A 72,089-nucleotide genomic window follows, 5' to 3' on the forward strand; every position below is an offset into this window, starting at 1 on the left:
ACGCACAACAGGGATATCGCGAAGCTTCTTCTCTTCAGCAGGTTTAACCACATGGGCTAGAAATGCAACACACCTTTTCCGCATGAGCCTACGGGCTTCGGCGCAAGACATAAGTTTAAGACCACTGGAGGGTTTTTCGCCGTAAATATGAAGATCACCATTTTCTCGAGGTATGCGAATCAATTTCTTGGCGCAAATAACTTCGGCGCGATTCTTCGAGAGCCAGTCCATACCAATGATAACATCAAAGCTTCCAAGAGGCATGGGGATGAGGTCGATTAGAAAATCGTTTTCGTTAAGGTTAAGCGTACAATCTTTAATCACTGAGTTTATTAAAACAGTTTCACCGTTAGCCAATCCAACTGAAAAATCTTCTTTTAAATTGTTGCGCGGTCGCGCAAGCTTCTGCTCGAAGGCGCGAGAGATAAAACTTCGATCGGCGCCAGTATCAAAAAGTACAGAAGCATAAAATCCGTTAAGCAAAAATGTACCATTAACTACGTCATTATTCGCTTGCGCTTGGTGCGCGGTTATGTTAAAAGCTCGTCCACGCGTTACTTGGTTTGAAATCTGGTTCACCGGATTCGCTTGCGTAATCTGAACTTGTAGTCTCGGGCACGCGTTCCGGAAATGACTGGGATCACCGCAGTTATAGCACGACCTGGGTCGTGGGTTTTGGTAGATTGATTGTGGGTTCTGCGGGTAGACTGGTGGTGTTGGCGCAATTGGATTGGCGGGAAGGACTCTACAGTTCTCAGCAGTGTGACCAGTACGGCCACATCGGGTACAAAGTCGACACGGGGTTTGGGTTGGGTGGTGAAATCTACAGGTTGGGCAAAAGGGATGGTTTCCTGTGTAAGGTTTCTTAGGAGGCGGGGCAGGGAGTGCTGGATTGGTTAGGGCATAGTTGTGAACTACAGGGGGAGTTGGGTAAGCTGACAGAGGGTTAGGCGCGTAAACTGGGGGTTGGTATGCGGGTTGCTGGACAATGGGCGGGTTGGTAAGCGCATAGGCCTTGCGCCTGCGCTTGAGGTTGTTACGGTTTGAGTGTTCAGGTTTGGTTTCTGTTGGTTCAGGGGCAGTCTTGGTGAGTTTGGTCTTTTCTGTTCCCCGCAGGAACAGGGTTCCTGCTCTGACATGGTTGTCGCTGAGCACAGCGGCCAACTCGATGGCGTCAGAGAGGGTTACTGGGTTTCTGGCCCATACAGAATCTTGAATTTCCATGGGGAGACCCCCAAGGAATTTCTCTATGGCTCGGCGGGAAGGGGTAACAAGGTGAGGGACAAGCAGGCTTAGTTCATGGAAGCGCGTCGCGTACTCGCGCGCTTCACCGCTGTACTGCTTAAGATTCCAAAATTCCTCCTCTAGGCGCTTAATTTCGTTGGGAGGGCAGAATTCTCGCGTCAGAATTTCCTTGAATTCCTCCCATGTCATGCTAGAAGCAGCCTCTGCGCCACGCGCATGAGCTACTCCATTCCACCATGTAAGCGCTCTGGATTCCAGGACACTGGAAGCATATAGGGTTCGTCTGTCTGAGGGGCATTGGGTGTGGAGGAAAGTGTTTTCAATCTTTTCGAGCCATTGGAGCATCATGGTGGCTCCTTCAAGACCTGTGAACTTTGGAGGGTTACCCGCGTTAAAGGACTTAATGTTATAACTGGAGGTGTTGGTATTGTTTTGGCTCAAAGCTTGGGCTATTGCGGCGGCCATTTCCTGGGAACGTTGCTGTCTACGCATGCGCGAGGCTTCTCTTCTCTGAAATCGGCGAGATAGCGGAGGCATTCTATAAAAATTTTAATTTTAGTTAATATCTTGGTTTTATCGCAAAGTATAACTTTATAAAGCTTGGTTTCGCAGAGTTAGATACTATCAAAAGTTAAAGTAAAAGAAATGACTTTAATGCAGTCTTAATAAAGGTAACAAATTCGAATCGAGAATCGACAATTCATGCATCACCATGACTTTCCGAATTCCCAATTTAAAATATACGGGCAAACGAGTATTGGAGATTGACGATTCATGTATCACCATGACTTTTCAATCTAAAATATAAAATATACAAGAAAATGAGTATTGGAGGTTGACAATTCATGTATCACCATGACTTTTCAAGTCTCCAACCTCAGAACATAATCGTAAATGGAAATTGAAAATCAACTATTCATGTATCACCATGACTTTTCGGATTTTCAATCCCAACAAACGAATATGTAAGTAACATCAATAAAAATCGAAATTCACAAAAATCGAAATATCGCGGAATAAAACATAAAATCATATACTGCGCAAGCGCGAGCATATTCATAAATAACGAGTAATTAACAATAAGCGCGCAAACATGAGATTTCTCTCATGCGCGAGAAGGGACTCTTAGGTATTCTAGGCCGTTACGTCTAACCACCTATCCTAAAGTCAACGAGCTCTGATACCAATCTGTAACACCCCGACCAAAGGCGGATTATACATCGGGGCGCCACATATTGCTTCATTACTCGCGACACTATTGGGTGTCAATATTTAATAAATACATTCATTCGCGCACGCGCAAAGCAAACACAAATAATATAAATCAACATAAATCAATATATTATAAATCATAATATCCGAACAGCAATAACTTGTCTTGATACATTTTAATCTAGGTCAAAAATAAAGAAAACTTCCTACGTGTCCACAAGCTCCAAAACAGCTACTGCAAACCTGAACATGTGTTAAAATAAAACGTCAAACACTTGCGTGTTGGTGAGAAATCAAGTTTAATACAATACATAGATAACAATAAATCTGCGCGCAACATGTGTATGTCTGGGTTTCAACAAGGGTGTAATCTGATCGGGACCAACTCTAAGAGACAAGACTGCCAGTGCTCACAATTGAGCTCACAAACAAGACTAACTGTGCAAGTGTAACAAAAGAGAAAATCATAAACGAATGTTCTCCCGTGTTCATCTAATGGTACCATGAAAACTGCGGAATAGACCGACAAGACGGTTAATGATCCACACATACAAATAAACAGCCAAGTCTACGTCCTCAACACATGGGATACTGCGCGACTAAAGTTCATAAACAGTTTAAGACTCAAGTTTTGTATGAACACATGAACATCCCAAAGCATTTAAAATAAAAAGGGATTAGATACGAGATAACTCACTTGATAATCGGTGCGGTGTAAGGTAAAGCAAGAACCAACTTTAAACAAGCACAAGATAACCTATAATTAAAGATTATTGTTTTAATGATTGGTTTTAAGTCTTGATTACAAGTTAGCATAATTAATAAGTTATTAAATATAGTATATTACCGGAAAACAGGGCAGAGGAGAGGAGAAAACGGAGGCAGAGAGGGAGGCGGCAGAGAGAGCAAGGAGGAGGTCAGGAGAGATTAAGTGTTTGTGTGTGATGTGTTATGAAAATATTATTATTATTTATAGGAAAACCCTAGGAGACACAAACCCTAGAAAAAGGGGAAAAGATCTCAAAAAGTAAAAGAAAAGATATCAACGGTAAAAAGTTCTGAAAAGTAAAGATATCAAAAGATATGGCAGCTGCAGGGGGCAAGATAAAGCTGTCAGGGAACAGTAAAAAGCATGGGCGGATCAGATAAAGGTACTGGATAAAGCATGGCAAAAGCAGATCTCAAAAGATTATGTCAGTCACTTTATCTGTCAACCAATGGGGTTGGTGCGCATGCTGCGCCGAAAGTAACTATTCAGACATTAGATGGGTTAGGTCAACGGCTCAAAAGATAAGACAACACAAAAGCAAACGGCTAGATTTAAACAGAAGATACAAGGGTTAAGCGCGGGAAGGCTGAGTGCGCGAGCGCGAAGGCTGGCACAACAATCCTTAGCGCACTGCGGGAAGAATCACATCCTTAGCGTGCTGCGTGAACTAGAATTCTAAGCGTATCGCGGGAAGAACATACATTCTTAGCGCATTGCGGGAAGAACATGCATTCTTAGCGCGCTGCGAGAAGAGTTCTCTTCACGCATCGCAGGAACAAGATGTCTTCACGCAGGCTTCCATGTAAGGAGTCTGGCGCGTGGAGCTGCAGACATCCTTAGGCGGAAAGAACCAAAGGACAAGCATAGAGTTGAGGGAAACAAGGCTTAAGGGCGGGACGGCGACAAGAGGGAAAAGAAGGCGGAATGAGAGAAGGAAGAGGGAGGGGACGGCGGAAAGAAAGAGAGAGAAAAAGGCGGGAAGGAAATATATATTTTTATTATTAAAAGTAAAATATAAGTATAAATAAATATTAAATCATAAAAGAAAGAGATCGGATAAGGGAAACGGGTACCTGGGTCGGGTCGGATCGGGGCAGATGTTACATTACCTTCCATCAAGCCAAAACATCAAAAGTGCCATATTCCTCTTCGGATAAACCGGTAGAGTAATCATTTGCACTATACCTTCCTAGTTCGCTTGAAGGGGTGTTACCCCTTTGTTTTTAGCCGTTACGTTGCGAACGGTGTTCATAAGGCTAATCATGGGATCTCGTACTCTAGTAGCACTTGAACTTGATGAAGACCCCCCCGACATAGGCATGTGTATGTTTGACCCATATTTATTTAAATAAAGTCATACATAAATTTAAAATTCAAGTTAAAATCATTTTTTGCCTCTGTTGAAAAGTTTGGGTCAACTTCATGCATATCTAAGTCTGAAAAAATTTCGTCTATCACACATTCAACTCCCGTAACATTTAACATTGGGTTTAAAGCGGCGGCGCAAGTAAAAACCGGTGGCAATTCAAGAAAGTATTTTTTTAATTTAAACTTCATTGGTAATATGATGTTTGAAAACATTGGACTTTTATTTTCAAATTCTTTAAGACTGTTAACGATTAAAAATAACTCCGAAAGAACCAAGGGACTTGTCGGATAATACGTTCCCGATAGTTTTGTAGTTGATGTTTTAAAAACTTCAAGAAAAGTCGATAAGTCATTGATAATTTACCATTTCTCATTTGAAAAGGGGATTGCCAAATCATTCTCGGCAAGACTAGAATGAAACATTTGTAAAGTTTCTCTTTGTTTCAAAGCACTTTGAAACATTATGCAAGTGGAATTCCATCGATGAGGTACATCCCAATTAGCTCCCAAAGCTTTTCTTCCCGTATCTTTACAAAATTTTCTATATTCCATTTGTCTTTTGTTACTTTTCTTAAAAACTTCATGTATCATTAGTCTAAAATCGTTTATAACCGATGTAACCTCATCCGAAGCAAGTCCGTCTTGCACGATTAAATTAATGATATGTGCAACACACCTTGAGTGAAAAAATACACCATTGCAAATCGGCGTATATTTTAATTTTAATTTATCAACCGCCGATGTATTATTCGACGCGTTATCAAATGCCATTGAAAATATTATATTTTCTAGTTTATAAGTTTTATAACATAATCTAAAATTTCAAACAAATTATCTCCCGTATGTGGATACTCAAAGAGTTCGAAAGCAATGGTGCGTTTCATCATTTCCCACGATGACGGGTCTACCCAATGAGCGGTGACACAAAGATAAGATTCGGGTAGACCATGTGGAGCCGACCAAACATCACTAGTTAAGTTTATTCCCGTATTTATATTTTCAAAATATGAAATTAGTACCTCTTTGGCCTTCTTCCACAATTTTAAACAATAACGTTTAAGAGTATGACGACTTACGTGAGTGTATTGTGGTTGAAGCGTATCTCGAATCATGGCGGTTAAGCGAGGGTTGTCGAAGTGGCTAAACGGCAAAGCTTCTTGAATCACAAACTTCGCCATACGATCTTGAACTCGATCAATTTGGTATGTAAATATTCCGCCTTCACTATCCATTTGCGTTTGTTGCGAATCGACGTTCTTTTTCAACGCATTGCAATACGGTTTTTCGATGTGTTTCTTCAAATTTGAATTCGAAACAAACTTGCACCGAGCCTTCAATGAATGGTCACTCAATTCAACCAAATCCCAATTGCACCAAATCTCTTGATTACGATTATGAGGTACAATACGAACGAAACTTGGTTCGGCGTTGGAACCTTGACCAACCGATGGTTGTGAGGTAGCCATAACAACAAATATGAATATAGAAGAAGAGAAAACAAGATATTAGAGAACTCAAAACGTTGTAATAGCGTTTTTTTGTATTTTTTTGCGTTCGGGTTTGCGTTTTGAGTTTTGTGATGAACTCATGACACCAAATACCTATTTATACTAGTAGTGGGGTGCTTGGGGGAGCCAAAAAACGGCTATTTTTGACCCCAACGGTCAAAAAACGGCCAAAAAAACGATTTCCTACGGCTATATTCGATCCAACGGCTAGAACCGGTTAGGAACCGGTTCCGGATGGTTCGGTTCCAGAACCGGTTCCGGTTCCTACCCGCCCCCACTCAGAAATGCAAGAACCGGTCACGGATCATCGGGTTGAATCAGATAGGGTCCGGTTCCTACAAAAAACGGGTAGGAACCGGTTCGGGTCCGGTTCGGGTCCACCGGTTCGGTTCCAGGAACCGGTTTCGTTGCCCACCTCTATGCGCGGGTACTAAATACTAGTTGGGTTATAATTGCTATGGGCTTCAAACTTTATTTGGGCTTTAATTTACATGAGCTTTTAAATTGGTTGGGTTTTATAAAAATCGGGGTAATGTAAATTTTTTTTCAAGGGTAGCGAAATACGAAAACTAATCAAAAGGAATAAAAAGTTGCACTATAGACTAAAAGTTGAGAGGTAGCATAGGCTACCCTAGTTGTTATATAGGTCCGTCCTTGGGTTGTTATTTTTTATTCAGTATATTTACAAGTAAATCCAGACCTACTTTTAAGAAATTTAAACACCAACCCAATGAAACTTCAACCTAAGAAAATCTAAATTAGAAATTTCTAAGATATAAACTTATTTCCCTTATCATATAAAGTGTGCAAGAGCCTCAGACCATTGATTTATGACTGGCATAACTATAATAACGAAACACAAAGGTCGCCTACTTTTTTAAACGTTGATAACATATTTATGTACGACATTATATATATATATATATGAAACACTACACCATAAAATCTAGCATTTTGTTCTTTTTAATTCGAGTACCATTGCTATATCTTTTTTAAATGGCTTGTTTAAAGATTTGGATGCGTTACGCGTATAACATAAGTGATTATTTTCATGCGTAATTGATTTACATGCATAATGCGCTATTATTTTACTTTATGCGTGAATATTTTTCTCACTAGATGTGTTGTTCTTGATTATGCTCATTTATAGTTATTTTACTTCATGCATAATTATTTCTGATGCACAACTATTTTTTTCACCTGTGATTACTTTTCTTTATGCGCAATCATTGCAATTCATGTGTAATTTATGTCCATATTTACAATTCTGTCATCGTATTGATTGATTATTTAATTTTTAATGTTATACTATTGTGTTCTTTTAAATTGAAATCAAGGGTCTAGGACGTGCTATATATTTATATGATAGCAATTATTGTATAAAAACATAGCCCTAAAAGCCTAATGTAAATAGTTATGCCTAAAAATAAATTACAAATATTAAGCCCGTATTAAATTGTAAATAGTTATGCCTAAAACTAAATTACAAATATTACAAATCCTGCTTTAACTTAAAAATATGTTATTTGCGCTTGGACAAAAATGCAACATCCGTAGATATAACCATATTCTCCTTTGGTGACGTTTGGATTTTGATGTCCTAAAAGTGAAATGATCAATTTTTGTTTTTGTCTATAAACTTTACAGGAGTGCAGAATATTCGTTATGATTGTAAAAGATCACACGAAATACCATAATTCCTATGGTAAAGTGTACAAAAATTTGTGTTTCTAAGTATGTTGGGATAGGTTATTGAAGACCCTTGAAGGGTCCAATGTTGATAATCCATCCTTCAACGGTGAAAGAGGAACACCATCCGACATCCGTCCTCAAATGGTCACGCACGAAATAAGGAGAATAAGAGTGGTTATGCTGGTAATTTCTTCAATGGTTCAGTCAGTTTTTTTTTTCTTTTTATTTATTTATATTATATAATAATATAGTAGTTGAGAATGAGGAAAATGAACAATAATAAAGGTTGAGTGGTAATGTTGAATGCTTGAATGATAGAGTGAAGATTAAATTATCACTGTGGTGGTGTAGACATTGAATGAGAGAGCCTAATAAAAAAACAATAACATATGGTCTAGACCGTAGTTTTTACTGGAAAAGAAATAGAGAAAATAAAAACACTTAAAAGAGCATCGATTCTGCCATTCTGGTTCCATATTATTGACAATAACATTTATCTAAGTAACCCATTATACCAAGGACTATACATATATACAATCATAGGTTGATAAGTACGAATAAAGGATTTTAATAGTCTCTCAAACGTGGACAAGTTGCCACACTAACCACTTACGTGTTCAAAGAGATTTTTCTTTACCTTAATTTGTTTATGAATTTAGTTGGAAGATGCAAACAAGTTAATGACTGTTTGCATGCATTATATTGAATTATATTGAATGATAAGGTTATGTTTGAGAAAAAGTAACTTATCAAATGTTTCAACTACCTAATCCAAGCCTTAAACCTTATTAGCCATTCCTATTTTTTTTTTAAATAAGTCATATTGTAACGTTTTTTTTCATATTTGTTTAATTATAATAATCCACTGAACAAATATAGATATTAAATTATAAGAAATAATTGTGCTTAAATCACCGATTTTTTAAAGGTCGGGCTAAACGTACATTCGTTGTATACATTCGCGGTAGCTTGTCATATCCCCTTAAAAAACCATATAAAAAAAAGAAAGAAAGAAAAGAAAACAATATAATATTTCTTCTTCAAATCTTATAACTAACAAAACTGAGACAAAACAAAAATTGAACGATATGTCCACATAACTTTAAATAAGTAGATGTATTTATCTTTCGATTAAACAAAATTTTTAAATGCTATTTTTTTAATGTTTTCACCTTTTTAAAATATAAATACTATTTTTTGATAATAATAATAATAACTAGACGTCAAAAAAAAGTTAGAATTGTTTTTATGTAAAACTTGAAAGAAATGACACGCTTTAGCAAAAATGAAGGGAAAAGATGCATTTAGCTACAAACCTTTTTAATTGCCAGGTAACGGAAACTAGAAACCGTTATATATCGTCCGTGAATCAAACGCTTGAATTCTTTCCTACCGTATATTATGGGTCGATTTCTGGATAGTTGATTTCTAGATAACTATATTATCTTAGGTTCTTGAGAAAACATAAACAAAAATAGAACTCAAATAGCATCACTCATTTCCCAAAAAGATGTGGACCCGTATTCTTCACAATGTGTAAATCATATAAAGAAAAGTTTATCGTAACGTTTATTCTTTATAATAACAACATATTTTGAAAACTAAACACTATCGGATAATATAGACAATATTGACCGATAACGTAGGTACCTTTATCCACTCATAAGTCAGGGAAGCTTAGGAGTTAAAAATCAGCAAGCACAAGCTGCTAGACCAGGAAGCTAAAAGCTTCTTTCACAAGATTCTTAAGTTGACCAGGGGAGCTACTCGCTACAGTAAACCTCAGAAAAGTCATCTCTACATGAGTTAAAGCATAATACAAGTTGCATAAAAAAGGTATTACTTGCATGCATAAATTAAATAAGGAGTTAACCATTTTCCTTTAAGAAGCTTAAGCTTCCCCAAAGAAGTTTCCGGATGCGTATAAAAGGAACACTTCACTCAAATGTAGCATTCATTCTCACCTATGATGTCTCAGTATAGCCCGCCTTGGCCGGGAAGCCTAAAATGGCAAGCTTCTCAAGGCTTCCCAACTATAAGCCTACCTGTGGTAACCCAGCCTCCAAGTATCGTCACCACCAGTGTAGGTGACTTAGAGCATGTTTGGGATTGAGTTTAAAAAATGCTTATTGGCTTTTTCAAAAAGCTATTATGAAAAGACAGGATTTAAGGCTTTTGGAAAATTGTTTTTAATCCTTTCAAAAAACTAAAATAAAAAGATTTTTGTGATTGCCAAACACATTTTAACTTATTAGCTTTTTGAAAATACCAATAAGGCAATAAGAATTTTCCAAACTCAATCCCAAACATGCTCATAACACGTTTGGAACCTTACCAACCTTACAACTGTCATGCTTCTTCGAATAGATAGCGAACATTGAGTTCCAAATGAAGGTTAAATGCCAGCTAATATAAAGACTTACAATGGAACAGAAGATCCCGAAGATCACCTTTAGATATTCACGGGAGCAGCTACTATAGAGAGGTGGAATAACGCCGAGTGTTGCCATATTTTCATGCAAACCTTGATAGGAGCTGCTAGACTTTGGTTCAACACTCTTCCTTCTAGAAGCATAGCTTCCATTGACGATCTCTATCAGAGTTTCTTAACCAACTTCACACAGCTAAGAAGGTGTACCAAGGACGCTCCGTTCTTACACCAAATCAGGCAAAAGGAGCACAAAAATCTTCGAATATTCACCAAAAGATACAAAAAAGAGTGCTTATATTATAATGATGCTTAAGAAAAGATGTGTGTTTCAGGTTACATGAATACCATTAAATCAAAGAAGCTTGTGAGAAGGTTCCATGAAAACATTCCCCAAACCATGAAGGAAACTTTCGAAAGAACAAAAGCTTACCTTTGAGGAGAAGAAGCTTTGGATAACCAAGAAACAAGGAAACGTGACCATGGGAATTGGAGAAACCACACTTCAGTAAGTAAGAATCCTCGTTCCAATCCTTTGTGGAGAAGCATCCACCAAAGAACTACGAGCATAGAAGGCCAGATGACAGAAGCCGTTCTTTTCGACAACATAGACTTCAAGAGAAGGAGAAGCTGTTTTACACTGTGTGACTAAAACTCCGCAAGAGATATTGGCAACAGAGGAGGTTAAGCACAACTTTCGTCCTCATCGTACGTCCATTATCCAAGTCAGCAAGCAAACGTGATGCATGCAAGTTTTGTGCCTTTCACAATGATATTGACCATCATACCTGTAACATTCGTTACTTTTTAAACCCGAAAACCCAACCCATTTCAAAATTTCGGTTGTGTTTATATATATATATATATATATTATAAACACAAGTTATTCTTTTTAATATAAACCCTAGGTTCTTAATTCGTTCAATATGTTCAATGTTTGAAGAAATTGATTTATGGATTTTAATTAATGGCTAAGAACGAATCAAATGCATGTATCAATTACTTGAAAGTGTTACAAGAAGATGATGAAAGGCGGTTGGCTGGAAAACGAATCTTGGATGATCAATTACGAATTATGGAGAGAATATTAATTAATTTGAGGTTGTGGACATGTTTATATGATTAGTTAGAGCATTCCCAACCCGTTCCATACCCTATATATATATATATATATATATATATATTATATAATTACACTAAAAATACTGTATTTTCTCTCTCCCGTTCAATTAAATAATATTTTTATACCTTTATCATCGTATTTTCTCTCTCTTTCACTCACAACTACTTTATAAAAATATTAGAAAATTATACAATATCTACAGTAAAACCTTAAATTTAACTTTTCCATATAAATTTAATCTTTTCTCTACTCACAACCATTCATAACCATACTATATAATTTGCAAATCCACCTCACATAATTTTAGGGAACGGATTGAGAATACTCTTTGGTCCTATTATAAGTTCAATTGGAACGCTTAGGCTTAAATAATCAATATTGAGTTTTGAACATAATGTCGACCGCTTACGGGTTATTTGACATGTTGTGAACAATGGTTATTATGGATGATAAATGATTTTGGTTATGGTCCTAAGTCGTTAAGGGTTTCAATGGATTTAATTTGCAAGTTTTAAGGGGTTATAACTGTTGCCGGAATTGATTTGCGGTCGTCGGAATCCCTCGCCAGGAAATCATGACCGGAAAAATGGCTGGAGAAGAGGGAGGCAGGTTTAATTATTTTATGATTATAATTTAATTCAATTTTACATATCTGGTCCCTCAAGTTTCTTATTGGTTTTAAAAAGATTTAAAGTATAATTACAAAGTAAACCTTGAACTTTGAAATTGTTATAACAAGAAAAGAAATTATATAACTTGGATATTTTTCGTATTATACCCGAATAGTTTGCAATTCGTTTAAATAAAAACTTTAAACTTTGGAGTTCCGTTAATTGAACAAAATGAACAGAAAACGAACGAACGTTAACTGTAAATCATCGAGAATATAATACTACTGATGAACGATAAACAAGAATACATCGAAACGACAAAACGGGTCGGTTTAACGAATACAAATACGAATTCCAACATAAATAAAATGACGAATGTCACATGAAACAAAGCTTGAGATTATAATATATACACATACATATATATATATATATACACATATATATATTTATATATATATATATATATATATAGGGGTGGGTTCTAGTGAAAACTTCTCTTAAAGAGAAAACTTAAAAACTCCTAAAAACTTCTAAAAAACTATTTTTAACTTTTTTTTAAAATTTTTTTGAAGTTTCTTTATTTTCCATTATTCTTATATGTTGTTACTGGTTCAAAAAAAAAAAAAAAAAGCTTGTCGGTAACCTCGTCGGTATAGTACGCATGTGTAATAGTGTGCATGGTATATATGCAAAAGTATTTGTATTGCATAGAATACAACACTATTGCATATATTTGATACACACTATTGTATATATACAATATAAGACTAATACACACATCGAATACACATTAGTACGTATGTGTAATACAACATTAACGCACATGTGCACCACATCGACTTTTATTTTATTATTATTTTTTTTCCATATAATACAACACTACTACACATATACAATACACAAATATTGAATATATGCAACAGTACACTATTAAACTAAAAAATACATAGTAATACACATGTGTAATACAACGGTATCGCACAGTAATACGTATGTGCATTACAGCGGTTTTTTTTATTTTTTTTTATATTTTTCGAGTGAAATATAAGAAAATATAAGAATAATGGCTAAAACAGAATTTTAAAAATATTTTTTTATTTTAATTAAAAATAATTCTTTAGGAGTTTTTAAGTTTTCTCTTTAAAGGTGAGTTTTCTTTTGATCATCTCCCTATATATATATATATATATATATATATATATATATATATATATATATATATATATATATAACGAAAATTCAAAATGAGTCGGGTTTTCGGATTTGAAAAGTATCGAATGTTACATTAGGCATCGGTTTCGAATGAGCAGACAACTATTCATACTTTTATCAAATGATTTGTCGGACCGGTATCCTTTTTTCCAACAAATATTTGATTCAAGATGTAGATCTGGCTTCATGACTATGCAAAATGTACAGCTGCAATTCGTTAACTAGCGTATGAAATTTTGTCAGACGCAATGGATTAATATTTAGAAATGTCTAAAAAAGTTGCACGAGACTCACTTCATTTTTTTTGTCAGACGCATATATGTTTAGTTTAGTTTAGTTATACCTTTATATTGTTCAAGGGTTTACTTGACAATGTTATACGTAGGAATCATATCAATTTACTCACAGAGATACTTGGGCAAACCAACTTTGTATTATATCCAGCGCATATACAAGGTGCGCGGTAAAAAAACATGGTTTCCCCGGAGTACTCGGTAGCATCGACTATATGCATGTTGGATGAGATATGTGTCCTACGGCCTAGCGAGGTCAGTTCCACCGGGGTGATCACCCTGGCCCCAGTATTATACTTGAGGCGGTAGCCTCCAAAGATATTTGGCTTGGGCATGCATTTTTGGTGTTACCTGGTCAAATAACGACATAAATGTTATCAAATAGCCACCGATATTCGATTACATTATTGACGGGGTTGAGCCAGCTCAATCGTTTTATGCGAATGAGGTACAATTCAAGCATGGCTACTACTTGGTTGATGGCATTTACAACGAATGGTCGACGCTTGTTCAAGCTTACGCATATCCAGTTGAAGACAAATGAAAGTACTTTACGAAGAAGAAAGAATCAACACAAAAAGATATTGCATAATGGATGTCGTCTAAACTTGTATAATTCTTCATAATATGGTTCTTGAGGACCAAGGTATGACTATTTGTCAAGGTGATGTCACACGACCCGAATCGACAATCACGAAAAACTCCAAAAGGTCATACATATCAAGAACTGCGATGTTCACGAAAACCTTTGTCATGAGTTGATCGAGCATTTGTGGGCCAGACGTCCTGATGATCTTGTACTAGGCTAGTATTATTTATTACTTTTAATATTTTTATTTTAATGTAATATTAGTTACTTTCGAAGTTTAGAAGCAAACATTAAATAAATAAATAAATCAGAAAATTCGCTGAAGTCATCGTCCGTCTAAACCACAACAGGCTTAGCGACATCAGAGAATATCCAGTCAGCATCTAATCAGTATTATATAGCACAATATTATTGGACGAATTCAGAGGCCGGCTTCACGACAACCCATATTCTTAATTTAGAGAATCCAAATTTCAATTTAATCGTTTAGCTTTTTTTTTAAAGGGATTTAATTATTTGGCTAATATTATAATGTTAAAACTGCGAACACATATTTGTTCTTTAGTAGAAATTAATAAAGTAATATAAGATAAAAATTATCCATATCATAAAAGGGTATCACAGGGACAAGCGTCTGATTTTTCTAAGACCTCATATTCGAATTTAGTTTCACCGATATTCCGAATTTCCAATAAACATTTCTCTGAATAAAAACATAATCATTTAATCTTGTCATCGTTTCTTTATCTTGTAAATAAATCCACCCAACACTAGGAAAATGACATAAGTTGGATAAGTGTTTATTGTTTCGTTAAAATTTAAAGAAAAAAATGTTTATTGTGAGACGGTTCAACATAGGATTATTTAAAAAGCTCGAGGCTTGAAGCTCGGACTCGTGGCTCGTTCGATAAAAGCTCAAATAAAATTAGCTATAAATAGTTGATTTGAAACATCCTGAGCTGATTTGGATCAGTTTTGTAACCGAGCCAAAATCGATCTAGGCTCGGCTCGAGTCATGACTCGGCTCGTTGGCTCGAACTTAAGCTCGTTTAACTTCAAAATCGAGCTAGAGCTTAGTTAAGTTGTCTCGTTTAATTTCGAGCCCGAGCTCGAAATCACACTGGTTCGACTCAAACTCGACTCGTGAACAACCCTAGTTCAACACTACTCTTAGTTCAAGAAAACATATGAATATGTTTGACTTTATTAGAAACAATTATTTCATTTTCATTAAATGCTTTTGTGACACTTTTACCCTTCTCTTACCCTTTAAAAACCTTGCACCGGTCACTTGTGCAAGCCAAAAATCATCTTCAAACACAATCATGGACACACCATCAACACTTCATATCACCAATAACCCGATTTCCAAGAACCTCGATGACGATGGCCGTGAAAAACGAACCGGAAAACTCAGTTTATTTTGTTATCTCGATATTGTTTGTTTTGTTCAAACAACAAAAGGTCTATGGTTTTAATTATTATTATGAAGTAAATACATGAACAATCTTTTATTAGTGAAAGTTTGTTTTTTCAGTTTAGTAGTGACTAGTGAGCCAGGAACTAATCTGTGTGGTTTGTTTAACTTATAAGGAACTTGGGTGACCGCGAGTGCACACATTATAACCGCTGTGATTGGGTCCGGGGTGTTATCGCTAGCATGGGGTATTGCTCAGTTGGGTTGGGTCGCGGGTCCCGCGGTTCTCATCACCTTTTCATTACTTACTTCACTTCCACCCTCCTTGCTGACGCGTATCGTGCACCAGACCCGGTTCATGGGAAGCGCAACTACACCTACATGGATGTGGTTCGAGCCAGTCTAGGTATACAAATTGGCTTTTTTTTTCTTTTTCTGTACTTTTAGAGGTTTTTTTATTTGTTTGTTTTAATTTTATGCCAAGGGCATTTTTTTTCCTTTTTTTGACAGGAGGGAGAAGGGTGCTTTTATGTGGGATAGCTCAGTATGCTAATCTTGTGGGAGTTACAATTGGGTACACCATAACTGCATCTATAAGCATAGTGTAAGTAAATTAAAAATTACATTTATTAGTTATTAAACATTTACAATTTGACAGATGTCACGATGTTTCTGTCTACTTCGTTTGACGTATCCATAAGTCTATCTTTGTATTGCCCAAATGTCATCATTTCACAATCAGTCCTTCAAGTTAGAAAAACTACCACTTTTAGCCACAATAATTCCATGTGCATATATCTATTTCCTCCTAACTCAAAACGCTCCTAAATGCTTTAAAGACCTGTCACTTGTAATGTTTGGTTCATAATAGTCTAAGTAACTAACAGAATGTGGTTAGCGGTAACGGTCCTAACGAAACTCATAATATGCCATATGTTGGGTTAAATTTTATTATTATTTTTTTAAATCCTTTTTGATGATTTATTGAACATTATGTGTAACAAACATGTGTCTTATTTAGATTGAAAAGCTTGGGAGATTTAAACTGTGACAAGAATGGTAAGATTCTTGTGGACCATTAATTGATGGACCTCAAATAAATGGTGACTATATGCCACAAAATGTATTTGGATTCAAAGAAGTTGGGATGGGTGGGGTGGGGTTGGGGTGGAGTAACGTGGGTAAGGGGTAGATGCTATGAAAAGACAAAACCTTTTTTTTGAAAAATATGGCATAACTATTTGCCCTTTTACTACCTTCAATTTTGTGGCAAGTGTCAACCACTAAAATCACTCGTGTTCATGTTCATTGAATAATTGATAGATTCTGTAAATGTCGTTTTAGTGGAGATAGATCCAACTTTTTCACCCAAAAAATTAGAATTCCATCTCTATCTCCTCAAAACATGCTTGTGGAGATCGGTTTGGGAACAAATACGTCGTCCCATCTGATTTGTAAAACAGTTCATAGATCTGTCTCTATTAATATTTTAAGAATTCTCTCTTATTTAAACACGGATTTAGATAGATAAGCCTACAACAAAAAGATAATAATAATAAAAAAAACCCATAATTTGGGACAATTTATAAATTATGTCTATATAACATGAATTAAACATCTTATAAGCTGTTTGTACTTTGTAACCCTTATATTTTACTTGCATGGTTTTCCTTTATTAGAATATTTTATGTTGTTTGGTCTTTGATGAAAGTTAGGCATCAAATGATTTGGCTTTTTTTTAATGAATAACGTTAGTTTATGTCATGTCACGTCTTATTAGGGTCAATTATTTTGAAATTTGCATTTCCTAGGCCTCTGAAAGCACAGTCTAAAATAAAAGTACTTTTTTTTGACAAGTACACACATATATAAAAGAGTTACTTATTTTTTAAAAAATATAATCCAAGCCTTTTAAGGTATTATCGGTTGCACATAAAGTGTTGGTACATAAAAAGTAATGTTTTACTATTAGCTTTATGTGATATTGATAATTATAGTAGAAATAATAAAAATGATAATTTTTGAACAATTACAGGACACTTAAGATCCCATCCACCAGAAACCAAGATGATGAAAAGAGCATCACTTGTAGGAGTTTCGACGACCACATTGTTTTACATGCTCTGCGGTTGCATAGGTTACGCCGCTTTTGGGAACGACGCACCTGGCAACTTCTTGACCGGTTCGGTTTCTATGACCCGTTTTGGCTCATCGATATTGCAAATGTCTGTATCGCCATCCACCTTATTGGTGCATATCAGGTTCGTACAAAACAACACGACATTTGTTTTTATTCTTAAAAAATATTACTAAAATTGTGATATTTCAGGTGTTTTGCCAACCTTTATTCGGGTTTGTGGAGTTGAAATGTAGGCAACGATGACCCGAGAGCAAGTTTATAACAACCGAACATGAAGTTAACATACCATGTTGTGGAGTGTACCCGGTTAACATGTTTAGGTTGGTGTGGAGGACCGCATATGTTATAGTGACTGCATTGGTTGCAATGATATTTCCCTTTTTCAATAGCTTTTTAGGCTTGATAGGAGCGGGTTCATTTTACCCTTTGACAGTTTACTTCCCAATAGAGATGTATATTGCTCGGGTTAAGATACGCAAGTTTTCGTTCACTTGGGTGTGGCTAAAGATTCTGAGCTACACTTGTTTGGTGGTTTCATTGGTGGCGGCTGTTGGATCTGTGCAAGGATTGTTAAGTGATCTCAAGAAATACAAACCGTTCGAGACAGTGTCATAAAATATGTAGAGTAGCATTTATGGTAGTTGATTATATATAATTATGCGGTGATTGTAAGAACTTGCGATATACAAAAATCTTGTTTTGATTATGTTTTAAATAAGTGTTTAGCCTTAGTTTTGGTCATTTTGATTATTCTGACCAATTACAGATAAATCATAGGTGATGAAACGCTTTTACTATAACGCACTCGCTTTACAATATTTTGTTTTTCTTACAAAACATTATTTGGGTATATTGACCAACTGTCTCACCAATCAGTTAAAGTAGTGGTAAATGTAGCCGGCCAGGCATGTTGGCTCCGAGGGTTAACCCACATACTTTCTTATATTTTATATAACTTAAACCCTAAATTATTATCAAACAACAATTTTACTAAAAGTAACTAATTTCTTTTGCATAACGGTAATTAAGCACATAGGATATTTTTTGATACGTGACGTACTATTTAGCAATGGTTAGTTTACAAACCGACATAGTGATAACACTGTCTTAGCTATCATTAAAGGATTACTAAAGTATTGCTTTTTATTTCTTTTCTAATTTTTTAATAAAACTAAAACAAATAATATTTTATTAAAAGAAATAAAAATCACACTAAATTTAAAAACTTCATTAAAATACTAATAAAAACATGAAAACACTAAAAAAACTGAAAAATAAAATAAAAGGGTAAAACAATTTTCTTTTTAACAAGCTTATACTTTTCATAATGTTTTCTTTTCTCATTACGGCTACAGCCCGACATCATTGTCGGTGATCGGTGTCCTTAAAATTTCGAGATCTTTTTCTAATTCCTCCTGTTTCATTACTTCGACGGCCTCCTTTAAAATTAAGACGCTCATACCCAAAGTCGTGTATATCTTGGAGTCCAACAGTTCATTTCGTCGAATTGGTCTGTGTAATCGACACCCGCACTCGCATCCGAGGACGACCCCGCCCTTTCCCCTTCCCACGACTTCTTCTACAGCCCGGTCAAGCGAGCTCCACTTCCTCATCCTTGCCGAGGTTCAAAAAATTATCGTTTTGGTCGATGTCTCGAGCATCGGACGTAGGCGTGTCTGGATCATGCAAAGGACAAAGTTTTCAACTTTTTTGGTGGCCGCCTACTTCCGGACGTGACGGGGAGTATGAGGCCCCACTTAGGGCGATCTCAGCATCTAAAAATTCATGTAATTGAAGGCCCCGTTGGTACTTAGATACTTTGTCAACGCCTTTTCAATGATGTTCACGCCTTTGCCACAGTTACCCCATCCGAATTTCACTCATCCGTAAACCCCTTTAAAAAATTGGCATTTACAGTTTGTATCGGTCCATTTTGACATTATAGAATCCTTTCGCCAGTGGTCATCCCCTTCACCAAATAATCAGCGAAAAAGTTCAATAACCTTTTTCTAAAAAAACGCCGGCTTTTTGATAATTGGTACAAAAAAGTTCGAAAAAATATTAATAAAAATTTAATATTAGTATTAAAACAAAATATAATAAAAGAAAAGATATTAAACACTTACATCATTCGGGATCTTTGGAGATAGCAAGATGACGTAGGCTGTCGTGTTCTACTAAAAAACAATTAATTAAGGACTTAAATACCTATAACTAGTACGGGTAAGTAAGGTCGTCTCCTCAGGGACTCAAGGAAAGTGCTAATTTAATATGACTAAATTAATTAATTAACTAAGGCGGACATACTATGTCAAGCGGTTTTCTAGAAAAGGATTTAATTAAAACTAATTATTACTTAAAAACGATTTGTAAATAATATTAATAACAAGTATTCATTCTAGGTTCGGGTAATGTGACATTCAACTTAATCACAGATTTACTTGTCTTGATTGCGTAGTAATTATTAGACCTAGTAGTTTGATTGTGATGACAAACGATACCCTAACCGAATTGTTGACACAATTGAACTCGATCTACACAATTACCAATTTATGTTTTATGACAACTAATTAAGTAGCATGAACCGATAATTATAAGTTCAATGACACAAGAGCCTAACCCTAAGTGTTGATGAACAAAACCAAACAAGTGATGCACGAATCAATAATCGCAAATATAAATTGCTTAAACAACCAAGCAATCAATTAAACAAGATAAAAGCAGTAACTCAAATCAAGTTTATAACTTTAAGCATAGCAAATTTGGTCTCAAGAGGAATTACACAAAACCCTAGCCTAGAATGAACAAAGAACTTAGCCGAACATAATCATAATGTCAAAACACTTATCTTTGATGAACATGCAAACCTTAGATGAACCGGAAGCCTTGGAATGGTGAGAAGTCGTCTAACACAGCCTCTTTTGCCTCTAGAAATCGTTATTAACCGAATGGGGAGGTTAAGGGGTTTAAGTAGGGGAAACCTAAATTTTCGGCCGACTTAAGCATCTTCGCGTATCACAAAGATGTAAGGGATGCTTCTTCGCATATCGCGAGGATGTAATTTTTCTGCATTTTTTATTTTCTTTTCTTTACTGCCTCGTGTTGCGTGCACTTCCAATCTTTCACTTCTTGATCTTCATTCCAAGCCCGTAAATATCCTTGTTAAGCTCCAAAGCTTCCAATATCCTAAAACACGTAAACAATGCTTGAAGTACCAATGTTCATTCATTTACTTACCTAAATATAACTAATTAATATATAATAATAACTAACTTTTACCTAACCATCACATCCCCACACTTATCCTTTTTCGTCCCGAAAAAGACTTTGCAATAGAATCAGAATCAGAGATCATTCTCAAAATACTTCATAAATTATCTTAATTAAGCACAAGAACACAATAACCACGAGTGCGACCCACGCCTTAATATTTACCTGGAAAAATAAGGTGCGACAGTTTTATTAGTTGATATGATTAAAATGGAACCCACACCTCAAAGCCCTGAAGCCGCCTTACCATGCTTCATTATAGTTTTACCGAATCAGACCACCCCAACTTGACTTAAACCTTAAGATTAGACGATCAAAATTTTGCACACTTGTACACTTTTAAAGCCCATATGTAATAGCTAAGACAATCTTGGATATTTTTATCGAACCAAAACCCAAACTTAAATATTAAAGTCTACCAAAATGGCCATTAGATACGATTAAAGTGTAATTAGGTAACCAACTAGTAAATAGCCCCCACTACATGACATACCCCGTTATCAAGCAATACCCCAAAGTCTATCACCATACGTGAGTAGGCACGAATTCATCTGTAGGGCTTACATATGACGTGTCCCGTGTGGTCCGTTTCTTAATGGTAATGAGACGCGAGCACGGGGACTCCAAATGACTAACAGCGTGGATGATCAAGTCAGTAGTGAATTTGTACTTTTAAAGAACTTTTTGTGATCATGTTTATTGACTTATGAATTGGCAGATAAACTGCGGGTTTGCTCTTTTTAAGCTGTTTTAATATGAATAAATCCACTTAGGATTTACGCATACCAGATGATAAACCGTATACCGAACCATGGTCTCCGTTCCCCGGGGCATCCCATCAACACAGGATTTAAGGCCATAAAACCATACGCCTATGAAGTGTTAGCCACTTAACTAGCAGTTTTTTCATTTATGTTTATATCACAAGCCATTTAGCATACTCTAATGTTAAGCCTATCCAACCATTGTACTATAGACTATTCATATTAAATTATATTTTTGGTGATCAAATCTAATAGTAAGGCTTGAGTATGGCCTAATCTTTCATTCCAGTCCTTACACAGGCTTAGCTAAACAAACAAAACCCTGAAGACGTTTCCCACTAAAAATAAAGCATTTAAGGTTCAATTAAGTCAACAACCAAATTATCATTTCATTCTCATGGCTGAGCATACCAATACATCTCAAATTACGTGTGTTCCCGTTTTATTTATCTCTTATTATATAATCATTTTGAAAAATAATCCCCGATTTTTCTATCATTTTCCATTATTTTGTGCAAAAATCTTAATTCAAGGAACATTAAACTTTTTAAATTTCAATTCCTCTCCCATCCCCACACTTGAGGCAAACATTGCCCTCAATGTTTCAAAATTTAAGACACAAAATAGGGACGGGGTTAAAATTCACTTCAACAATTTTAAAACCGGGCCTAATGTGATGGTGGTTTATTTATTATACATTTATACAATTACACTTTTAACACAAAAACTAATAAAACAAATAAGGTTATGAAAACGAAATCACCTGATAGAAAAGAAAACTCTCATGTGCAACTCTCGTGCCCTCGGTGATGCTCTCGGTGAACCTTACCTCCTCAACTCTCAAAACAAAATCTGCAAACTCACACACGTGTAGAAGCAAGATTCTCACAAATTTTAAAAATATAGGTCTTTTAAATCGTTTGCAAAACCATTAATTTTAAATTACCAACCGAGCTTAATAAATTTCATAACCAAATTTGTTAGACGAGTAAAAATGTTAAAAGACCTAACTCACTTTCGTAGGAATCACGGTTGCATTTAGCGTATGCAACAAGCCCTTTAAACCCGCCGGTAGCCCGGGTGGACGAGTATGGTGTCGTGAGGGTTTATAGTGAACTACACCCACAAAGTTCAACTACAAAATATACACAAGCAACCACCCACAAGAAAAAATCCCATCAAATGTCCTAACCAAACCACCCATAAGCAAAATAATAATAATAATATCAGTACAACCCATAAGATAATGAAAACATAATAAAATAAAACCCAAAACATTGATCGGGACAACTGCTTCCATCAATTCCTACTCCTCGTCAGAATCCTCCTGGTCATTATCATCACCATCTCCACCAGCTCCTGATCCTCCAGCACCTGCATAATAAAAATCACTCGACCCATACTGTCCATAACTGCTATACCCAGATCCTCCAACACCAGCTCCATACCTTTTTCTAAAAAACGCCGGCTTTTTGATAATTGGTACAAAAAAGTTCAAAAAAATATTAATAAAAATTTAATATTAGTATTAAAACAAAATATAATAAAAGAAAAGATATTAAACACTGACATCATTCGAGATCTTTGGAGATAGCAAGATGACGTAGCCTGGTTTACTCAAAAACAATTAATTAAGGACTTAAATACCTATAACTAGTACGGGTAAGTAAGGTCGTCTCCTCAGGGACTCAAAAAAAGTGTTAATTTAATATGACTAAATTAACCCGGGGACTCATCTCGATAATCGCGAAATTCATCGCGATACTCATGTAAATCCTCCCGCATCTGCAACTGATGCTGAAACATATAATCCAATGTCATGGGCTCGGGGTGCTGTGTCGGTGGTGAACTCGGCTGTCGTCGCCGACGTGGCTGGGCAGGTGGCCTATCCACATGGTGCCCCCTCGAACTTCCTTGTGCTCTCACATCCGCCATCCGCGGCGGATCACCATAAGTTATTATGCCCGCTTTTTGGGCATCGTCAAGCGTTACAACCTCAGTATCCGGTCCCTCCGTAAAATACTCGTCCGGATAACGTCCAAATACACCCAAAGACTGAGAAATCCTCGTAATCATGGGCCCCAACGCCAACTGAGTCGTGGCCGCACTCGCTCTCCGACCACCTCGATTAAATGAACTTAACAACAATGTAGCCAGATTCACATTCATACCTCCAATCATCGACATCAAACACATCAAATCAAGATTATTACATTTATCTTTCCCCGAATGTCGTCCCGTGAATGTAGAAGCAACCACCCTGTGTAAATACCAGTGCAGTGGGTCCCGAATTTGTGAAGCAACAACACTAGTTGAATGAGCACCATCACCAATCGTCCTCCAAAACGTAGCCAAATCATTCGTCGAGATCCAATGAGGCCGAGAAGCAGTCGACCCCGTGGTAAACCCCCTAATACTCTCTCGAAACTCGGGAACCTCAACCTCATGTGGCGCATACAAACCTGCAATTACCGCAAACCTGGGCACTCATAAACTGAAACAATTCTCTTCCCAACGAAAAACTAACCGTGTATGGCTCGTCAAAGTCTTTCGGATTGTACCTGAAAGTAGTGTAAAATTCGTAAACCAACTCCTCGTACTACTTCTGCTCAAAACCCAAAATATCTCTCCAACGTCCCGATAGCAACCTATTAAGTCTCGGAACTTGACCAATAGTTTCCAACACCTCCCAATCAAACGTCTGGTGTCGGAATATCTCCAAATCGCGAATCTGTCTAAACAACTCATACTCGGGAGTACCGGGTAGAAACCGTAGAATGATGTGGTCCTCATCTTCTCCCCCAGTAATATCCTTGACCGCGGCCCCAAAAACCTTGATCTCAGGAACATCGTATCTGATCGGTGCGCGCATATACTGCTGAGATGTATTGTCAAAAACCTGCTGTTGTTTCGACCGTTTCCTCAACATCTGTAATTAAATATATCAAGTAAGTCCATGTCAATTGTCCCAATGGGCGACAACCGTATAGCATTTCGATCGCGGTTGTCCCCAATAATCTAAATCATAATAAAATATTTTATTTTTAATTTTAATATATTTTTTAACTCAATACAAAACAAATAGAGACTCGAACTAAATTCCTCAAAATCGTATGTGCACAAGGTGACCTAATCCTTCCCGACAAGATAACCAACAACCCGACAAATACTCGTCACTTTCAAAATTTTTTTACCATCTCACTTTGCCGAAAAAACTTCTCATTATTCAAAAATACCCGACATCATCGACATCTTAGCAAAATACCATCCCAAACTCACAAATGTTTGATAAACTTTTTCAAACCTTGACTCGAAAATTCGCCGGAAAATTATTCCGGTGACCTAAAACTCTTTCGAAAACACTATCATTCATTAACATAGTCACACAAGTCCCAAAATCCGGCCAAAACTTCAATAATCCGGTAAACCAATCCCGAAAAATCTGACATCCATTAACCACAAAAATACTATACCCGTCAATCCCGACCACAAACAAACCCCCTAATATGCACCCATCAACCCCGAGCAATCTATGATACTCGATTCATACTGGAAACAAACCAATTGCAAACGAAATTAAACACATACCTTTCAATCGGGTTACGTATACACGATGAAAATACATGGAAATAGTGACGGTGGTGATGGTGGCGGCCGGCGACAGGGACGGTGGCGGCCGGATTTAAATGTGTGGATAGGGTTAAGATAAAAGATGAATGGTGAAAGTGATAGGGAAATCCGTTTTTTGTATATTTTTTTCATCAGATCCGTGCATCTTCGCGTATGCAAGGCATTGCAACTTTGCGTATCGCGAAGTTGGAAGTTTGACCGTTGACTTTTGACCATTGACTTTGACTGGCAGTTTGACTTTTTAGTGCGATACGCGAAGATGCCAAGCAGAGCATCTACGCGATACGCGAAGATGCAATTTTTTAGCAACAATTTTTAGTGATTTTCAGCTTGAAAATTTAATCTTTTAAGTGTTGTTTGAGCTGATTTCCTCCGCCACCCGCTTCGGTCGCCACATACCAATCACATACGTACCTGGGGCTCCCTCTAGCGAAGTATGTGCTCGCTTCCCCACACTCGATCATTGGTCTACCCTTCACGATTTAAGGAAAACTATTAGCTAAATAGACTCAATGTACAAAAATTAAACTTACAAGTGCCGGGTTGCCTCCCGGTAAGCGCTGAATTGAATGTCTACAGCTCGACATTCCTTGGTTCTTTAATCAACCGAGTACGTCGGCTCGTCTGCCAAAAAGCAAACTTCCGACTCATGTATCTCTTTGTTTAAATCCGCATCCTCCAAGTAAGGCTTCAATCGATGACCATTCACCACTTGCCTCAGATGATCGTAGAAATCTTCAATCTCAACCTCTCCAACCTTTCCAACTCTCTTGACTTGATAGGGTCCCGTCCAGTTGGTCTTCAATTTTCACGGGAAAAGCTTCAATCTCGAGTTATACAACCACACCCGTTGCCCTTTCTCAAACATCCTTCTTCTTAGCTTAGCATCGTGAACTCGCTTCATCTTGTCTTTATATGCGGATGCACACTCATCAGCCTCATCTCTAAATTCTTCCAACTCGCATATGTTCAATTTTCTTTATTTACCTGCACACTCATAGTCTAGGTTAACATTCTTAACCGCCCATAGCGCACGATGGGCTAGCTCAACAGGTAAATGACACCCCTTCCCATAAACCAACCGATATGGAGTGGTTCCAATAGGCGTTTTATAAGTGGTACAGTAAGCCCATAAAGCATCGATTAGTTTATTAGACCAATCCTTCCGATCAGGCCTTACACCTCTTTTGTAAAATCTCTTTGATTTGCCTATTACAAACCTCCACTTGCCCACTCGTTTGAGGGTGATATGGAGTGGCAATGCGGTGGTTTACGCCATACCGTTTAAGTAATTTGCCAAAGTTAAAGTTTTTGAAATGTGAACCCCCATCGCTGATGATAACGCGGGGGACACCAAAACGTGAAAAAATATTAGACTGGACAAACTTACAAACAACGGTATGGTCATCGTCTTGGTGGCGATTGCTTCTACCCATTTAGACCCATAATCGACCGCCACCAAGATATATAGATTACCAAATGAATTAGAAAATGGGCCCATGAAATCAATCCCCCAAACATCGAAGATGTCGAAAACGAGGATTGGTTTCATGGGCATCTCGTCCCTCTTTGAAATACCCCCCATCTGTTGGCATCTAACACAAATTTTCACGAGCGTAGCGGCATCCTTAAATATGGTAGGCCAATAGAATCTGCATGCAAGCACTCGATGTCCCGTCTTCTGACCGCTGAAATGGCCTCCACAAGGTGAAGAATGGGCATGATACAAAACACTCCGCATCTCCTCCTCCGGTATGCACCGCCTTATTACTTGATCCGCTCCAACTTTGAACAAATCCGGATCTTCCCATGCATAGTGCTTTGCCTGCAAGAGAAAATGTTGCTTCTTCTTCTTTGGCCAAAACTCCGTAATAGTATCTGCAACAAGAAAATTAATAATGTCAGCATACCATGGCAACGTTGAAACAGAAAACAATTGTTCATCCGAGAAAGACTCATTGATAGCCCTCTCGTCTTTCTCCTCTTCTTCTTGTCCCACAAGTCTCGACAAATGATCCGCTACCACATTTTCGCTTCCTTTCTTGTCACGAATCTCCACATCAAATTCTTGGAGCAATAAAATCCGCCTGATCAAACGCGGCTTCGCGTCTTTCTTCTCCATCAAATATTTGACTGCGCTGTGATCTGAAAAAACAATTACCTTGCTCTTCCAAATGTAAGATCGAAACTTATCAAGTGCATATACTACCGCGAGCAACTCCTTTTCCGTAGTGGTATAATTAATTTGAGCATCGGAAAGGGTTTTGCTTGCGTAGTATATGGCAACGGGCTTCTTATCCACCCGTTGACCCAACACGACCCCGACCGCGTAGTCACTTGCATCACACATGATTTCAAATGGAAGTGACCAATCAGGTGACAACAAGACCGGGGCTTCAGCCAATTTGTTTTTAAGTACATTAAATGCATTAAGACACTCCTCGTTAACAACAAATGACACATCTTTTAATAACATATTACACAACGATTTAGAGATGATACTAAAATTCTTAATGAACCATCGGTAAAAACCGGCATGACCCAAAAATGCCCTTATCCCTTTAATATTAGTAGGCGGTGGTAAATTAGATATAACTTGGATTTTCGCTCGGTCAACCTCAATCCCCCTACTTGAGATGACATGTCCCAAAACCGTCCCCTCTTGAGCCATAAAGTGGCTCTTTTCCCAAATTAAGACCAAATTCGTTTCCACACATCTTTTTAAAACTTTAGTTAATTCATTTAAGCATTTTACAAAAGATGAACCGAAAATCAAAAAATCGTCCATAAAAATTTCAAGTGAATCCCCGACTATATCTGAAAAGATACTCATCATACACCTTTGAAAGGTGGCCGGGGCATTACACAAACCAAAAGGCATTCGCCTAAATGCGAAAGTACCGTATGGACACGTGAAAGTGGTCTTATGTTGGTCATCGGGGTGAATAGCAATCTGATTGTACCCCGAATAGCCATCTAGGAAACAATAAAACTTCTGACCTGCGAGTTTCTCGATGATCTGGTCAATGAACGGTAAGGAAAAAAGGTCCTTAGATGTTGCCGCATTCAACTTTCTGTAGTCAACACAAATCCGCCACCCGGTTACCGGTCGGGTGGCGATTTCCTCACCTCTCTCATTACGGGTTATCTGAATACCCGCCTTCTTTGGACTGTATGTGTTGGACTTACCCACGTGCTATCTGAGATCGGGAAAATGATACCTGCATCCAGCCACTTCAAGACCTCCTTCTTCACTACCTCCCGCATATTTTGATTCAACCTTCTTTGTGCATCATGAGCGGGTTTTGTCTCGGGATCGGTGATGATTTTATGCATGGAAATGGATGGGCTGATCCCTCTCAAATCTGATATCGTCCAACCAATCGCCGCCTTATGCTCTTTCAGGACTTCCACCAACGCCTTCTCTTGCTCGTCTTCCAAATTTGCAGCGATGATGGCTGGTAAAGTCTCTCCTTCCGCCAAAAACACGTATTTCAGGTGTTTCGGGAGCTCCTTAAATTCAAAAGCCGATGGACTCTCCAATGATGGTCTCAAATGTGAATCAATGGTATCGGGTAGCCGCTCCACTTGCTGAGACCATGGTGGTTTCCCAATACTCGCAGCATACAATTCCACTGCTTTCTCTTCTTCTTGTAACTGAAAGACATGCTCAACGGTTTTCCTGCAATAAATAGCACACTCCTCTGTGGCATCATCCTCACTTTCGTGAGGGTTTAACCCGTCAATGACTTCAGCCGCGAAGCATTCGTCACTCACCTGAGGGTTAGACACGTTTGAAACTCATTAAGCCGAAGATTCTTATTACCAAAAGCCATGTCCACTACCCCGGTTCTACAATTTATCAAAGCATTTGCGGTGGCCAAAAAGGGCCGACCGAGAATCATGTTCGGTTGCAGTTTCGAGTCAACTGTCACGTAGTCTAGAACCAGGAAATCAACCGGGTAATAAAAATCTTCTATCATCACAATCACATCGGTCATGATTCCCCTAGGAAGCTTGAGTGTCAAGTCGGCCAACACCACGGTGGTGTCGGCTTTTCTAAGTGAACCAAAGTCATACTGGTCATACAAGCTTCCCGGGAGAATACTCACCCCAGCCCCAAGATCTAACAATGCTGTAGTCATTTTAAAATCACCCACTTGAATGGGTATAATTGGCGTTCCCGGATCCCGTAGCTTGGGTGGGAGGATACCCGTCAAAACCGAACTCACATTTGCAGTTAAGTCAACTTGTTTGGGCAATTTGTGAGTTCGTTTTTGAGTACACAAGTCTTTTAAATATTTAGCATATGCGGGGACTTGTTTAATTGCATCTATGAGGGGTAAATTAATTTTTACTTGTTTAAATATTTCCTACATTTCCTCCTGCTGTGGGCCCCTCTTTCTAAGTGTCGATGAGATCTCGGGGTTCACCAATGCCCGAGGGAACGGAACGGTTTTACTCGTTGAGCCCGTCTCCTTGGCGGTTGGTGTTCCTGTCTTAGTTTTAGTTTCAATTTTATTTTTATTTATTTGATTTGATTTAGTTTTCGGTTCAATTTCACCCTCATCGTCACTTTTCCCATCTTCCCCCAAGTCCTCCACCACACCTTCAATAAAGGGTGGTGGAGTCACACCATTATTATATATCTTACCGCTTCTAAGGGTACTTACCTGGCTGACATAGGCATTCTTACCAATCGAAGAGCTGCTACTCTGATGGCTTAGGTTCTTCAAAGTATCACTCAGCAACTTGGATGGATTTTTTTTCAATCTCGCCACTTCCTCAGCTAGCTGGCTCACCTGTTTATCCCTCGCAGCATTGGATTTCTCTTGGAGCTCTAACCTTTGGTTTACACTTTTATTTGGAGCCTCCTGATCTATCTTCATCTACTTCAGAAAATCCATCACGTCCTTAATCGACTCCTCCTTGTTACCAGAAGAACTTCCTTGACCTTGTGTTGCCCCTTGACTTTGCTGACCCTGCTGATAACTCTTCTGATAAACCTTGTTATAACCACCCGACTCTCTTTGATTATACCCGCTTTGAGCGCTACCCCTTTCTTTCCCATATTGACACTGATTCGACTGATAACCTACTTTTTGGGAATTACCTTGAAAATTCGGGTTTTGTTGCGTGTTCGGGTTTCCGTAACTGAAGTTGGGATGGTTTAGGAGGCCCGGGTGATAGGTGTTTGAATTCATGTTATTATTGTACCTCTTCTCACCCTGAACAAAGTTCACCTCCTCTTCTTCCTCTTCTTCTTTGTTTTCCAACATGACCCCGCAAGTAGCCACTACATGGCCTATTCCACCACAACCTTCGCAAACTGGATACGCTTTTCCTGATTTGCCATTTTCTTTCGCTCCCACACCCATCAACTGATCCAACTTTCTCTCCAACCTGGCCATACGATCATCTGACTCACCACTATCCACAGCTTTCACAACCGCCCTTTTTACCATGCGATTCGACTAAGCTTGCCCTTTTGAATTCATTGCATGCCTCTCTAAGTGTTGCCAATCTTCATTCTCATCATTAGTCAAAAGCGACCCATTTGTGGTCGACTGAAGATCACGCACATCGTCACTCGACAACCCGTTATGAAACGCCTTAATCAACTCCCACAACGCAATCCCGTGATGCGGACAAGTTCTCAACAATCTCTTGAACCTCGTAAATGCTTCATGAAAAGTCTCACCCGAACTTTGCTGAAAATTTCTGATGGAGGTTCGGGCCTCGGAAGTTCTCTGCGGTGTGTAATACTCGTCTAAGAATTGTTGAGCCAGGTCTTGCCACATATAGATACTTGCTGACGGTAAGGATAAGAACCACTGCTTCGCTAGATCTTTAAGGCTGAACTGAAACACAACTAGCTTGACTTCATCAGCAGTAAACCCTTGACTCGAGATGGTGGCACAAATCGCATTAAACTCGCTCAAGTGTAGATATGGCCCTTTAGATGCTTTCCCATGAAAAGTAGGCATCCCGGTCAAGTTACTTTGCCTTACTGAAAACGTTCTTCCTTCTCTAATCGGGATCACAATGGGAAGCGGGTTCGTGGCCACTTGTGGAATGAAGTGGCTTTGAACCCCCCGAACGGGCGGTGGAACAAATGCCCTCGGAACCCCATTAGCGAACTCATATTCGGGAAACTGCGGCTCGGGAATCTCTTGTTGTCTTTGGGCTCGGTGGTTTCTCGGTTGTTGAACGGGAAGGGGTTGTTGTTGTGGTCTTTTATAATACTGACCCCCCCGATCATCCTCCATCTCTTCTTCATCCTCAAACTCATCAAAATCGTCAAATCCCCTCCGCCGATCATACTCGAACTCGACTCTATTGTGCGGTGGTTCAGACCTGATTGAACGATCATCTCTCATTTGATATCTTCTTTGAGCTCTCGGGTTTCAGTTTTGGTGAATGGGTGGGTTGAATGGTGGTAGGTCATGGATTTGTGGGTTTTGTGGAATGTTTTGTGGGATATTTGGTGGAATGGGTTGTTCTCGATTGTGCGGCGGGTTAAGGTTATCGGGTTGAAACGCCGGTGGAACCGGGTATGGGTTATCTTCTTGATGATTCATGTATTTTTCTTTCGGTCTTGAAGTTTCACCCCTTCTTTGTTTTGCTCGGTTTCTTCTCGCGGCTTTCACAATCTTGGGATCAAACTGCAACACTTCCTTGTCTCGAGCAAACCTCGTATGCATCAACCTAAGAGATTAAAGGCACACACCAAACAAGCACACCCCTCGTAAATTCACCGAAGAAAAGAAATTAAACTAAAATTAAACTAAATTACGCTAATTTAAACTAAACAAGACTAGCACTAAGCGCGTTGAGTCCCCGGCAATGGCGCCATATTGACGTAGGCTGTCGTGGTCTACTAAAAAAAATTAATTAAGAACTTAAAAACCTATAACTAGTACGGGTAAGTAAGGTCATCTCCTCAGGGACTCAAGGAAAATGCTAATTTAATATGACTAAATTAATTAATTAACTAAGGCGGACAGACGATGTCAAGCGGTTTTTTAGAAAAGGATTTAATTAAAACTAATTATTACTTAAAATCGATTTGTAAATAATATTAATAACAAGTATTCATTCTAGGTTCGGGTAATGTGACATTCAACTTAATCACAGATTTACTTGTCTTGATTGCACATTAATTATTAGACCTAGTAGTTTGATTGTGATAACAAACGATACCCTAACTGAATTGTTGACACAATTGAACTCGATCTACACAATTACCAATTTATGTTTTATGACACTTAATTAAGTAGCTTGAACCGACAATTATATGTTCAATGACACAAAAGCCTAACCCTAAGTGTTGATGAACAAAACTAAACAAGTGATGCACTAATCAATAATCGCAAATATAAATTGTTTAAACAACCAAGCAATCAATTAAACAAGATAAAAGCAATAACTCAAATCAAGTTTATAACTTTAAGCATAGCAAATCTGGTCTCAAGAGGAATTACACAAAACCCTAGCCTAGAATGAATAAAGAACTTAGCCAAACATAATCATAATGTCGAAACACTTATCTTTGATGAACCGGAAGCCTTGGAATGGTGAGAAGTCGTCTAACCCAGCCTCTTTTGCCTCTGGAAATCGTTATTAACCGAAGGGGGAGGTTTAGGGGTTTAAATAGGGAAAACCTAAATTTTCGGCCGACTTAAGCATCTTCGCGTATCGCAAAGATGTAAGGGATGCTTCTTCGCATATCGCGAAAGACAAAATAGTCGCGGCCAGAATTATGCAACTTTGCGTATCGCGAAGTTGCCGTTCTTTGCATCTTCGCGTATCGTGAGGATGTAATCTTTTTGCATTTTTTATTTTCTTTTCTTTACTGCCTCGTGATGCGTGCACTTCCAATCTTTCACTTCTTGATCTTCATTCCAAGCCCATAAATATCCTCATTAAGCTCCAAAGCTTCCAATATCCTAAAACACGTAAACAATGCTTGAAGTACCTATGTTCATTAATTTACTTACCTAAATATAACTACTTAATATATAATAATAACTAACTTTTACCCAACCATCACATCCCCACACTTATCCTTTTTCGTCCCGAAAAAGACTTTGCAATAGAATCAGAATCAGAGATCATTCTCAAAGTACTTCATAGATTATCTTAATTAAGCACAAGAACACAAAAACCACGAGTGCGACCCACGCCTTAATACTTACCGGGAAAAATAAGGTGCGACAGTTTTATTAGTTGATATGATTAAAATGGAACCCACACCTCAAAGCCCTGAAGCCGCCTTACCATGCTTCATTATAGTTTTACCGAATCAGACCACCCCAACTTGACTTAAACCTTAAGATTAGATGATCAAAATTTTGCACACTTGTACACTTTTCAAGCGCATATGTAATAGCTAAGACAATCTTGGATATTTTTATCGAACCAAAACCCAAACTTAAATATTAAAGTCTACCAAAATGGCCATTAGATACGATTGAAGTGCAATTAGGTAACCAACTAGTAAATAGCCCCCACTAAATGACATACACCCGTTATCAAGCAATACCCCAAAGTCCATAACCATACGTGAGTAGGCACGAATTCAAATGTAGGGCTTACATATGACGTGTCCCGTGTGGTCCGTTTCTTAATGGTAATGAGACGCGAGCACGGGGACCCCATATGACTAACAGCGTGGATGATCAAGTCAGTAGTGAATTTGTACTTTTAAAGCACTTTTTGTGATCATGTTTATTAACTTATGAATTGGCAGATAAGCTGCGGGTTTGCTCTTTTTAAGCTTTTTTAATATGAATAAATACACTTAGGATTTACGCATACCAGATGATAAACCGCATACCGACCCATGGTCTCCGTTCCCCGGGGTATCCCATCAACACAGGATTTAAGGCCATAAAACCATACGCCTATGAAGTGTTAGCCACTTAACTAGCAGTTTTTTTCATTTATGTTTATATCACAAGCCATTTAGCATACTCTAATGTTAAGCCTATCCAACCATTGTACTATAGACAATTTATATTAAATTATATTTTTGGTGATCAAATCTAATAGTAAGGCTTGAGTATGGCATAATCTTTCATTCCAGTCCTTACACAGGCTTAGCTAAACAAACAAAACCCTGAAGACGTTTCCCACTAAAAATAAAGCATTTAAGGTTCAATTAAGTCAACAACCAAATTATCATTTCATTCTCATGGCTGAGCATACCAATACATCTCAAATTACGTGTGTTCCCGTTTTATTTATCTCTTATTATATAATCATTTTGAAAAATAATCCCCGATTTTTCTATCATTTTCCATTATTTTGTGCAAAAATCTTAATTCAAGGAACATTAAACTTTTTAAATTTCAATTCCTCTCCCATCCCCACACTTGAGGCAAACATTGCCCTCAATGTTTCAAAATTTAAGACACAAAATAGGGACGGGGTTAAAATTCACTTCAACAATTTTAAAACCGGGCCTAATGTGATGGTGGTTTATTTATTATACATTTATACAATTACACTTTTAACACAAAAACTAATAAAACAAATAAGGTTATGAAAACGAAATCACCTGATAGAAAAGAAAACTCTCATGTGCAACTCTCGTGCCCTCGGTGATGCTCTCGGTGAACCTTACCTCCTCAACTCTCAAAACAAAATCTGCAAACTCACACACGTGTAGAAGCAAGATTCTCACAAATTTTAAAAATATAGGTCTTTTAAATCGTTTGCAAAACCATTAATTTTAAATTACCAACCGAGCTTAATAAATTTCATAACCAAATTTGTTAGACGAGTAAAAATGTTAAAAGACCTAACTCACTTTCGTAGGAATCACGGTTGCATTTAGCGTATGCAACAAGCCCTTTAAACCCGCCGGTAGCCCGGGTGGACGAGTATGGTGTCGTGAGGGTTTATAGTGAACTACACCCACAAAGTTCAACTACAAATATACACAAGCAACCACCCACAAGAAAAAATCCCATCAAATGTCCTAACCAAACCACCCATAAGCAAAATAATAATAATAATAATAATAATATCAGTACAACCCATAAGATAATGAAAACATAATAAAATAAAACCCAAAACATTGATCGGGACAACTGCCCATCAATTCCTACTCCTTATCAGAATCCTCCTGGTCATTATCATCACCATCTCCACCAGCTCCTGATCCTCCAGCACCTGCATAATAAAAATCACTCGACCCATACTGTCCATAACTGCTATACCCAGATCCTCCAACACCAGCTCCATACCTTTTTCTAAAAAACACCGGCTTTTTGATAATTGGTACAAAAAAGTTCGAAAAATATTAATAAAAATTTAATATTAGTATTAAAACAAAATATAATAAAAGAAAAGATATTAAACACTTATATCATTCAGGATCTTTAGAGATAGCAAGATGACGTAGGCTGTCGTGGTCTACTAAAAAACAATTAATTAAAGACTTAAATACCTATAACTAGTACGGGTAAGTAAGGTCGTCTCCTCAGGGACTCAAGAAAAGTGCTAATTTAATATGACTAAATTAATTAATTAACTAAGGTGGGCAGATGAAGTTAAGCGGTTTTTTAGAAAAGGATTTAATTAAAACTAATTATTACTTAAAAACGATTTGTAAATAATATTAATAACAAGTATTCATTCTAGGTTCAGGTAATGTGACATTCAACTTAATCACAGATTTACTTGTGTTGATTGCGCAGTAATTATTAGACCTAGTAGTTTTATTGTGATGACAAACGATACCCTAACCGAATTGTTGACACAATTGAACTCGATCTACACAATTACCAATTTATGTTTTATGAAAATTAATTAAATAGCATGAACCGATGATTATAAGTTCAATGACACAAGAGCCTAACCCTAAGTGTTGATGAACAATACCAAACAAGTGATGCACTAATCAATAATCGCAAATATAAATTGTTTAAACAACCAAGCAATCAATTAAACAAGATAAAAGCAATAACTCAAATCAAGTTTATAACTTTAAGCATAGCAAATCTGGTCTCTAGAGGAATTACACAAAACCCTAGCCTAGAATGAACAAAGAACTCAGCCGAACATAATCATAATGTCAAAACACTTATCTTTGATGAACATGCAAACCCTAGATGAACCGGAAGCCTTGGAATGGTGAGAAGTCGTCTAACACAGCCTCTTTTGCCTCTGGAAATCGTTATTAACCGAATGGGGAGGTTAAGGTGTTTAAATAGGGAAAACCTAAATTTTGGCCGACTTAAGCATCTTCGCGTATCGCGAAGATCTAAGGGATGCTTCTTCGCGTATCGCGGCGTATCACGAAGTTGCCCTTCTTTGCATCTCCGCGTATCGCGAAGATGTAATTTTTCAGCATTTTTTATTTTCTTTTCTTTACTATCTCATGATGCGTGCACTTCCAATCTTTCACTTCTCGATCTTCATTCCAAGCCCGTAAATATCCTCGTTAAGCTTCAAAGCTTCCAATATCCTGAAACACGTAAACTATGCTTGAAGTACCAATGTTCATTCATTTATTTACCTAAATATAACTAATTAATATATAATAATAACTAACTTTTACCCAACCATCACAAGACACGCACGTGTAAGTAACTCACACTCAGGTTGTTTCTATGGTATAACGTTCTTTTATTTAGGAGGGTCGCTCACATCTTTCTTTTTGTGTGCTCCCGAACATTTGCCTTTCTTTTGCTCGGCCCGGTTATGTCGTCGGATCTTATTGTGTCTGGCATCGTCCCATTTTTTAAACCGGGAAGAAAACAAAAACCGGATTGGTGGTTGGGCATCCCCCCAAATATTTGAGTTTCATCATGTTTTGATCGAAGTTAACACCGACTGGTCGGTTTGGGGTCGGTTGGATGGTGTTTGTGCTTTGATTGGAAGAATCAGTTTGTTGGTTTGAAAATTGGCTAAAACCGAACTTTGATGAATTGAATGGATGCATATTGATTGGGAATTTTTTTAAGGTTAGAAAGAGTTGTTATAGACAATGAGGTAAGATTTGTGTCTAAGTTTTGAAAAATGGTTGTGTTTAAATAAGGATTTGTTTTAAAATAATAAATGAATTATTATTATTTTTTTATATTATAGCCGTTGATAACGGCTAGTGTCAAAAGCGGTGCCAAAACATCCGTTGTTTACACAACGAGCCGGACCAAAACGTGGAGGAAAACAATGGGCCGGAGCTGTGTCCATCGCGTTTTGAACCTCGTTTTGGTCTCCGAAACGTGCAAGTGTGCCAATGGTCTTAGACCCGTACACTGATATGGTTATACCAACGTTTATAATTCATGGAGGAGCTCAACCCATGTTCTCATGCTTGCACCATTAGTGCTAATTTCAGTTTGTTTTCTTTGTTTAAATTATTTCCCAATTCTAGGTAGCGTGTCTTATTTTTACTTTTTAGAATAGTGGGTAGTTCTTTGTTTAGCATATAAAAGGCTCGTTCTATTAGAATTGAAGTTAAAAGAAAAATATGATGAAAAGTTGTTTCAATATCTAGCTTCTTTATCTCAATCCTCCATCATGCCACCCCGAAAAGATTCCACCCCCTCCAATGACCTCCCTCCATCCCCAACCACAATCAACTCATTGTCGTCACCACGGGAGTCGCAAGCCAACATAAACAACCAACTAGCAGCCCTTCTCAAAGCCATTGAAACTACCAAACTCGTTCACCAAACATTTAGATTTGTCACGACCCTCATCAACATCTCTGGCACCTCCTCCTTAGTAACTGAACCAAAAACACCCCCTCTAGAACCAAAGCAGTTGCCATCACTTGGCATGCTTGCTTCAACAATGGGTCCGGCATCATCACCAAAACTGTCCCGCCATTGTATGCATCTTCACCAGGTGAGGTCATTGTTCCAACCTATGGACGGGTGCTCATGTCTTCAAGAGAATTACTTAGTAGTAAAGTCGCAATGATTAATTCTAAAAGTCCCTAGTCATGGTAATTGAACTTTCACATGCAGACGCAGGAGGAAAATCTTAGCCTTTAGACGGATTTCTGTTGAGCAGGCAAGACTCCTAGAAGAAGACAGAGGAATATACTTTTGGGATAATTTTCTATATTCATTCCATATGCAAAATACAAGAATAAAAATGCAAAGTTATGAGAGAACATGTACCACATTCTCCTTATTATTAGGACACATGACGCCACTAGTCCACTAAATAACAAAATGCAGTTGATTAACTATCTAAAATCACATGCATAAATAACAATAAAACTGACTGAAGACTCATTCCAATAGCTTGACGGGTTTCTTGCACTTCCTTTTGGGTCTGGTGATTGGGCTGTAACAACTTCTCTCCCCTTAACATGCAGATCGTCCTCGAGCTGCAAAACATACTCGTACGCTTGCTTGAAATCTGGGAAACGAATCATTAACTCATCACAGAATTCCCATGTAGCTTCTGTAAGTACCCTGTTCTGCCATGCAACCAATAGCTGAATTTTTTTGTTAGACCAACAATAGTCCAAGATTGAGTCTGGTATCCAACTATCATCTTTTTCACTTGAAATTGATGGTAAGAGAACCACTTGTGGATTACCAAAATCTTGTCTTAACAACGAAACATGAAAGACCGGGTGGATACGCGCCTCCACCGGAAGATCGAGCTTATAGGCCACTGCTCCGATGCGTTCCACCACTTTGAATGGACCATAAAAACTCTTAGATAACTTCTTCGATGACCTGTTAGCCACCGACGTTTTCCAGGAATCGCGGAGCCTCAAGAAGAAAATCATGTCACCCACTTGAAATTCTTTATCTAATCAATGAGCTTGTGTCAAGCTCAACATCCTTTGCTGTGCACGCTTCAGATTTGTGGTAAGTAGCTTCCTCAAATGGTCATGTTCAATTAAAGTGGCATCAATGGAGGCTGTGTCAGACTTACCGGCCAAGTAGCGATTAACATCGGGAACCTGCCTGCCGTATAGTGCTTGAAACGGAGTCATATTAATTGCTGAATGATGGGAAGTGTTATACCAAAATTCTGCCAGATACAAATATCGATTCCAAGTGCGTGGCTCGTCTCTTGCAAAGGACCGAAGATAAGTTTGTAAACATCGATTTACCACCTCGTTTGACCGTCCGATTGTGGATGATAGGCAATGGAGTACTTGAGTTTGGTGCCGACTTTCTTAAACATCTCCTGCCAAAATTTGCTTAAAAAGATAGAATCACGATCACTTTCAATAGTTTTCGGGAACCCATGGAGCTTATAAACATTTTGCAAAAACAAGGTTGCAAGAGAAACGGCTCCATACTTTGGTGGTAGCGATATAAAGTGAGCAAATTTGGAAAATCTGTCCATAATGACCCATATAGTCGTATTTCCTTGTGATAATGGTAACGAGGTAATAAAATCCATGGATGCGTCTTGCCAAACTGTAGATGGAATGGGCAGTGGTTGTAGAGATCCATAGGGCTTATGGTTCGGGTACTTCACTTGTTGGCAGACCTAACATTGGCAAATGAAGGAAGAAACCGATGCCTTCAGTTTTGGCCAGCTAAAGCTCGAGGCAATACGTTTGATTGTTACTTTAATTCCCGAATGACCGAGCTATAGTACTAGTTTAGGAGAAGCTCCCGAATGTGAGTACACTCAGGAATGAAGAGTCGAGTTCCCTGAAAAAGTACTCCGTCTTTAAGTTGAAACCGACCCATAGCTTGCTATGACTTGTCGTTCAACAATTTAGACCCTTCCTCTGTATTATAATAATTATGCAGAGCCTTAATCCACTCCGGGGTAGACGAAGAAGTGGCAAATAGAATGGGACCTTCAATACGACTAAGGGCGTTGGCTACTTTGTTTTCTTTCCCCGGCTTGTAAAAAATTTCAAAGTCAAACCCGAGTAACTTCGTCGCCCATCGGTACTGTTCTAGTGTTTGAACGACCTGAGATAACAGATGCTTCAAACATCTTTGGTCGGAAAAAATGTTAAACTTCCGACCAAGAATGTATTGGCGCCATTTCTTCACCGCTTCCGTAATTGCATAGAGTTTGCGAATGTAAGCCGAGGAAGCTAGCATTCTTTGGCACATCTTTTTGTTGAAAAACGCTATCGGTCTATCTCCCTGTGAAAGAACAGCTCTGATAGCTACATTCGAAGCATCCGTTGTGACCTCAAATGGTCGGGTAAAATTGGACAGGGTTAAGGTAATGAGGGAGACTATGGACGCTTTCAGTTGGTTGAAGGCGAGTGATGCTTCTGATGTCCATTTGATGGTTGGTTTTTTTAGGATGTCGGTAAGTGGAGCTGCAATACGAGCATACGCACGGACAAACCGTCGATAATACCCTGTTAGACCCTAGAAACCTCAAAGGGTGGTTAACAATGACGGTTGGGGCCACGATTGAATTGCTTTTAACTTATCTGGTTCAGCCTCTACCCCGTTAGCTGAGATAACGTGGCCTAAGTAAGAAATGGATTCGGCTGTGAATGTGCATTTTGAGGGTTTGGCGAAGAAATTATTACTGGCCGGTATTTGAAAAACGACCTATAAGTGCTGGTAGTGTTCGGCCTTGGTGGAACTATAGACCAAAATGTCGTTAAAAAACACGAGCACATATCGACGTAAGGCTTCTCGAAACATGTCATTCATTGTAGCTTGAAAGGTTGAAGGAGCATTGTTTAGGCCAAAAGGCATCACCAGGAACTCATAATGTCCGTCGACTGTTCGAAATGCTATTTTGTGAGTGTCATCGGGTGCGAGTCTGATCTGATGGTACCCGGAAGTAAGATCAATTTTGGAAAAAATGGTGGCTCCGTGAAACAGTTCGTCCACCGTAGGAATAGGGAATCGATCCTTAACTGTAATGGAATTTAGGGATCGATAGTCCACACAAAACCGCCAAGATCCGTCTTGATCTTTCAAAGTAATGGCCTTTGGGCCGATGCTAAAAGTGATTTGGGGAATTGCAAAATCTGCTAGTATTGGGCCTAAAGTATGCAGCTAGGATAAGCCCAAAATAATATCAGCTCCTTCCACGAGTAAGACAAACACGGGAATGCGAAAAGGGGTATTCGAGAGTAGGGATGAGCTCGGTACCGTACCGGTACCGAAAATCCTGATCCCGAAAATCGCAAATTTTTGGTACCGGTACCGAAATGTTCGGTTCGATACCGGTACCGGTATTTAAGGTAAAATTCGGGAAATAGCGGTACCGTAACTGTCCCGAAAACTCAAAACCTTGGTACCGATTCGGTACCGGCGGTACCAAATCGGTGCCGATTTTGGTACCGGTACCGGTACCAATTGGTACCATGCCGATTTTTGCTCATCCCTATTCGAGTGGTATAACGCCAGTGCTGGGCACATCGAGTTGCAATGAAAGTTTTCGCCATTGCCTACCACGACCGAAAACTCGAGAATCTGTTGACTTTGTAATTTAAGGTAGGAAAGCAATCATGGTTGAATAATATTATAGGTGCTTCCGGTATCGATAAGGACCTGAACTGGTTTCTGATCAATAAAACCGGTTATGCGTAAAGCTTGCAGGGAAGAAATACTGAAATAGGCGGCCGAAGATAGGGAGAAAAACTGGTTATTGTTGTCGAGGGTGGACTCAACATTTGTGTCAAGGGGATCCGGGTTGGTTTCGGATTCATAATCGACTACCAACAGGAATTGGGGGGGATTGCATTTGTGACCTGGGAAGTATTTTTCTGGGCACTTGAAACATAAACCTTCGCTGCGATGTTTTTGCAGGGCATCTGGGGAGAGTTTGGTAAATGGTAGTGTGGTTTTGGGTGTGGGCATGAGAGGTGGTGATTCGGTTTTGGTGGTCGATGAGGCTGAGGTAACAGCAGGGGTGGCTTTGAAAAACGAACGGGCTAGAAGGATGTTTGTTTGGTGAGGTTTAATTTATCTTCAATCAATTTAGATAAACCGTAGGCTTGGTGTAAGGTAGTGGGTTTATAGATTGCGAGTTCTGATTGTATCTCCGGTTTTAATCCAGAGATGTAGCAGTTTAGCAGGGCGTCTTTTGATAACCCGACAACAAAGTTGCAAAGTTTTTCGAATTCGCCTTGGTGCGCGGTGACAGTGGTGGTCTGTTTCAGTTTAAATAAGGTGGCTTGATGATTGAGTATGTGGAGGGACCAAAATGCAGCTCCAATCACGGGAAAATTCAGACCATGAGCCAAGAAGGTCATTATTATCGAGGTATTTGTACCAGGTCAAGGCATCACTGGTAAAATAGAACTGTGCAAAGGCGACGCGTTCGGACTCGGGAATTTTGTGATACTTGAAAAAGTTATCGGCTTGGAAAACCTAGTCCAAAGGGTTGGATCCATCAAAAAAGGGTAGGCTGATTTTGGGTTGACGAGGGTGGTTAGTGTGATAGGCAGGGCCGAAGGAACCAAAAGAAAGAGATTTAGGGACCTCTTTCTCTTTTTCTTTCACCAGGGATGATAGGACCTTATTAGAGAGCTCCATTTGTTGTTGAATAGCAGTTTGTAGGCTTGGAATTGGGCGTCGGAACGGGCATTGTTTAGGTCGAGTTTATCGCATAACGGTTGAAGGGTTTCATCAGAGGTTGCAGTGTCTTTGTGGGGAGGCATGGGGTTGGAAAGCAATGAAAGCACCAATTTGAGTTAATTTTCTATATTCATTCCAAATGCAAAATACAAGAATAAATATTCAAAGTTACGAGAGAACATGTACCATTAAGGGCCCACCATATCCTTATTACTAGGACACATGATGCCACTAGTCCACTAAATAACAAAATGCAGATGATTAACTATCTAAACACATGCATAAATAACAATAAAACTGACTGAAGATTCATTCCAATAGCTTGACGGGTTTCTTGTACTTTCTTTTGGGTCTGGTGATGGACAGCCTAGTTAATTCTGGTGATTGGGCTGCAACAATTTCCAAGCCGTTTGCACAAGCACAACCACATGAAAAAATGAAGATACAAGACGAGCCAATGATCCACTATGCTATGGTGAGACGTAAGTGGCACTCACCATGATGTTTTACTCTGGCGGGCCCAAATGTAACCGGAAGTGTCGAATGGCGACCACCTTGGAGAACCTATTCCGTCCTTGAGGACAAGAACGGGTTTGAAGGGGTGAGGAGCCCAAGCTCATAATTCATGGAGGAACTCAACCCATGTTCTCATGCATGCACCATTAGTGTTAATTTCAGTTTATTTTCTTTGTTTAAATTATTTCCCACATTTAGATGGCGTGTGTTATTTTTAGGATAGTGTGTAGTTCTTTGTTTAGCATATAAAAGGTTTGTTCTTTTAGAATTGAAATTGATGAAAAATATGATGAAAGGTTGTTCAATATCTAGCTTTTTTATCTCGTTCTTTAGAAGTGTTTGTCTGTTACAAAAGGCTATCTATCATACACCCATTTTAATTAAAAAAATACATCATTAAATTTTAAACCTAATAGACGGATCAAATATATCGAGTATGAAGACTAGAGGTGCACACACCGGGTACACTCAGGAACCAGAACCGGGTATAATCAACAAAAGTCAAAATCAGGTCCGGGTAGGAACCGGTTCCAGGTATAGTCGGTTATTTGACCGGTTCCATCGGGTTTTTTTTTCGGGTTTCGAGTAGGGTACGGCCGGGTTTCGACCGGGTATTGGTGGAACCGGTTCCACCAGGTCTGGGTCGATTCTGGGTACAGTTTCAAAGGTAAACCCAAGACCCAGTCCATACCCGCAGGTAGGATAGGGTCAGGTCCGTTTCCGGATAGGAACTGCCGGGCCAGGTCCGGAACCAGGTGCTTTGTGCACCTCTATTGAAAAGACGGTAGACCCCATAATTTTTTTATCTGTTCATGCGACATATTACGTTTTTTCTACCGACTCCTAAATAATTGAATTTCAGCCAGTAAGATTTTTTAACGTAGAAAATAGCAATCTTTGTATATTGTATTTGAAATCAAAGTCAAAAGCAAAAAAACGAGCACCGAATTCTGATAACTGCTGCAATTACTTCTAAATGGTTCTATTCATGGTCATTATCACCTCAAAAACCATACTGTAGCTTAGTTTTACCAATTGCAAGGGACAGGTTTTCTTTGTTCATGTGACCTTAAACCGAAATTCAGACGTTAAGTTAAGAAACATCGAACATAAAAAACATGCCAAACACTGAATCAGCAAATCCAGACCATCATCCTATCTTCGTATTTTTCAACACATTTGAGGTTTTTAAAACATAAATGGATGACAAGCAAATCATCAAGATACTTGAGTCTCACAAATCACAAAAGCTTGAATAAGACTCTGTGCAGCATGCGTCTGGTCCGGTGTACCAGATATTATAACCAAAGTTTCTTTCGCTCCAGGTTTCGGGTCAGTTATTGTGATGTTCGCATCAGATATCTGAAACCACCATAATTTTATCTCCTTTTTAGTCACATCATCATTAAGAGTCAGTAAAATAACTTATGGTAACTTTAATAGCTCTACAATATGAATTACGTACCTCGCGTATTTGTTTGAGACATCCACCATCCTCGCCATATATCGAATTAACAACCGTACGAGGAACAACGACTTCAACGGTCGTGCTTGTGATAATAGCTTGGTGGTTTTCTCTACATGGAATAAATTAGCAAGAGAATATTAAGCAACTAATTAACTGAAATATTGATGGACGGATTTATAAAAATACACCCTCCAAATGCACATATTCTCCTTTGGGTAGCTCCTCCAAAGTCAGGAAACCGTTCAACGCCCTGCAATAGAATAAGTATAAATGAGTACTTAAATGCATTATATTGAAAGTATAAAGATTTAACCAATTTTAAGTGATAAAAAACGTGAACAAATTCGACTACAAGTAGCTAAAAGAAATCTTCTTTTTCCGATTTTAACCTTATCCAAACACAAAATTACAAAAATTCCTTTTATGTGTATTATGATATTCATCATCATCATCATCATCGTACTCAGTATATCCCACCAATAGCAATGCTATGGTAGGGTCTGAGGAGGGTAAGATGTAGACAGCCTTACCTCTATCCCATAGGGATAGAGAGGCTGCTTCCGGTGAGACCCCCGGCTCGATAGTAGTTTTGCATCAAGCCTTGGACATAAGGCACATAGCACTCAATCATCGGGACACCGGCTGATCGGTGCATGTGCCCTTGTCTTTCGGCTATCAACGCCACCACATGATGCCTGATTAACCTTCCGCCACTTTTAACGTTATTTTCACGAGATTAGTAAAATAACGTCAAAATTAGTGCAATTTTACTTTTGCCCACCCGAGGGTTCACACATATATACATTATATGCGCACACCGCAAGCAGGGCGTTTGTATTATGATATTCAACATCATAAAACATTTATCATATAAACAAAAAAAAAAAACATATAAACAACATAAGATCACCAACTTACAATTCTAAAAATAAGACAGATTTTTGTAGAACAAATAGTGGCAATAAAAAATACCTGTGGGCCCCATGGTGTTGAAGATGGCAATCTTTCAGGCATTCGGTGAGAGAAATCCGATCGATTATGCGGATGAAACCCGGTGTGCAAAGGGGGCCCACCACCATCAAACCGATTCATAGAAGGGTACCTTCCATGACCTTGGAAACCCGGAATTGCATCTCGAAAATAATGATTACGTAAACATGTGGTTATTTGGAAAAGAGCATCTTGAACTGCATCAAACTCACCATTTATCTGCTCACCCAAGGTAACATTAGGTCAAAAAGTCAATGTCAAACAGTCAAACCAAGATTCCATTATGTTACATGGAAAGTGAAGAATTTAGAAAACGTGATCCAAAATAGGTCAAAAAGTCAAAGTTAAACAGTCAAACCAAGATTCCATTATGCAACATGAAAATTAAAGTACCTAGAGACCATGATCCAGATTCGGTCAAAAAGTCAAGTCAAACAGTCAAACCAAGATTCGACTATGTTACACGGAAATTGAAGTATTTAGAAACTGTGATCCAGATTAGGTCAAAAACTCGAAGTCAAAACAGTTAAACCAAGATTCCATTATGTAACTCGGAAATTGACGTATTTAAAAACCATGATCCAGATTAGGTCAAATAGTCAAAGTCAAACCAAGATTCCATTATGTTACATGGAAATTAAAGTATTAGAAATCATGATCCAGATTACGTCAAAAAGTAATTGTCAAACTCAACAGTTAAATCAAGATTCCATTATGTTACACAGAAATTAAAGGATTAAAAACCATGATCCAGATTATGATCCAAAAACTCATAGTTAACGTCAAACAGTAATCAAATCAAATTTACATTATGTCACATGAAAAATCATAGTTATCAAAAACGCTAAGCGCACTCAAGGTGCATAGACCTCGCCTAGGGTCTAGGGACAACGCACAGATAAAGCAAGGGCCCGATAAAAAAAAAAACTGCACTTAATGAAAAATAAAATACATTTGGGTGGAGGGGACACCATCGGGTACCGGCATGCAGGTATCATACCCGATTCGAGTACACCTCCGCCTCTCCTGCGGGTACAAAGATTGGGTACCCCTTGTGACCATTGTGCATTGTGACCAGGAGCTGAGAAGAACTTAAGCAATTCCAATACCAAAATTTCAAAACCCCGAAATTTAGATTTTTATTGATTTAATATAACTTGTTTATGACCATATTGTTCAACCTAAAAAATAGAAGCTTTTTCAACCTTAAAACATTTTCTGGTTATAACAGCAGCTTCTTCTACCTGTTCAAAACATGTTTTCTGGTTAAAATAGCAGCTTGTTCAACCTTAAAAGACCATTTTGACACGTTTCTGGTTACAACACCAACAAATTTAAATAATTAAAAAAACGCTTTTGACATGTTTCAACCTTTAAAAATTGTTTAATTGGATACTTTTCTGGTTAAAGCATTAACTGAAGTAAGTAGAAGCGTAGAACATGAAAGAAGTTAATTTGCAAAACAAAGAAGAATGATGCAAAAAACATTTATTTCACTTCTTCAATCGGAGTTGTGATATGCAGACACCATAAAATAAAAGTTGATGATTATAAATAGAGATATGAGAAAATTAAGCAAACCCTATTTTTAAGGTAAATTTCATTCAGTGACAAGGCAAAAGAAATCGAAACAAATTAAAAAATAAGCTAAGAAAACGAAAAAGAAACGCAAAACCTTCAGCTCGCCTAACAAAAGCGCCTAGGTGCACGCCTTAAACGCTTTTGATAACTAGATGAAAATTGAAATATTCACAAACCATGATCCAAATCAGGTCAAAAAGTCAAAAGTCAAAGGTCAAACCTGAACGATTTCTTCATTTTCAGCAGCATACTGCGGAGTTTGATCTTTTCCCAATATTCGAATATACGCCCCGTTTGACTTTCTCATTTCAGAAATAACCGCACCACCTTTACCAAGAATACAACCAATTTGATGAGCCGACACAATAACTTTAGCCGACACCGCCTTGCTCTCGGGTGCAGCTCTAAACATCCTTTCTTGTACACGAAGAGCTGCATCTTGGGGCCCACATATCCGTTCATCCGGATGCTACATTAATATCAATTAACTAAATAATACAAAAAAAAAAGAAATAGAAACAACATAAATAACAATAAATCTTGGTTAATTAATTACCGCAGGTCCAGATATAACAATCACACGGTCATCTGATTCGCGCATTCTATCAAGAACTTTAATATCACATCCGGTCTCGTGTTTAAGCGCCTTCACAATACTCCCACCTTTTCCAATCACGCCCCCAACTTTCTCATCACAGCATATCAAACGATATGTTAACATGTCTGTAAATGGACCAAAACGCCCCCCAAAATGGTATGCATCTTCTCTAGAATGTGAAAGGATATTATTATTATTATTATTATTATTATTATTATTATTATTATCAGAAAAAGAGTCATTGTCACGAGGTGGATGATCCAAAAGCTGCTGTGAAACTAATTGAAGTACTTTTCTAACCGCGTTTATTTCTCCAGAAATCTATAAAAACGTATATAAAGTTAACGAATCTTGGCGGCTTTGACTTTTTTTCTTTTAACACAAATTGACCAAAAGGCTAAAAACACTACCTGAACAAGTTCATCGGATAACGACGCACACGGTGGAAGTTCATCTCGAAGAACCTGAATTTGGGACCCGGTTTGCGATGCCAATTGTTTGACTGCAGTAGCAGGATTTTCCAAAAGCGGGCCCGCTTGAGAGGAAAGTATAAGCAGCCTCATAACACAAGTTGCAGTTTCTTCTTTTTCGACCATTTTCTCAAACACAAGCATCAAAGCGTTCTGCAAATCGCTATTATCTTCAGTTTCTTGATCTGCTTTACTAACGACAATAACTCGCTCATTGCAGCCAGGAACGAGTTCTTCGACCCGTAATTTTGCACCGGATTCATGTGATAAAGTGATGTTGCCAATTTTATTAGCAGGACAAAGCACACGAAAGCTAGGGGAGTTTTGCAATTTGCGAATGGGTTCCGAGGCATTCTGCTGATCATGTGGTCGCTTGGAAGGCGTTAATTGCAATGACATATCCTCAAAACCTAAATAATAATAATATTATCAGTATTTATACATACTATGGATGTCTTTCTTGGAAAAAACCCAAACTGAGGATGCAATTACACATGACAAGTTGATAAAAACAGCATAACGAATTGAAGAAAAAAGAAGTTGAGCAACGTACCTTTACAGAAGATAACGAAATCGGATTGATTGATTGAGTGTGGGAATTCAAACCACCCAAACTTAACCTAGAAATGGAATGGACAGAGGGTTCGGCTGAACTTGGGATTGAGTTTGAAAAAATTGGGGCTTATTGTTGTTTTTAAAAAGTAAATAAATAAGATAAAAGGTGTTTTGACGATATCAAATTTTTTTTTTATTTTAACTTTTTAAATGGTTAAAAATAAGTTTTCCAAAAGTCCTAACTCCTGATTTTTCAAAACGTTTTTTAAAAAAACCAATAAACATTTTTCAAACTCAATCCTAAACATGTTCTTAAACCAAACCTACCCAACTTTCACTTCCATCAATGAACCAAACATGTTATGAGGTCGTCCCGACCCGAATCAAAGTTAATCGACTCGTTCTGACCCTAAGATGAACCCATCCAAATTCCAGTTCGATCAACAAGTCTGCATAATTTATAAAACTATCATTTTCTCAAGTAGTTATTGTGTCAAATTGATTTTTTAAACTACGAGTTACAGATTTGGTTTATTGGCGATGACTCATATAACAAACTTCAAATGGATCTCGTATGGACCCATACTACTAGTATGAACCAATCTTATAAAAAAATTTTCAAATAGATATCATATTACCCGATGCTCTACAAGTATGGACCCAACTCGTATAATTCAGATGAATCTCGTATGGCCGAATACTACTCGTATTGGGCCGATTATATAGTGATTGTTGTATAAACTAGTCAATGGTTGTTTGACATAAAAGCGTGGTATCATGTTGTGCGTTTGTTTTATACGGGCAGGACTCCTTAAAGACCCACTTGTTTTGTCCTATGACAACGCTTCGATCGCGACCCCAGGTCAGGCGGGACTACCCGCTGAGTTTAAGCATATCAATAAGCGGAGGAAAAGAAACTTACAAGGATTCCCTTAGTAATGGCGAGCTAAACGGGAACAGCCCAGCTTGAAAATCGGACGGCTTCATCGTTCGAATTGTAGTATGGAGAAGGCGTCCTCAGCGGCGGACTGGGCCCAAGTCCCCTGGAAGGGGGTGCCGGAGAGGGTGAGATCCCCGTCGTGCCCGGACCCTGTCGCACCATGAGGCGCTGTCTACGAGTCGGGTTGTTTGGAAATGCAGCCCCAATAGGGCGGTAAATTCCGTCTAAGGCTAAATACTATAGTGAGACCGATAACAAATAAGTACCGTGAGGGAAATATGAAAAGGACTTTGAAAAGAGAGTCAAAGAGTGCTTGAAATTGTCGGGAGGGAAGCGAATGGGGGCCGACGATGCGTCTCGGTCGGATGTGGGACGTTAACATGACTTGCTGTCTTGCCTTAAATTGGCTTTGCCATCGGGAGGGTTTGTCAACGTTAGCATGACTTGCTGTCCTAAGATAAGCTCAACGAGAACATAAAACCTCCTGAAGAATAGAAGGTTAAAAGGTCGTTTGATTCTGATTTCCAGTATGAATACGAATCGTGAAAGTGTGCATAACGATCCTTTAGACCTTCGGAATTTGAAGCTAGAGGTGTCAGAAAAGTTACCACATGGATAACTAGCTTGTGGCAGTAAAGCGTTCATAGCGACGTTGCTTTTTGATCCTTCGATGTCGGCTCTTCCTATCATTGTGAAGCAGAATTCACCAAGTGTTGGATTGTTCACCCACCAATAGGGAACATGAGCTGGGTTTAGACTGTCGTGAGACAAGTTAGTTTTACCCTACTGATGACAGTGTCGCAATAGTAATTCAACCTAGTATGAGAGAAACCGCTGATTCGCACAACTGGTCATCACGCTTAGTTGAAAAGCCAGTGACGCGAAGCTACCGTGCGCTGGACTATGACTGAACGCCTCTAAGTTAGAATTCGGGCTAGAAGCAACGCGTGTGCCTGTCGCCTATTTGCCGACTAGCAGTAGGGGCCTCAGCTCCCAAAGGCACGTGTCGTGGGTTAAGCCCGTGCGGTGGACGAGCCTTGCGGGCCGCCTTGAAGTACAATTCCCATCAAGCGATGGGTAGAATCCTTTGTGAACGACTTAAATACGTGACGGGGTATTGTAGGTGGTAGAGTGGTGTCCGGTGAACTATGCCTGAGCAGGGTGAGCCAGAGGAAACTCTGGTGGAGGCCCACAGTGATACTGATGTGCAAATCGTTCATCTGACTTGGGTATAGGGTCGAAAGACTAATTGAACCGTCTAGTAGCTGGTCCCCTCTGTAGTTTCCCTCAGGATAGCTGGAGCCTGTGCGAGTTCTATCGGGTAAAGCGAATGATTAGAGGCATCGGGGGTGCAACGCCCTCTACTTATTCTCAATCTTTAAATAGGTAGGACGGCGCGTTACTTCGTTGAGTCGTGCCATGGAATTGAGAGCTCCAAGTGGGCCATTTTTGGTAAGCAAAACTAGCAATGCGGGATAAACCGGAAGTCGGGTTACAGTGCCAAACTGCGTGCTAACCTAGAACCCACAAAGGGTGTAGGTCGATTAAGACAGCAGGACGGTGGTCATGGAAGTCAAAATCCGCTAAGGAGTGTGTAACAACTCGCCTGCCAAATCAACTAGCCTTGAAAATGGATGGCGCTTAAGCGCGCGATCTACACCCGGCCATCAAGGCAAGTTCTAGGCCTCGATGAGTATGAGGGCACGGTGGTCACTGCAAAACCTTGGGCATGAGCCAGGGTGGAGCGGCCGTCGGTGCGGATCTTGGTGGTAGTAGCAAATATTCAAATGAGAACTTTGAAGGCCGAAGAGGGGAAATGTTCCATGTGAACGGCGCTTGCACATGGGTTAGTCGATCCTAAGAGACGGGGGAAGCCCGTCAGATAGCGTGTTTCACGCGAGCTTCGAAAGGGAATCGGGCTAAAATTCCTGAATCGGGACGTGGCGGCTGACGACAACGTTACGGATTCCAGAGACGTTAGCGGGGGCCTCAGGAAGATTTATCTTTTCTGTTTAACAAACTGCCCAACCTGGAAACGACTCAATCGGAGGTAGGGTCCAACGGCTGGAAAAGCACCGCACATCGCGCGGTTTCTGGTGCGTGATATGACATTTAATATACATAAATCCCGTGTACATTTTATTTAATATTTTATTAGTTTTGTTTGGTTTTAAGTAAGATTTGTATACTACTAACATGTTTTTATATTTTAGGTTCCGGGTTTTAATTGTGGTGAAAAGAGGACGAAAAAAGAAGTGAAAACGAGCTGAACCGGAGAACCGGACCATCATGAAACGAATTGGACCAGATCAGAAACGAACCGGACCAGCCAAGGCCGCCCCCCCCCCCTTACATTTTCGGAGCGCCGCGCGACCGGGGAGGCCAAGCCCACCGCGCGGCGCTATGGGCCGATGTTCCAAAATCTTCCATGCGTAAATTACGGTTTGGACTTGGTATTTCCTATATAAAGCCCCCTAAACTCAAACTTAATCATACCCTAAAAGCCATATCCGAATTTGTAGAGTTCCAAGGCCTAGGATTGCATCTTTTTGCGACTTTGGAGTTGAAGAATCATTTGGTGGTGCGCGTATTAGTTGAAGACAAAGAACACGGTTTTATCCATTTGTTTTTTTCGTTTTCTTTTATTTCCACCATGAATTCTTATTTTCTTGTTTCGGTTTAAAGATGTTTAGCTAAATAGCATGAACTACTTAGGCTTATGATGAACCTGCTTTGATGTTAAAACGTGTTATGAGCTTATGCATGGGAGAAAGCCCAACTTGAGTGGTCTTGAACCATTCGGGTCCCCTTGTTCGATTTTAAAGACAAATTCTAAATTTGGTGAAGTAGCCGATGAAGGAATCTTAGTCGGTTATGTTGTTGGGACTCCCAACAGACGTGTCTTTAATACATCGACCAGCAAGGTTGAGGTGGTGTGTAACACCGATATCACAAGTTACCAACCGCCAAAACCAAGCAACGGACCTGCTGAGTTTTTCGACTATGTTAAACTTTTTAAGTCTTTTAACATACCGTATTTGGATATTGCTGAAGAAGAAGAGAGAGTTGCGATGAAGATGATCCTTGACGAGGAAGAAAACCTATTGCAAAGACAGCTGATCGATAAATGTCAACCTTCCTCATCAAATGCTGTCGATACCCCTGCTGCCTCGACTGAAAAATAATTTTTCAATCCATTTCACACTCAGCATGAAACAACCATTGACGAGCTCTCTTCTAACTTGGAAGACAATTTGCATGTCGGTTCTGTTCCGACCACGAGAATTCATAGAGATCACCCTTTGGAGAATGTGATTGGTGATGTGTCCTCCGGTGTACAAACAAGACGTAGTTTGAATGAGCACACCTGTGTTTACACAAGCATCAAGGAGACAGGCATAATCAACGAATGCTTGTACACCTGCTTTATCAGCCAGATTGAACCGAAGAATTATCAAATGGCTCTCAAGGACAGCTCGTGGGTCGAAGCTATGCAAGAAGAGTTGGCTCAATTCAAGAAAATGGAAGTTTGGACTTTGGTTGAAAAACCGAAGCATGTGCATGCGATAGGCACAAAATGGGTGTTTAAGTGCAAGAGAGATGAGAAAGGGATTATCATAAGAAACAAGGCGAGGCTAGTCGTTAAAGGTGTTAATCAACAAGAGGGGATTGATTATAATGAAGTGTTCGCTCCTGTCGCAAGGTGGAAGCCATTAGATTGTTTTTGGCATTCGCTGCTTATAAGAAGATGAAGGTATTTCAGTTGGATGTGAAGAGTGCGTTTCTGAATGGGAAAGTTGATGAGGTAGTGTATGTTGAGCAACCTCCGGGTTTTCCTGACCCAGACTTTCCTGATCACGTGTACAAGTTAAGCAAGGCATTGTATGGACTACATCAGGCACCTCGTGCCTGGTATTCAACTTTATCAGATTACTTGCTTGAAAATGGGTTTGAAAGAGGGAAGATAGATAGCACGTTGTTCTTCAAGAGAGATGGAAGCGACTTCCTGCTGGTGCAAGTCTACGTGGATGACATTATCTTTGCTGCATCAAGAGTCTCCATGTGTCAAGATTTTGAGGCCGTCATGAAAAAGAGATTTGAAATGAGTGCTGTGGGTGAACTAACTTTCTTTTTAGGATTGCAGGTTGATCAGAAGAAGGATGGGATGTTCATTCATCAGACCAAGTATGTCCATGATGTGCTCAAACGCTTCAAGATGGAGAACAGCACTCCATTCGACACTCCAATCTGCGTCAATCACAAATTGGGTGCTGAGTCAGACGGTGATGCAGATGTGGACCCAACTCAATATCGGGCTATTATAGGTTCTTTAATGTACTTAACTGCTTCTAGGCCTGATATAATGTTTGCTGTTTGTCTTTGTGCACGCTTTCAGGCAAACCCAAAAGAATCTCATCTGAAGGGTGTGAAGAGGATACTGAGGTATCTCAAGGGCAAACCAAAGCTGGGGTTGTGGTACCTGAGAGGAGGAGACTTGGAGCTAGTCGCTTACACAGATTCTAATTATGGAGGGTGCAATCAGAGTCGGAAGTCAACAACTGGAGGATGTCAGTTTCTTGGTGGCAGATTGGTGTCGTGGCAATGCAAGAAGCAGAATTCAGTCGCAATTTCAACCTGTGAAGCAGAATACATGGCAGCATCCAACTGCTGCTCCCAGGTTCTTTGGATTCAACAACAGTTGCGCGACTATGGTGTGAATTTCTTACTTACTCCTATTTGCATTGATAACACAGCTGCTATCTCAGTAACTAACAATCCCGTGAAGCACAGTAAAACTAAACATATTGACATACGTCATCATTTTATACGGGATTGTGCTGAGAAGAAACTGATTGTGCTTGAAAAGGTGGATACGCTTGATAATTTCGCTGATCTTTATACTAAAGCGTTTGACAAAACAAGATTTCAAAACCTTATCGAGCTGAATGGGATGATCAATCCTGAGTAACCATGCTTTTCATGTTATATTTAAAAATAAAAAAAAATAAAAAATAAAAAAAAATATAATAAACGTCACTATCGCTTAAAAATATGTCGGTTGCCTCAGTTTGAAGGACATGTCTTAGGATATGTTTGGTCCTCATTCTCTACTTGTAGATTTTGAGGATAGCCATTAACCAGATGACTGAAAGTGACCGGGGCGGTTTATGATGAGTTTTCATTCTTTCGCTTAAAATTAGTCGATCATACTTAGTTAGAAGGACACATACTTGTATGTGGTCGGTCCAGCTGATCCATTGGATCTTCGGGATAGCCGTTTACCTAAAGACTTTGTTTTGGTCGGGGCGATTAATGTTAAAATTTTTTAAGGGAAATGAAATTATTTTTCAAGTCTGCTACTTCGCAAGTTCGTTTGCTATGTTTAACAGAAAATTGATCCAACCTTGGAAAATGATAGATATACTGATTCTGTGTGCTTAACTAGTGAAGTTATTAGGCTTAAAAGGCTTTAGGACAGTTATTGTATGTCATGGTAGCTTTTTATGGTGCGTAAAAGTAGATGTGATACAAACTAAATCTACTTGATTTTACGTGGAAACTCCTTACGAGCTTTGCATGTCTTCATATATATCTTTCCGAATGATAGGCAGAAAAGCGATTACCCAGTCATACACGAGCCCGTAAGTGTTCTGATTCCCGTGAAGATAGCGTTTCAAGAAACTGCAGTGATCCAGATTCGGGACTTGCAGTTGTTTACTACTCTGAAGTCTATGTAAATGTTTATCATAAAAAAAAAAAAAAATTATGAGTTATGAAAACATTCTAGAGGTCAAAATATCAAGACTTCTCAATCATGGAGTAAGAAAGAGAACGTGAAGCAGATGAAGAGTAATTACAAACTTAATCAGACACTAAGGGTCGAAGTCAATTCGGGGTGACTTGGGGAAAGCCAAATACGCTTTGAGAATAGATAAGAGGCATCATAATCTCTGAGTTGTTGCCCACTTAATTTTTGAGCTTAATTGAACTTAACTCGTATCACAGAAACGATGAAAACCATCTTAAGTTATTTACCTGCCTACAACCTGTTTCCTTCTGTCATAATACAGCTAAACACGGATCTATGTGACAGTCACGTAATTAGTATGATTCCTGTTCGGATCTTTTCTAAAACGTAGTAGTCCCTATCGAGACTGAAATTTGATCCCTTATACTTTATTTTTTAAATAAGTTTCTTGTACTTAGTTAGTTTTATGATTTTATAACTGGTTACTTGGACTTGATCGTGTCATTTAATTCTTAAAGGGAAGTTTTAGAACTTAATTGCAAAATTTTCGAATTATAAGGGTTGATCTTGTAAATATAGGCGATGTTGTTAAACAGGCGAACTTGTGAATAACTTCGCCAAGGCGAAGTTAACCGTAACTTCGCCTGTGTAACTCCGCCCCTATATAAAGAATACTTAAGGTCAACAGTTTCATTATTTTCAAACTCAGCGAACTTATCCTCCGTATTTATAGGCGAACTTATCCAGTTTTCCGGCGAACTTGTTGTTTATTCCGATTCTGTGTTCTTTTTTTTCCAGATTCCATTTCGATTTCAAGGTTCGTGGTGTCGGTACATCGTGTTGTCAATGCTTATCAAAGGTCGTTTTGACCTGTTTCGATACCTCGGACCGACGGATTTTTAAACCGGATTTTAAAGCTTGTTTTTACTTGTTCATGAACAACCTAATCGTCTATATCCTTAATATCATATGTTTGGGAGTTCTTAATCGTCAAAATTGACCGAAACACCAGATTTTCGATGTTGAATCGACCTTACTGTCGCCGTTTCAGATTCAGGCGAACTTAAGGTTTAGGCGAAGTTGTCCGTAACTTCGCCTGAGGCTCAACTTCGCCTGAGGCGATGTTGTGGTGAGGTGAAGTTATCATTAACTTCGCCTGGACCTTTTAATTTTTTAATTATTAGACGAACTTAAAGATGAAGCGAAGTTGTTCCCAACTTCGCCCCAACTTTAACTTCGCCTATACAGATTTTATCACAACTTCGCACATGGTAACAAGCGAACTTGTGGTACGCCTTAACGTTTATCTAACTTGGTTCGTTTGTTGCAGATATGGCTGCATTTGCTGGAGGTGCTGGAGGTGACGATGGATATAATCAGAGGCAATTCTTCCCAGGTCACAACATGTTCATCACCTTAGACCCGGAAGCGAGTGGTGTGGAGGATTACCGCGAGATAATCACATTCCTCCTTCGCTCGAGGATATTCCACGCAATCACTACGACTCTGCCGATTTCCTTACCCAATATCGAGGATTTCTGGCAGACCGTGGAATACGATTGCCGCGTTGAGCCCCCGGTTATGCGAGCAACCGTCAACAATCAGGAGGTTCAGTTCTCATCTGAACAAATACGGGTGGCTTTATGGTTCGGTGAGGAGACTAGGGATGACCCTACAGAGTTTGTGGCTCCGTTCCGTGATGGAGCTTTTCTCCGAATGGGCTATTCTGGTCCATTAGGTGATACTCAGAGGAGGAAGGGTTTCCTACTCGATCAGTGGCGCTTCCTCATGCACGTAATGATTGTCTGCATGTCAGGGAGGAAGGCGGGCACTGACGGGATGGGTGCGACCATGCAGTCCGCAATAACTGCTCTGACTTATAACAAACGTTATAGCTTCAGTCAGATGGTCTTTTATGAGATCGATAGGCAGAGGAGAGCGATGGCTCGTGAAAGGTTCATCATGTATCCAAGATTCATTCAGATGATCTTGAATCATGTTGCTCCCACGTTGCCTCAACGACGTCCAATACGATACGTGGAGAATGTGAGCAAACGTATCTTCGCCAATGCCGCACATCCAGTGCGAGGAGCAAGCCTGAGCTGCGTCCGAGGCATACTCCACTGTTTGGGTATTTAATCAACCCGGAGTATGTTCCTGCTACTGGGGATGAGTTCAGAGACCCTCAACCACGACAGGCAGGAGCAACTCGAGATGTACCTGCTGTGCCTGTTGTGTCGGCTGAGGAGGATGTAGACCTTGATGCTGCATTTGGCGGCCAAGGATTCTTCGACGTGGACCGGTTTGATCCGCAAGAAGAGGTGCAGGTCTCTGCTGCACAGGTTCGGGAAGTGAATGTTACTAGAGCAGCTACGACGGTGGCTGACTCAGATCTTGATGATGTTATGGATGAGGCGAGAAGGATGTTGGTGAGACGAGAAAGGACGATTGGGAAGAGAAAGAGGACAGTTGATGATACTGAGTCAGAAGAAGAAGAAGAGGATATTCACAAGTTGATTAGACGTTCAAGACGGGAAAGGACAGGTGCAGGTATGGGAGCTGGAGAGACTTCAAGAGTTGTACGTTTCGCTCCATCCGCACTGTCAGGTATGTCGATTGTTCCTACATCTGTACAGGTCACAGGTTTAAGCGCCGCGGAAGTTCCCGTGGTGGCTACATCAGCTGTCGGCATCCCATCAATCACTACTATCCAGCTGACGACTCCGGAGATTGTGTCTTTACCACCTCCAACGCTTACTCCTTCAGAGGTGGTGGCACAATTTGTAGAGTCGACAGTCGTTGCAACTGCAGGGTTGTCGGTCACGATACCACCTGCGGTTACGTCCACAAATGCTTCTGATGTCCCGGTTACATTCGAGATCCCTGCTGAGTATACTCAAGACACATCTAACATGAGGTTTGATTTCGATGCAACCCTCTCAGACTCGGAGAGAATAGCTGCACTTGAACGGGTCGTGGCAGAGCAATCGAGGATAAACTTTATTCAGACCCAGGCTATTCAGCGCCTTGTAGCAGAGAATCAACTACAGTCGTCCCTCCTGATTGAACATGGGAAAATTATAGATGCTATGAAGGAGTTCTTAGCATCTCAGGGGGAGACAAGCTGTAGAGGCGACGAGTTAAGGACAAAGAAGAGAAATGATAGAGACGATGATCCCAATGCATCGAAAGGTGCAGGTGGTGAGTTGCCAAGAACTACTCAAGCTCTTGGGACTTCCACAGCTCAGGGGGAGTCTGCAAGTGCAGTTGGTGGTGATGAGGTGGTGATGGTTGATGATGAAGATGATGTGATTGATGCTTTGAAAGAATTTGATGATGATATGCTAGATGATGATGTGCTGCCTATTGAGGAGATTGAGAAGATTGGCGCACAGATTGTGATTGAAGAAGATGTTGAAGAAGGTGAAATAGTAGAAGAAAATGTTGAACACGAGATCCCAGATATTGAGAAAGCCGATATGGGTAATGAGATGGAAAATGATGAGACTGAATGGGAAGAGCAGCCTAGGTGGAAGGAAGGCTATGCTCAGTGGTTCGTCAAAACGAAGAAACCAGCGGTCCCTACAATGTTTAAGAAGAGTTACAATATTAAAGGCTATGCCGAAGCGAAGAAAGGGATTATTTGCTGGATCTATGATGAGTAGTTGAAGCTCTTTGTGATTAAACGGTATGACGGCGTTCAGTATTTTAAAAGAATGTTAAGGTCGTTGAATACACTGCCGGAATGTGAAGTGAAAGACTTAGCCAGATTGGGGTTAATCAATCGAAATGACGATAATATGGCTAGAGTCATTGAGAAAATTGTATGGAGAGAGAGTATAAAAGAGAAGAAGTTTGAGCTGTTGAAACCGCAGAAGGGAAAACTTGTTGAAGACAAGGATAGAGGTTTGAGAGCTGATGGAAAACCTTGATGGTCATGAAGTATAAACCGATCCGGTGCCTTAAAGAAGTACAGATGAAGCTAATGCCCAAGGATGTGCTTAAAGACCTAAAGTGGTGGTATGTGGATTGTGAGACAGCAGAGGCGGTGATGGAAGACGAGGATGAACAAGAGCTCCTAAGAGTTTACGATCCGATGCATTTGGTAAACTTATCGCAGGCTGATCTGAAGGTGCTTAATGAGAAGAAAATCTTTTATATTCCTGCTTGGAAGGACGAAGCGAGGAAGTATCAAAGAGTTGTGTCAGTTTGTGTTAGAGAAGGAGTGCATGCGTGAAGATACAAGATTGAAGATTACAAGACAAGTGCTTAAAGATCAAGATATGAAGCTACTGCCAAGGGGGAGTCTGTTGGTGCATAATGTTAGTAGTTCATAGTCTAGTGTCTGTAATCGAGTCTGTAATGTTTAATTATGTTTTGTATGTTTAAGCGAAGTTACTGACAAGTTCGCTTAACAGGCGAACTTGTTAGTCAAGCGAAGTTATGGACAACTTCGCCTGAACTTGCCAGGCGAAGTTGTCGTGTATAAATAGTCCTAGGTTACGGGTTGATTGTAATCGTCGTTTAAGTTCGTGTCAGTGGTTCGAGTTCATTGTAACGTGAGGACGAGAGTCTGTAACAGTGATATTACATCACGTGTTTGAGTTATAATATAACGTGTGTTCGTGTTTCGTGTGTTCGTGTGATTCGTGTTCTATACTCGTAACGATCTACGCAGGGATTCCGCACCTGAGTAGACCGAGATATCTCGTGCGATCCGTCCAGGGAACCTACAGATGTTTTTATTTGACTTGGGATTATTTATCGTTACGGTTTTCACGATTTAGTAAAAGATTTAATTGTATTAAATTGATGCATATGGATGCTTAGGATTGTTTGATGAGTTTTATTCCATAGTTTCCTTGATTATTGTTTGTCATATGATAGGTTGCTATTAGATCAATTACTTTGTGCTCTTGATTATTTTATGATTGATTTCATGATAAGATCATAGGAATAATATTGTCAAATAAACCTAGGTGTGCTACTAACCTAAAATCTGTAAAGTGATAGGTTATTGATAGATCTTTATTATTTAATCTTGCTAGATTCAGTTCTTCGTAAGGAGTTCGTCTAGGGTTGATTATTTATTATTGTCTATTAAATCAATTAAATATATTAAAGTGCCTTCGATTTTCGTGCTATAAGGTAGAATTTCGTATAAAGGAAATAGATCATAATTAATTAGGTGACTGTAAGGGAACTTGATTTTTAATACTGGTGTACGTTAAAACTTGTTAGAAACCCATAGTTGTCTTCTTGAGAAGGGTAAGGGTCCTGTTCGGATTTTCTTTTAAGTGTCTATTTTACGATTACAGTCCATAACTAAATATTTTCCTGGTTAATTCATAACTTAAATTTAGGGGATTCTAGCCTAGGTAGTTTTCTTATCATCATCTTATTTTAAATATTAAACTCTTGCTTTTGTTTAAATTACTTGTTTTCTTAATTAGTTTTTAATTATAGTATTAAATTAGTATTTTAAACAAAACTCTCGAAACAAATATATATTAATAAGTCATGTTTATAGTCAAGTCTAATTAGCTAATAAACGTAATTTAGAAAGTCTCGTGAGTTCGATATCCGGACTTACTTAGCTTTACTAGAGTCGGTCGGTTCACTTGCCGGTTAGTAGTTTAGTCGAATTTTAGAGAGTCTAGAGTATTACTTAGTGTTTATTTTTAGTTAATTTAGTTAATAATTATTAAACTACTTTTAGCACATCAAGTTTTTGGCGCCTTTGCCGGGGTTTCTTGGCAATTGCGTTATTAGCTTTGTTTGGACCTACTTGCTACATACTTGCTACTTGTTTTGCTTTACGTTTTGTTTGGGTCGTAGAAGTCTAATTAAGTCTAGTTTTTTTTTTAATTGTTAGTTTGTTTTTATTATTTTTAGAATCGTTTTAATAAATCTACTTACTCGGTCTTGTTCGTTTTGTAGGTATATGCCACATCTTCATTCGTAAGGACCGCCGTTAGATTGCTTTGGACCTATTCTGTTGAAGTCTAAGGCAAGCTCGTCATCATCAGAAAAGCAACCAATCATCATTGATATTTCACAGAAGTCATCACCCGCAAGTTCACCACTACCGAGTCCCAGAACCATCCCAGTTAATCAAACGGCCGAAAATAACCGCACAGTGTACCAACAAGCTTTTGAAGGGTTCCATGGAGATCACTCACCCATTATCACTCCCGAGATTGATAACCCTAACTCATGGCAGATTCCCTCCTACATCATGCCCAACATCACCCAACAACACCAATTCCATGGCCGTGAAGATGCACCGGCACACATCAACCGTCTTACTCGTGTGTTCAAAACGTTCAATTTGCAAGGTACTAATGAGGATGCAATGTTCCTTCACTTGTTCCCGTTTTCACTTTCGGGTCGTTCTGCCACTTGGCTCGATTCGCAACCTCCTGGAGCATTCACTACTTGGGAGGCGCTTCGCAATGCATTCATCAAGAAGTACCTTCCACCTGCTAAAGCTTCTCGCCTTCATGACCAGATCCACTCCTCTCACATGGAGCCGGATGAGCCATATTATCAAGCTTGGGAACGTTTTTAGAATATGCTTTCCCGTTGTTCACAACATGGGCTCAGACCTTGGGCCCTTGTTAAGAAGTTTTACAATGGGCTTACTTATGAGGCTCAAGCGAGGTTTGGCACAGCTGCTGGGGGTGATTTGATGGACAAGAAGAATGTAACTGAGTGTAATGAGATGTTTGAAAGTTTTGCACAATCGGAGCAAGTAAAGAAGTCACGAGGCGGGAATTCCAATCCCGTCACCATTACACCCTCATCTACTCGAGGTGTGCACCAGGTTAATTTGGATACTAGTGTGGCTGCTGCTTTAGAGAATCTTACATGAGGCTAAAGTGGATAAGTGTGAGCTGTGTAAGGGTGGTCATGGTACATTGGAGTGTCCGTTGATGAACAATCAAGATGTTGATTTTGTGGCTGGTCAGAACAGGTTCCCTAATGCTTATAACAACAACAATCAAAACTAGAACAACTACAAGAATCAGAACCAGAATCAAGGGCAAGGTAACTTGAATTGGCGTACGGCTAGTGGGCTACCTGGTTTCCAAGCTGCCTATAACCGAAATCAAGGTTAGTATAATAGTGAAGGTTCGACTGGCCAAAGTTCGAATAATGGGCCAAATCTGAGTAAGAGGTTGGAAGAGATGATGTAGCAAACTCTTACTAGAGACCAAGTTACTCAAAAGACTCTTGTCGCTCATGATCTGCTTTTGAAGAATCAACAGTCGTCTTTACTCAACCTGAAAAGTTCCATTGGCGATATTGCTTGACGATTGAATGAGAGACCCCCCGGACAGTTTTCAGGTTCTACTCAGCAGAATCCGGCCGCTCAACTGAAGGAAATTACTAATCGTAGTGGAAGGGTTTTGGGTCCCAAGGTAAGAAGAGGTGAGGTTAAAGCTGAAGATGAGGAGGTGGTGGATGAAGAGATCGAGATGGAAGTACCGGGCAAAGTGTAGAACACCACACCGGTTGCACCACCAGTAGAGAAGAAGCCGGTTGAAGTCCGGCCATCACCTGTGATTGATCACTCTCGTGTCCTGTATCCCGCTCGCTTAAAACATCAAAAATACACGCAGGAGTACAGGCACTTTCTCGACATGTTCCGACAGTTGAAGATTAATCTCCTGTTCATTGAAGTCCTCCAACACATGTCGAAGTACGCGGAGTTTTTGAAGGACCTATTAAAGAGGAAGGATAGGTTGGGAGAGGTTTCATCGATTCCCCTTCTGGGAGATTGTTCGACGGTAGTATTGAACTGCGTACCCAAGAAGTTGTCGGATCCGGGTGTGTTTACGATTCCTTGTCTGTTTGGTGGTGATGTGATGAGCCATGCATTGGCGGATTTGGGGGCGAGTATTAATTTGATGCCGTACTCTTTGTACAAGAAGTTGGAGCTGGGCTAGCTTACACCGATTCGCATGTTGTTGTCATTGTCCGATCGTTCGGTTAAGCATCTGCGGGGTATTGTCGAGAATTTGCTAGTGAAGGTTGATAAGGTTGTGTTCCTGGTGGATTTTGTGGTGCTCGAAATGGAGGCCGACTAGAGGGTCCCCATTATTCTAGGTCGTCCGTTTTTACGAACCGCAAAGGTGCTTATCGATATGTATGATAGGAAGATCACGCTTCGGGTTGGTGATGAGAATGTTACTTATGAAGTCGCGAGGTCGATGAAGCATCCGGGTGATCAAGATGATTTCAGTGGTCCATGCCACTTGGTTTATTTTATCAACTCTTTTATTGCAGGTGTGGATAACTATTTTGACTATATTTGTGGTGCGGATCTTGTGGGTGGTAGTGGTATAGTAGACTGTGATGATTTGGTTGAGGATGAGTCGTGTGAGAACGATTCGGTTTATGATGAGTTGGTTGAGATTTCGGGTTTGCCCAAGATTATAGAGGTGAATGAGATTAGTTGTGAGAGTAAGGCGGGTTCCATGGAGAAACCTGCTCCATTGGAGTTGAAAGTGCTCCCGTCATACTTGGAATATTCGTATCTTGATGAGGGCTCAAACTTGCCCGTTATTGTGTCTTCCAAATTGAAGGAGGAAGAGAAGTCGAAGTTGATAGACGTGTTGAAGTTGCATAAGGGGGCGATTGCATGGAAACTTTCCGATATTCAAGGTATTAGCCCCGCTTATTGCACGCACCGGATTTTAATGGAGGATGAGTACAAACCGGTGGTGCAACCACAAAGACATCTTAATCCGAATATGCAAGAGTTGGTGAAGAAGGAGGTATTGAAGTTGATGGATGCCGGGATGATTTACCCGATTTTTAATTCTCCATGGGAGGTATGACTGTAACGCCCGTTAATTTCTGGTTTAAGGATTTAAACCATGTAAAGTATGTATACTTTTCGAGAGTTTTCCGGCATGCCTCGTTGACCCTATATTTTCCCGATACGTTAAACTAATTAAACTTTTTCCCTTGTATCGCATCTTTGAAATTTGGAGGGGCTAGAATGAAAAAGTTTTATATTATAAACCATACCCTAACCCTCCCTTCCCTTTGGTCCAATCGGCGCAGCAGCAGCCAACTCCAACCCCGATTTTTCGTTTTTGTAGCCACGGTGTGAGCATAAAACTTCAATTGAAGGTTATTACTATGTCCCTACAAGTCTTTTACATCTTAATTGGTCATCCTAACACGCGTATTGATCGATAAATGGTTTGTCTTAGGCTAACCGGGTGGCTATCCAATTGAGAGGTTTCGGGACTGTTTTGATTGAGGTTTTTGCACCAAAATCCTCCTAGGTATGTCTAGTATATCATACTTAAAAATCATGTTCATTGGTGTTCGTTAGATTAGTCAACTAGTTGTAGTTTAAAAGATTGTTTTCGGTTGGCTAGATTTGTGTTTTGTTGTGTTTACCGCGAGGGTTGAAGTGATTAGCGATCAATTCAGCTCGGGTGAACTTGGTTTGATGTACGGGCTGTTGAAAAATCATTTTTATGAGTTATGGGGCTGAATTGGTTGTCGGTTACACAAACGGGTCGGTACAATGCGCAATTGCGTTTATTGAATAGTTGGTGCGTTGTACTTGCGAGTTACCGACCCATTTGACTCGTGTAGCATCGTGTGGACTTGTTGGCTGTGAAATTATCATATTGGGCCCACACGGGGCTGAGTTGGATGTTAATTGCCTAAACGGCTCGTAGACGCGCGTGTTGGTATCACCTAGTGATTCTGGGCGTAATTTGGAAATTCTTTATTTCTGGGAGTAACTAAGGGTCGGATTGATGTATGTAAGGCCCGGGAGCTGTTACGATTGAGTTTGATGAGGTTGAGGCTTTAAGTAACTCGAACCATGTTAGAACGTCTCGTAGGATAAACGAGTCCTTTCGATGACATTAGTAATGTTTTGAATGTAAACCGACATGTGTTTGAGTTTTGGGATTACTTAGGGGTCCTCTAGCTTGTGGTGAAATCGTGCCTTGCGTCAGGTGAGTTCATGATGCCCTTTTTTACTCTTTTTAAGTTGTTGGGCTAGCATGCACACCTAAGCGATTTTGCTTGATGAAACGTTTAAACTATTTTATATAGGCTTAGTTGTATAGGGTAGGCCTTGGGATGATGTTATAGTATGTTGGTATGTATTATTGTGTGGCCACTAATTGGCGATGTTTATTAGTCTTTATCGACTAAGGATGTTACGTATGCCTACTTTGTGTTTGCATACGTTGGATAAGATGTTACATGTTTGGGTTGTACGTGTGCTCGACCCTGATGTTATTACTTGGATGTTTATATATATATATGTATACATATATGATGTTATTTATTATTATGATTATTATTATTGATGTTATTTATTAAAACTTGAACTCACTCAGCTCAAGCTGACTTTGTGTGCATGTTAGTGTGAGTTTCAGGTTAGGAGGAAGATGCCTTACCGCTTGGACGTGCACGAAGCTAATTGGACGGTGAAGGGCATACGTAGATGGAAGATTTAAATATTGAACAGTTCTTTTTAAAAGTCTTATCAAATACATTTAAATTGGTTTTGGGCATAATTCCCGGGTTTTGGGAACTTATTTTATTAATTATGGTTTTCTGCTGAATTATACTTTGAATTGGTTGTTTTAATGGAATGAACTGTTTTCAAGTTTAAGTATTTTTATAAGTATTATGGATGAATACCAACTGTAGGATTCCCGGGATTCGGGGTCTTACAATGACTGTGGTGATGAATGAGAAGAATGAGTTTATCCCTTCACATACGGTTACCGGTTGACTTGTGTGTATTGTCTATCGGAGGTTGAATGATGCCACCCGGAAGGACCACTTCCCATTGCCATTTATTGATCAGATGTTGGAGCGTTTGGTAGGACAGCAGTTTTATTGTTTTCTTGACGGTTTTTCTGGATATTTTCAAATTCCCATTGCACCGGAAGACCAAGAGAAGACTAATTTACATGTCCCTATGGCACGTTTGCGTACCGTCGCATGCCGTTTGGACTATGTAACGCTCCAGCTACCATTCAACGTTGTATGGTGACCATCTTTCAGGATATGATAGAGACGTCCATGGAGGTGTTTATGGACGATTTTTCGGTTTACGGTAATTCTTTCGATCATTGTTTGGCTAATCTTAAGAAGACGTTGAAAAGGTGTATCGAAACGAAGTTGATGCTGAATTGGGAAAAGTGTCATTTTATGGTGACGGAGGGGATCGTGTTGGGTCATAAGATCTCGAGAGATGGTACAGAGGTGGACCGGCAAAGATTGACACTATAATTAGACTTCCTCCACCGACGAATGTGCAGGCGATTAGGAGTTTCTTGGGTCATGCAGGGTTCTATTGGCGGTTTATCAAAGGCTTTTCCAAAATTACCAGCCCGATGATCCAACTCCTTGAGAAAGATGTGCCTTTCGTTTTTATGACTAGTGTTTGAAGGCGTTCACGTATTTGAAAGTGAAGCTCGTGAGTACTCCCATTCTTTGTTCTCTCGATTGGAGCTTGCCGTTTGAGCTCATGTGTGATGCTAGAGATTATGAAGTTGGAGCGGTTTTGGGGCAAAGGCGAGATAAACATTTTCACCCCATCTATTATGCTAGAAAGATGTTGAATGATGCTCAAGAGAACTACACCACTACCGAGAAGGAACTTTTAGCTGTTGTGTTTGCATTTGACAAGTTCCACTCGTATCTCGTACTTTCGAAGACCATCGTTTTTACTGATCATGTGGCCTTGTGTTTCCTCTTTCAGAAGAAAGACGTGAAGCCTCGTCTTATAAGGTGGATTCTCCTACTTTCCGAGTTCGACATCAAGATTAAAGATAAAGGGGTGCGGAGAATGTAGCGACCGATCATCTATCCCGTCTAGAGGACCCGAAAAGAGAAGATTTGCGTGAGGAGGAGATTGGAGATACATTCCCTCACAAGTCGATCAATTTTGTTGTGGCTGAGAAGCAAGGTTTGCCATGGTTCACGGATTTTGCTAATGGTTTTGTGTTGAAGGGTATGACTACGCAACAAAAGGGAAAGTTCTTCTGGGATGTGCATTGGTATGTTTGGGATGACCTATTTTTATTTAAGATTGGTGGTGATGGGATTCTGAGGAGATGTGTGACGAAAGGAGGAAGGTTGGGATATTCTCAAGCATGTTCATTAAGGGTTGACTGGAGGTCATCATGGGGCACATGTTACCGCACAGAAGGTGTTTGATAGTGGGTTCTATTGGCCGATAGTTGTTAAAGATGCAGAGGAGTTTGTGAATCTCTTTGATGCGTGCTAGAGAACAGGTAATATTTCTTCCAAGAATGAGATACCTCAAAACCCCTTAAAATTCTTGAAATCTTTGATGTTTGGGGAATCGACTTCATGGGAACGTTTCACACGTCGAACGGTAATAAGTATATCTTAATGGCAATTGATTATGTGTCGAAGTGGGTGGAAGCCCTAGCGTTGGCTACAAATGATGAACAAGTTGTTGTGAAGTTCCTTAAGAAGTTGTTTACTCGTTTCGGTACTCCGAGAGCTATTATTAGTGATCAGGGCAGCTATTTTTGTAATACCGTCATGGATAAAGCATTGGCTCGTTATGGGGTTACTCATCGTACCTCTACTGCTTATCACCCTCAAACAAACGGTCAAGTCGAGAATGAAAATTGAGGGGTGAAGAGGATTTTGGAGAAGACGGTTGGGGTTAGTCGGAAAGATTGGTCGTAGAAGTTAGATGATGCATTGTGGGCATTCCGAACCGCGTACAAGACTCCGCTGGGTACTACACCGTTTATTCTTGTTTATGGTAAGTCTTCTCATCTTCTATTTGAATTGGAGCATCGTGCGTATTGGGTGTTGAAGATGGTTAATGTCGATCTTACTGAGGCCGCGAGGAAAAGGTACTTTCAAATTCATGAGTTGGAGGAGCTTCGGGATGCGGCGTATTCTTGATCGTTGAGCATCAAAGAAAAGACGAAAGCTCTACATGATCGACGGTTGAAAGGCAACAAGGAGTTCAAGAAACGCGATAAGGTATTATTATTTAACTCTCGTTTGAAGTTTTTTGCAAGAAAGTTGAGATCGAAGTGGACGGGACCTATATGGTGAAAGAAGTTTTCCCGTATGGAGCGGTGGAGTTGGAGAATCCGGATAATGGAACATCTTGGAAGGTGAACGGTCATCATTTAAAGCACTATCTTGGAGGACCGGAGGAATCAATCGAGATGGAGGAAACTCCTCTCGATCCATCGCATTGATTCGTCACACATGGTTCTTGAGTGAAAACTCAAGTGTAGAGTTTGTACATTCTTTCCTATTTTTATTTTTATTTTTATTTCTATTTTATTTTTATTTTTCCTTGAGTCACTAAAATAGTTTTTTGTAGTTTTTCTTTATTTGAAAGTTTTGAAGAATGATAGTATGAGATAGAAGATCCTCTTGAAGTATAATGCAACATTCAAGTGTGGGGATGATGCAGCATGAGCCGATACTTTTTATTTATCTATTTGCTGCTATTATTCATATTATATATTGTTTAGGGTTGGTTGGTCTGGTTACATACTTTGAATGATTAATTCTATCAAGTTGATAAGATGAAATTTTAGATATTGTGTGTATTGTTGCCACTTCCGTTTGTGTACGAGAGAAAGGAGCTATTGGTTGTTGAGTACGTTCGAAGTTGGAGGGCATTTATGGAAGATGACTTTAGCGCCATACTTCATGCGCATACTACCAGCTAAGTCTTTTTCTTTTTTTTTTTACTTTGTTTTATATGTTTTTAGTTTTTAATTTTTAGCTTTGTTTTGTTTTTATTTATTTTCATAATTCTTTTAGGTTTTATTTTGTTTTAAATTTTTGAGTCGTGTTTCCGTCTCTGGATTGAGGACAATGCAAATTTTAAGTGTGGGGATAGGAACACATGTCTTTAATTTGTTTTGTTATTTATATAGAAAAAAGTTTTGAAAAATGTCCTTTGAATCTGTTTCTTTTTGCATTTAAATGGGAGATGAGGATACTTATCGTGAATCGGTTATTCAAATTACTACTAATAAGATATAATTAAAGAACACACATTTAACTTGGGATGTGTCGGTAGGCTCAGCCTTGAGAATGAAAGGGCAGTTTGATAGTTGTTTTAAAACGAAATAATATAATTTTTAGTGGGAAACATGTTAAGTCTGTCTAAAATACGAGATGAAAGGTCGGGCCATACTCAAGCCTTATTTTTAGTTTGATTATAGAAAATTATGAATTTTTAAGAAATCTGAATACGTTATCATACGATGCTTGGGTAGGTTTAACGTTAGAGTATGTCGTGTGGCCGGTGATATAAACTTAAAACTTACACTTCTGGTTTTAGTGGTTAACACTTCATAGGCGTATGGTTTGATAACCTTAAATCCTGTATTGGTGGGATGCCTCGGGTTCGGAGACCACGGGTCGTTTTATGGTTGTTCATCTGGGTATCTTCAGAAATTTACATAAATAAAAGCTTTTAAGCATAAATCTGCAGTTTACTTCAATCATTACACTCGCTTACACCAATTACAGTGAAGTAAAATCTTGATGATCCAGTGATCATCCCATTGTTAGTCATACGTGGTCCTCTTACTTGCGTCCCATACCATTAAGAACAGGATCAACTAGAGACACGACGTATGTAAACAGACAGATGGAACTTGTAAAATCAAGGGTGATAATGGATCCGAGGTATTGCTTGATAACGAGGGTATGCCATGTAGTGGTAACACTAGCTATTTAGTTGAATAATTGAACTTTAATCGTATCTAATGGCTGCTTGGTAGACTTTGATGCTTAAACTTAGGTGGACAAACAATATCATTGATCGTCTTAGCTATTCATGAAAAATGTTCAACAATGTTTTAATTTGTTATTTAAGAGGTTTAAGTCAAGTTGTGGTGGGTTGATCCGGTAAAATCTAAAATAAAACAGGTCTTGAGTGTGGGTTCCACTAGATTATATAAAAATAACAATAATAATAGTTGAATCTTACATGTCCCGGTAAAGACAAAGGCATGGGTTTAAGTAGCATATCGCTGACGTATTTTTTCCCCTCATTACAGGAAAACAAGTATAGCACAGATAGCAAGGAATAGGAGTCACTCTTGGAGATAGATGCTCACAGATAGAGATGGCTCAGTTTTTAATAAATAAAATATTGTAAACAAGAGTAAACAAAGGTTTGTAAATCAAATACTTGGATGTAAAATATCTGAGAGGTTTTCAAATAAATTAATATTTATTTATAATTAAAGACCTCCGCTAATAACCCGCAACTCTGATATATTTACAAAACAGGTACCAACTACGGGTGACATGCCTAGGCCCTAAGTCGGGGTGTGACAGGTTGGTATTAGAGCCATCGTTCTTAGCGAATTAGATATTGAGTATACCTAGGCTTTGAACATAATTAAAAAGTATTAGTATTCAATTGAGAATATCAATGGTTAAACATAAGATTCAATCTTATCACACTGATACTGATAGGTACTTAAATAACAGTATCTAAAATGTAAGTAAAAGTATTACGGATAAGATAGAAATACGACCCTATTTCCAATCTAACATCGTCCAGATGTCTGACCGTCAATCCAACCAAGGATCATTTCGACCTCCGTCAGGTAAAGGAAAAGGGTGTATAGGGACAGCCTTACTTCCAATCCCTATATCTAGTAGTGAAGACTCGTATCATACCTCAATGGAAGAAAATTCAGATTCCTTCGATTCCAACATCCCACTAGCTCATATCATTCGAAGACAAGATAGCAGGGAGCAAGATCAAGTGGATCAAGTAGATCCCAGATATAAATAAAGTCAAAGGGAAAAGGAATAATGACTGATCCGGAAGAAAATCCTTAGGGTTAGGAATATTTTAGTTATCCAACAAATTAGAATCCATACTTTGCTCATCCTCGCAATGAATGTCGGAGCACAGATTATGAAGGAATGTACATCAGAGATGATTCAACATGTTATGAAGTTGATGTTACAAAAATAGCTGAATCAATGCTCAACAATATAGAGATGGAAGAACAGAAGGAGAAAGAAAGAGAAAAAGGAAAAGAAAAGAAGACAACCAAAAATATCAAGAAGGATGGCAAGATCAAGAAATTGATTATCCGCTGGAAGAAATAGATAACAAGAAGAGTAGTAACTATAAACAAGCGTAACTATAATAATTTTATGCACTCATGTAACTACAATAAGATGAATAAAAGATATGTTTTAATTTCCCCGAATATTCAACTTGTCTTTAAAAATGTTATTGTAGTATGTCAAGAATAGAAAGCGCAAAATTCTCCGAGTAATATCTTTGATATAATTGAAAGTAAAAGAAGATCCATCAATGGGATTAAGGAAAGGTCCAGGTGGACAGATTTCAAAAGATATTTTGCTCCAGGTCAACGACAGATAAAATATTTTAGTAAGA

At 39.1% G+C, this 72,089-nt stretch overlaps 1 protein-coding gene and 1 pseudogene across 2 annotated transcripts; one reads left to right on the plus strand and one right to left on the minus strand.

Moving 5' to 3' along the window:
- The first annotated feature begins 15,378 nt into the window (after positions 1 to 15,378).
- On the plus strand, positions 15,379 to 18,330 carry LOC143598998 (amino acid permease 6-like; annotated as a pseudogene). Its single transcript, XR_013147224.1, has 8 exons — positions 15,379 to 15,517; positions 15,647 to 15,876; positions 15,981 to 16,076; positions 16,129 to 16,220; positions 16,358 to 16,410; positions 16,492 to 16,529; positions 17,506 to 17,731; positions 17,800 to 18,330. The product of XR_013147224.1 is annotated as an amino acid permease 6-like (transcript).
- A 26,182-nt stretch (positions 18,331 to 44,512) lies between these two features.
- LOC143598997 (RNA-binding KH domain-containing protein RCF3-like) lies at positions 44,513 to 48,806 on the minus strand. The gene is made up of 7 exons (XM_077077071.1): positions 48,342 to 48,806; positions 47,890 to 48,252; positions 47,554 to 47,802; positions 45,735 to 45,971; positions 44,951 to 45,012; positions 44,760 to 44,871; positions 44,513 to 44,656 (listed from the first exon to the last, which is right to left on the minus strand). The coding sequence occupies exons 1-7, from the start codon at positions 48,798 to 48,800 to the stop codon at positions 44,513 to 44,515; spliced, it is 1,626 nt and encodes a 541-aa protein (XP_076933186.1). The 5' UTR covers positions 48,801 to 48,806.
- Between the last annotated feature and the right edge of the window lie 23,283 nt (positions 48,807 to 72,089).

The sequence above is a fragment of the Bidens hawaiensis genome, unplaced genomic scaffold (assembly GCF_021521415.1).
Source record: "Bidens hawaiensis isolate Kalapana, Puna unplaced genomic scaffold, B.hawaiensis_p1.1 tig00051356_1, whole genome shotgun sequence".
NCBI classification, from domain to species: Eukaryota; Viridiplantae; Streptophyta; class Magnoliopsida; order Asterales; family Asteraceae; genus Bidens; species Bidens hawaiensis.

What these genes read in the sequence shown, in the direction of transcription:
- LOC143598997 (XM_077077071.1), bottom strand. Translation starts at nt 48,800, where the DNA reads ATGTCATTGCAATTAACGCCTTCCAAGCGACCACATGATCAGCAGAAT. An exon ending in TTGTTATATCTGGACCTGCG is followed by an intron (nt 47,803 to 47,889) that starts GTAATTAATTAA and finishes ATATTAATGTAG; the next exon opens with CATCCGGATGAACGGATATG. An exon ending in CAACACCATGGGGCCCACAG is followed by an intron (nt 45,013 to 45,734) that starts GTATTTTTTATT and finishes ATTCTATTGCAG; the next exon opens with GGCGTTGAACGGTTTCCTGA.